This window comes from Musca autumnalis, unplaced genomic scaffold (assembly GCF_047663935.1).
Source record: "Musca autumnalis isolate F117 unplaced genomic scaffold, ASM4766393v1 scaffold_2, whole genome shotgun sequence".
NCBI classification, from domain to species: domain Eukaryota; kingdom Metazoa; phylum Arthropoda; class Insecta; order Diptera; family Muscidae; genus Musca; species Musca autumnalis.
The window spans coordinates 57,130,112-57,202,200 of record NW_027411755.1 but is presented as its reverse complement, the minus strand read 5'-3'; the positions used below and the strand labels follow the sequence as shown (position 1 = coordinate 57,202,200).

The following is a 72,089-nucleotide window of genomic DNA, read 5'->3' as shown; positions in this document are numbered from 1 at the left end:
AATTACTGCTAGTTCGGTTTTATATTGTAGGTAAAATCATCAAATTACTGAAAATCGGAAGGTACCGTTATATGGGGGCTTTCTTGGCAATTTTTGGTGGAGAGGTGTGGTGACCACTAAGAATTTCAAATGTCAAATGTTCAAATTACAGATAATTCAGTTAAAACTTGTAGGTAAAATTCTCAAAATACCTGAAATCGGGCGGTAACGTTATATGGGGGCTATTCCAAAACATGGACCTATGTCCACTAGTTATAAATGTTTATTGACATTTAAGAACCCTAAATGTCAATTGATAGCTAAATCGGTCTGAAAATGTAGATAAAAACGTCAAAATGCCGTAAATCGGGGGTACCGTTATATGGGGGCTATACCAAAACGTGGATCTAGGTCCACAACTTTTGTTATATAAGTTTAGTTGCACTTAAGAACCCTAAATGTCAAATTATAGCTATATCGGTCTGAAAATGTAGCTAAAAACGTCAAAATACCGTAAATCGGGGGGTACCGTTATATGGGGGCTATACCAAAACGTGGACCTATGTCCACAAGTTTTGTCACAGAAGTTTATTGACATTTAAGAACTTCAAATGTCAAATTATAGCTTCATCGGTCTGAAAATGTAGCCAAAAACGTCAAAATACCGTAAATCGGGGGTACCGTTATATGGGGGCTATACCAAAACGTGGACCTATGTCCACAACTTTTGTTGTATAAGTTTATTGATACTTAAGAACCCTAAATGTCAAATTATAGCTACATCGGTCTGAAAATGCAGCTAAAAACGTCAAAATACCGTAAATCGGGGGCTACCGTTATATGGGGGCTATACCAAAACGTGGACCTATGTCCACAAATTTAGTTATATACGTTTACTGACACTTAAGAACCCTAACTGTCAAATTATAGCTAAATCGGTCTGAAAATGTAGCTACAAACGTCAAAATACCGCAAATCGGGGGGTACCGTTATATGGGGGCTATACCAAAACGTGGACCTATGTCCACAAGTTTTGTTAAATAAGTTTAATGACACTTATGAACCCCAAATGTCAAAATATAGCTAAGTCGGTCTGAAAATGCAGCTAAAAACGTCAAAATACCGTAAATCGGGGGCTACCGTTATATGGGGGCTATACCAAAACGTGGACCTATGTCCACAAATTTAGTTATATACGTTTACTGACACTTAAGAACCCTAACTGTCAAATTATAGCTAAATCGGTCTGAAAATGTAGCTACAAACGTCAAAATACCGCAAATCGGGGGGTACCGTTATATGGGGGCTATACCAAAACGTGGACCTATGTCCACAAGTTTTGTTAAATAAGTTTAATGACACTTATGAACCCCAAATGTCAAAATATAGCTAAGTCGGTCTGAAAATGTAGCTAAAACCGTCAAAATACCGTAAATCGGGGGGTACCGTTATATGGGGGCTATACCAAAACGTGGACCTATGTCCACAACTTCTAATATATAAGTTTATTTACACTTAAGAACCCTAAATGTCAAATTATAGCTACATCGGTCTGATAATGTAGCTAAAAACGTCAAAATACCGTATATGGGGGGTACCGTTATATGGGGGCTATACCAAAACCTGGACCTATGTCCACACCTTTTGTTATATAAGTTTATTGATACTTAAGAACCCTAAATGTCACATTATAGCTAAATCGGTCCAAAAATGTAGCTAAAAACGTCAAAATACCGCAAATCGGGGGGTACCGTTATATGGGGGCTATACCATAACGTGGACCTATGTCCACAAGTTTTGTTAAATAAGTTTAATGACACTTAAGAACCCCAAATGTCAAATTATAGCTAAGTCGGTCTGAAAATGTAGCTAAAACCGTCAAAATACCGTAAATCGGGGGGTACCGTTATATGGGGGCTATACCAAAACGTGGACCTATGTCCACAACTTCTTATATATAAGTTTATTAACACTTAAGAACCCTAAATGTCAAATTATAGCTACATCGGTCTGATAATGTAGCTAAAAACGTCAAAATACCGTATATCGGGGGGTACCGTTATATGGGGGCTATACCAAAACGTGGACCTATGTCCACAACTTTTGTTATATAAGTTTATTGATACTTAAGAACCCTAAATGTCAAATTATAGCCAAATTGGTCTGAAAATGTAGCTAAAAACGTCAAAATACCGTAAATCGGGGGGTACCGTTATATGGGGGCTATACCAAAACGTGGACCGATATAGCCCATCATCGAACTTGACCTGCCTGCAAACAAAAGACGCATTTGCCCAAAATTTCAGCGTCCTATCTCCATTTTTGTGGATGCTAGAGTGATTACCACAGACGGACGGACGGACGTGCTCAGATCGACTTAGAATTTTACCCTGATCAAGAATATATATACTTAATAGGGTCGCAAATGAATATTTCAATGCGTTACAAACGGAAAAACAAACTTAATATACCCTCCATACTATGGTGGAGGGTATAAAAATAGTGAAAACTTAATTCAGAAATATTTTTAGGTCCAAAATAAGACCTAAACCGCATTTAAGATTTATTGAAATACGAAACAAATATCGATAAAGGAAATAACAAAATGATAAATCATCTGTGGTATCTTAGTCCTGAACTTGTTGGCCTTTCATTGTTTGATCTGATAGTTCAAACCACCGCATAGAGCCAAATGCGACAAAAATCTTAACAAAGCAAGCAGAAGAAGATGGAAAAAACCAAACTATCAAAAGGACAACTGCCGAAATTCCCAGAAAAAGTCTACCAGACGTAATTACAGGGGATACTTACTTGCTGTTCAAGAGATTAAGTATTAACTCCTAATTTCTTGAAAAAGATCCTGCAACTTGACCACAGAACATCAATTACCAGGAAGTGTAAAGGATGACAAACAACTTGAAAGTTGTGAACGACATAGCAGAGCAAGGAGTCGAGTTCATCACCAAATAGTCATCTTCACCAAGATGGCTCCAAAATCACATTATGTCAGTCCCTTAAATAAATTTAAATATGAACAAAATGTAAAAGACATTTGTTTTCATTCCCAAAAATTGATAATATGGGAAGAAAATAAATAATTAAAAAAATTAAGTTACAATGTTTTATTTATAAAAGCACTTAAAACTAGAACATAATTTTTAGTGATGGATTCTCTCAAATAAAACGCTTGCCGTTTAGTATTACCACAATTTTTAATTCAAATACAAGCGTTTTATTTAGAGATTTAATCATTAAAAATTATTTTCTAGTTTTAAGTGCATTAATAAATAAAACACTGTAACTTATTTTTTTAAATATTTTTTATTTTTAACTTTTCAGCATTTAATTTTTTTGACCACTGGGAAACTCATAACAAAATTATAGCCAATTTAGGCCGAAAATGTAGATAACAACTTTAAAATACCTGAAATCGTGTTGTACCGTTATATAGGGGCTATACCAAAACCTTGACCTGAGTCCAACATTTTTAGTGAGGACGTTTCTGTACCATTGGGAACCCCAAATGCCTAGTTATAGCCATTTGCTTTGGTGTCCGTTTAGTTCAAATCTGGTAACTCATTTTTAACACAGTTGCAGTTCACCAATCGAACTGAAACTTTGCACACTTTTCAGATTTAGATGATAATACATGAATATGGAATCAAAACCAATATTGGTACATTTTACAGTGTTTTATTTAAATTGCATTTCAAATCTGGTAACTAAATTTTGACACAGTTGCAGTTGACTAATCGGACTAAAACTTTGCACACTTTTCAGATTTGGATGACAATACATTAATATGAAATTAAAACAAAGATTGGTCCATTTTACAGTGTTTTAACGGTGTTTTATTTAACTTGCATTTCAAATCTGGTAACTAATTTTAACACAGATGCAGTTGACCAATCGTACTAAAACTTTGCACACTTTTCGGATTTGGATGACAATATATGGATATGAAATCAAAACCAATGTTGGAACATTTTTAACATTTTTACCATTTTTACAGTGTTTTAACGGTGTTTTATTTAACTTGCTTTTCAAATCTGGTAACTCATTTTCCACACAGTTGCAGTAGACGAATCGAACTGAAACTTTGCACACTTTTCAGATTTGGATGACCGATTTCAGGTATTTTGAGGACTTTATCTTCGTTTTTGCCCGAATTAGCTGTCATTCGGCATTTGGGCTTTCCACCAAAAATTGTGAACATAGGTCCTGGTTTTGGTATAGCCCCCTTATAGCGGTACCACCCGATTTCAAGTATTATGAGGATTTCATCTTCATTTTTAAGGCCGAATTGGCTGTAACTTGGCAATGGGACCCCCCATTGGTACAGAAACTTCCTCACTAAAAATGATGGACATAGGTACATGTTATGTTATACCACAGACACTCCCTCCAATTCTTCGGTAGCGGCGAAGAGGATAAGGTCTCGTGAGGGGCAGGACACAGCCAAACCCAGTAAGAAGAAAAAGGATATCCCACCTTCAAATGCACAGGACAAACCTCAACAGGACCAACGCAGAGGAGACTGCCAAAATATCCTTCGACTGAGACTGATGAGGCGAGTTCGGACATGAAGATGGTGTGCGCGACGTCGGAATCTTCTGAAATGGCCGGGGACTCAGCAAAGAAGTCTAAATCCATCCAGAAGAGGAAGATGGACATCGACTTACGCCAAGGTAGCCAAGAGGTATTACAGGGACGATCTGTGCTATGCAGTAATCGACACCAGCAAAGGATCTGGAAGACTACACAAACACCACCTGTCGGAGTTCGAGAAATTGATCATCGACAAACTACTGGAACAAATACTGCAGGGGCGTGCCTCAATCAAAACCGACTGCTGTGTGCCCATGGGGATCTCCTATTGTACCACTTGGACCCACACACAAACTCTGCAGCTCTCGGGGAGGTAGTCCGCAGCATAGCAACTCCAGAGGAAGGTGGCAGTCTGAAGCTAGTGAGGAAAGACGAAATTTCTCATCTGATCAAAGCGTCGGTGTACGTCAAGGTGTACGCTCGTACGGAAGGGGTGGGAGGTCTTCCACAGGGAGGAGAAAGAAGATGGCGCTCTCCTTGTGGTGGGGATGGACGATCTCTCACTTGCAGGGCTCGCCTACTGGAGGACCAATGATCAACCTTCTTACGCAAATACGGGATCCCGCCCGAGGACCTGCATTATATGCCACAAAAACTTATGTTTTCTTTTTTCTCCAGAGTTGTCATCGTTGGACGTCACAGTATTGAAGCAGGGGAATGGGAACATATACCTAGCGTCATTATACCTGCCGTTCGACTCCCCTATATTACCAACTTCGTCGGAATTGCAGCAACTGGTGAGAAGGGTGAAGGTCACGAAGTACCAGTAGATAGCGATGCTAACTCACACCACATCTCGTGGGGTAGTACTAACACTATCAAAAGGGGTCAACCCCTTATACCCCCATTATTATAAGTCTTCTTTTGTTATAGTTTGGATTTACTGAACAGATTTATAGCGTTCTGGTTAACTCAAAGTTAAAAGTGATGATTGAATTTCAAGGAGGAGCTTCTTAACATAAACTTTCAATGTAAAAATTATATTTTTAATGCCTACAAAATGGTTTATTTTGCGTTTTGAAATCCATCAGATAGTAAAAGAACACATATAATAATGGCCCATAGACTGCTAAAATACTAACGACCTGATTACACTTAACACAAATAATTGACACAACGATATGTTCAGAGAATCTAATAACGAGGTACATGAGTGTAGGGTCTTAGAGGATTTATGCAGTCATAGGTAAAAACTCATCAAAATATCATACAGGGATACGAGGTGGTAAAAAAGTCATAACCCTAGTATACACTCGCTGCATGCATCAATATCGAAGTCGCTTTTAACAACGTCAGCTCCAAAACGCTGATCCACTCTTTAGACGAGTTTGAGGTAGACAGGTCGTGGGTTACTACCATAAAAAGTTTCTTAAGGACCTTAGCCGAAGAAGGATTGACCCTGTCTGCTACGCAGTCGACGTTATAATACTTCTAAAGGGAAAGGATCCGAACATACTTTGTAGAAGAGCAGAAACGGATCTCAAAATTGTATACAACTAGGCTAGACCGAGAGGTGAGAACGTTAACCCGAAAATAAACGGAACTAGGTCTATTCACTAGGAAAACGAAAGTGGTAAACTTCGAGGAACCAGTTTTCTTAAATAAGCCAATAAATATTTCCCGTACAGTTAAATATTGATGAGTAATTCTGGATAGGAAACTTAAAGGGAAAGACCATATCCAAGAAAGGGACAACAAGGCCCAAATATATTGGTCGACTTGTAGAAGGGCAATAGGCTCAATATGGGGTTTTAATCCTAGGATGACACACTGGCTCAGAAGCGTAATAAGACTAATTCTAACATCGTGGCTGTGGTATGGTGGACAGTTATGGACAAAAAATGCAATGTGAAGATATTGCAAAAAGTCCAAAGAACATGTTTACTAAGCATTAGCGGGGCAATGCGGACCACACCGACTAGGGCTTTTGAAACAATTTTGTTTGTACACCTTATAGAAATTCAGGTAAGGTATGATGCAGCCATCGCAGCTACAAGGCTAAAGTCGATGAGCGAGTGGATCGATAGAGATCATGGAACCGGAAACGAAAATCTCCCTCCAACTGCCGGATCATAATACGATTCTTTAGGCGGAAATCCGAGCGATAATAGAGTGTCTGGAATGTATAAAGTCTATAAACAACTACTCCCAACATGGCATGGTAAACATTATATGGGTTCCAGGGCATATATGGATTAGGGGTAACGAAATAGCAAACTGCTTGGCAGAATAAGCTAGGGAGCAACCTACAGTGAGTCTAGATAACGCCAAGCCCTTAAAAGCTAAAGGCATGGGAAAAATGCACATATTTGTCTTGAGTAGTGAAGAGAAGAAAAAAACACAAAAATCCTATAGGAGAACCCAGACGATGGCAAAACAAAGAAACTACTTTACTAATTTAAAACAAAAAACATCATTAGACTGGGGGCATCCCTAAAGGACATCTGGGGCTACGAGCGCACCTGCACAAAATATGCTGTCCAGAAAACAGTGAATGCGGAGAGGACGACGAAACGTTGGAACACTACCTCTGTCACTGCCAGGCCTTCACAAACCTGAGAACCTAGCTACTAGGAAGCGACATAATACAAGGACTCGACCAAATTAGTACAATCGAGTTAAAAATTTAAGAGACTATGTCAATAGGACAGAATTCGGCCAAAAAGTAGTTAAAATTCTCAAAGTACCTATAATTGAGAGGTACCGTTACATGGAGGCTATACCAAACCGTAGACCTATGTTGACAATTTTTGGTGGATAAGTTTTGTGGCCACTGGGAACCTCAAATGGCAAATTACAGCTAGTTCGGTTAAACATTTTAGCTAAAACTTCTACGTGGAACCTCAAATGTCATATAACAGGTGTTCGGCTACACCAAAACATGGACCTATGTTGAAAATTTTTGGTGGTGATATTTTGTGACCCCTGTGAACCTCAAACGTCAAATTACAGGTAGTTTAGTAAAAAAAGCGTAGCTAATACTCTCAAAATACCGAAAATCGGGAGGTACCGTTATATGGGGGCTATACCAAAGCATGGACCTATGTTGAAAATTTTTGATAGAGTAGTTTTGGGTTAACTGGGAGTCTCAAACGTCAAATTGCAGGTACTTCTGTCAGAAATATAGCTAAAATCTTCATCCCTACCTTCGGGGGATATCTTGCTACCCAGGCAGCTAGACACACTGAATGACATAGCTAAACCTACTCCAAACTGTCTGAAACAAATACATCATTTGTCGGGCTTAAATTGAAACCATTATTTCGAATTCACGTCTATCCTGGGTTGACCCAACGGTTAGACAATGTATGGATGCAATATCTTCTAGCCGATTGATATTCTATGGACAACTATCTGAAATACTAAAATAGTAATTAATAAGTCCTGCGGCAGCGGCTTCTTTGTACCGGATTGACCCGAAACCAAAAGCGTTTGGGCGGCTTTTGGGTCATTGTGTCAGGAAGCATGGACTTGCCAAGAAAAAATGTAGCGTTGGAATCAATACCACAAGGAAATTTTAACTTTAGGGATGGAGGTACCCGAAAGTGTTGTACCTTCTTGGACTGTGAAAGTTTGGAAGATTCCGATCGGATACATTATTCGTAAGTTATTGCCTTAAACATTAATTTTAGTTGGTGCCTGCAGGGTTTTTAAATCTTTTGGCTAAATATTTCAGAATGATCCTCGAACAAAAATTTAATCCAAAATGTTGAATTTTTGTCTGATATAGACCATCTTCGAACTTGAAGTAAGTTATTATTGTGCTCATCAGTCATATTTGTTGGTGCTTGCAGGTTTTTTAGAGCTTGTGGGCCGCGAGGACAACTAGCTGCCAACATATCAAAACGATCCTAAACATATCCTTAAACTCCACTTTTGCGAAAAATTACGAAATTTGATGTGGGAGGTACTCGAAAGTGTAAACCGGTAAAGTCCATATTCGAACCTGTGTGAACGATATATTATGAGGAGTAAAATCGGTTAATCCGTTCAAGAGTTTACGTGCTCACCAGCCAGAGATGTAGGCGGACAGGGCTAAATCGATTCCAAATTGTCTGAAATGGGTTTCTTCCAAACATATTAGGGGGTCCAAAACCATTATTTCGATAAGGTAAATTTCCAATAGTATGAAAGCCGTGTAGGGCATGGAAAAATATTACGAAATCCGTTATCATTTTTTTCCTACGGTTAAAAAAATTCCTGCACCGATTGCATTCTAGTTTTCAATTGCAGGCATTTCTTTTCTGAAATAAGTTATTGAATAAGTTTTCCTGAAATTGTCAGAGAATGTACAGAATTGGCCCCCGGTTAAAATAGGCTACAAATTTAGTAGAATTTCGGAGGGGCGGGATACTTCCCCTATACCCTATTTTAAAAAAAATGCTATATTTTTAATAATTACGAATGTATCGGTTTGGAAATTAATTTGCCAGATAATTGTGGTTGTGTCTCCGACCTTACCTACTACTATTTATTTGTTAGGACCCAAAGACTTGACTTCTTAAAATATGATACATCTACAAAACTACTGAACCTATTTCTTGAAATTTTCAGGGAATGCACAGAAATGGCCCCAGTTGAAAATGGTATGCATATTTGCCTGAATTTCGAAGGGGCGGGATACTTTCCTTTCTTTATTAAAAAAACACGCCATAGCGTTATGAATAAAAATCAAATGCTGTCATAACCCAACTTAGGTTTTTATGAAAAGAAAATTTTACCACGCCCCCTTTTTTAGTTATCAATTTAAATTTTTTCTGCAGAAATTACTGAACTGATTTTCCTGATATTGTCATGGAATGTACAGGGAAAACAGGCTAAATATTTTATTGAATTCCAGAGGGGGCAGGGTACCTCCCCTATGCTATATTTAAAAAAACGCAATATTTGCAAAAATTACGCATGTATCGGTTTAAAAATTTAAGGATTAATCTACAATCAAGGTACTTCTTTGGGGCCTAAAGACCCGACCACGACTGTTTTTGCTTTAAATATGTTATATCTCCAATACTTGGGCGACGTATGGGGATGAAACGGTCCTGACCAGCTTTAACATTGCAAAGTCCAGGTTTTATCTTGGTCCCTCTCTCATCTCAAGTGGACACTGACGTCCCCGTGGTGTCACCTGGGGTAGCTGCCTTTAACACTCGTTAAAGGTAGTGAGCTAATATGTGCCGCGCGTTCACCCATAAGAATGCTGTCATAACCCAACTTAGGTTTTTATGGAATGAAAATTTTACCACGCCCCCTTTTTTAGTTATCAATTTAATTTTTTTTCTGCAAAAACTACTAAACTGATTTTCCTGATATTGTCATGGAATGTACAGGGAAAACAGGCTACATATTTTATTGAATTCCAGAGGGGGCAGGGTACCTCCCCTATGCTATATTTAAAAAAACGCAATATTTGCAAAAATTACTCATGTATCGGTTTAAAAATTTAAGGATTAATCTACAATCAAGGTACTTCTTTGTGGCCTAAAGACCCGACCACGACTGTTTTTGTTTTAAATATGTTATATCTCCAATACTTGGGTGACGTAAGGGGATGAAACGGTCCTGAGCAGCTTTAGCACTGCAAAGTCCAGGTTTTATCTTGGTCCCTCTCTCATCCCAAGTGGACACTGACGTCCCCGTGGTGTCACCTGGGGTAGCTGCCTTTAACACTCTTTAAAGGTAGTGAGCTAAAATGTGCCGCGCGTTCACCCATAAGAACGTTAAAAACTTGGGTTTGGGCGTCGGGTTAGTAACCATCCCCTAGAAAAAAGCAGCCTACTATGAAAAAACGAAAGAAAAGAAAAACAAATCCCTCTAAAGTTGACGCACCCCGCAAACGTTTTAAGGACCATGATCTGCGAATCTGCACCAGGAATGTTCACTCTATTTATAGAGAAGGTGCAGTTTACGCATTGGCAGATGTACTTGAAAAGTACAATGCCCTCATTACTGCCATATAGGAAATTCGATGGATTGGGAAAGGCGTTACAACAACACCTAAAGGTGACGCAGTGTATTATAGCTGCCATGACACAAAGCATGAGTTTGGTTGCGGATTTGTAGTTGGTCGGAGGTTAACACATCTGGTCTCCAGCTTCACCCCAGTGAATGAAAGACTCGCTGCAATTCGATTAAAAGCAAAATTCTTCAACATCAGCTTTATTTGCGCTCATGCTCCTTTTGAAGATAAGGACGAACAGACCAAATATATATTTTACGAGCGCTTAGAAGAAACTTATGACTAGACATCGGATTGTTGCATGTTTTTTATTTCTCATCCGATTGGACTCAAATTTTGGATCTAGGCGTTTTAAGGGTCAATTTTTCGATATTTGGGGTCATATCAAAAATATGCAAAAAATATGCATAATATGCAAAAAATATGCAAAATATGCAAAAAAAAAATATGCAAAATATGCAAACAGTTTTTGGGCGAAAATCGTCATAAAAGTCGTAAAATTTACAATTAAAGTTGGAAAAAATCATCAAAAAAACTTGTCAAACTATGCAAAAATATAAAATTTGATAAAATATCAATCATATTATGTAATTTCAATATTTTCTTTGTCTTAATTTGTAGCTTTATGCTGGTTTTAACTCAAAGGGAAGAAATCGATGTCGGATTTATTTAAGCGGGGGTGCCGCCTAAACTGTTTACTTAAATTAGATTTTTGATAGATTTAAGATTAAGATTCCCAGCAAAATCTTCGATACCAAGGATGCTATTGAATCATGGGTGCAAGTGATCTGGCGTGACCACCATAAGATGGCATTCATTTTCGGATCTTAAGTTGACATTCATTGTCGTCGAATCCTAATCATGTCATTTTGACCGATGCTTTGACATGTCATTTTCACCTACCCTTTGGCATGACATTTTCATGTCTTGTTTGGAAAATGGAAAATTCTGTATTGAAATATGATTTTCATGACAAACCAAACTCTTTATTAATTCAAACTAATTCATGAAATAACTAGAACTAATTTATCAGCATAAAGTTTACACCTAAAATTTCAATTTAATCACCGCCGCTGCACCGCAACAGAGTTTACTTCGTCCACTCTCGGACACTGATTTTGTTTCATCTTACAAAAGCTTTTCTATTATCTTCTCATCACCAGTTCAGATTTCGACATGGACTCCAACAGCACTCCTTTAAGAATTTCTAGTTCGTGAACCTACATTTAATTTGTAATTTTATAACAAAAATTTTGGAAATGTATACTCTTTTGTTTTAATTTCACTACATTTAGGGATGTACAAATCGACTTGTTTGTTTCTAGTGATCTGTACAAATGATTCAAATGCTGATGAAAGGATCGGATCTTTCACGACTTGCTTTGAACCAATGCAAAATATGCCATGAAATCACGTCATCGCATGGAACGCCTTCCTTCAAATTTTGCTGGGTTGACAATTGAGCACCATTGGAATAAGTTAACACGTGCTACTGGAGCCTCGAAGTTATGAAAATCTCGTCTCCCTCGGCGACCCATATCTGTGGAACGGTTAAAGCTATTTGCCCGTATTATGCATTAAATTAAAGGTCATTCTGTTTATTTTATATTCAAAAACAAAATGCGTAAGTATTACTGAAGTCGAGATAGAAAGCCAGTGTCCAGATTAACGTGACTACGTACGCCTTAGGGCGAAAATGGAGCCTATCTGGGTATAGCCGACTGCTTGGAGAACGCGTTGTTTTAGTTGTTCGTCCTTTGTAATTAATTGGTTGTAATCTGTGGTGAGCTCGACTCGGAGTTAATGTGAATTTCGAACAGTTGTTCTTTTGTAAGTTTGGGTCGAATATTTTCGGAGAAGTTTCCATCTTCGCTTTGTTAAGATTTTTGTCGCCATTTGACTCTTTACAGTGTTTTGCACTGTCGGATCAAACAATGCCAAGCCAACAAGTTCAGGACTAAGATACCACAGGTGATTTATCATTTTTTGGTTCCTTTTTCTATCTATGTTTTCGTATTTCAATAGATTTTCAATGAGGTCTAGGTCTTCTTTTGATACTAAACGCTTCGTAGAATCTGAAGAACCATCTGTCCCGAAAATAATCAAGCGCGGCTTCAACAAAAACTCCTAACCATGAAATTGTCATTGCTGCTGGATCCCTGTAAAGTGTCCCATAGGAACGTTAGTCGTATCATTTTATCTACAGTAGAAGTTCTGGGAGAGGACCCCAACAAATATAAGATCTTTAGGAGCTTTATCCGTTTATTCCGGAAAATACTAGCAACAACTTCAAGGAATATACCCCAAAACAAGGCTATTTGCGTGCACTGGCATGGAAAACTATTACCAGGTATTCCCAAAACAGTGCAGAAAGAACGGGTTGCTGTTCTGGTATCATCTGGTATGGGGGTAAAGAACAACTCCTGGGCGTTCCTGAAACTGACAGTAGCTCAGGGGAGAAACAAGAATTAGCAGTGTACGAATGCCTATAATAATGGGGTCTTACCAGCTTGAACAGATGTTAAGTCGAGAGCTTCTGTACCTGCGTACAGACTTATAAGAAGTATTGTTGAGAGGGATTTTTGACTGCAATTTTGGCAGCACATCCGGACATCAACCAAACATATTCACGCGATTTCTATAAGAATAGTCTGCGATTGACAAATCCAAGTTCGATGTAGGCGAGAATGTTTTAAAACTACTTCCCAGCAGACTTCCCAAGAACAAGAGGTCGTAGAAGCACATTGTGTTTTCATCTTTCGAGCCTGGTTTAACGCGCCCAAAACGTTTTTCATTTTGTTTATTTATTTTGTATCAAATGACAACAACTGAGTGTTATCAATGAGAGTGTGGGTTATTGATTTTACAAAACGTATAATGAACAAGAGAATGCTTATGTAGATATAATATTGGATGGATGATTATGTTTACCCAAATCAATAGGCTGAAAAGGATTAGAGACAATAGATTGAGTTTAATACAACAAATAGTGAAAACGAAATTCAGAAATATTTTTAGGTCCAAAAAAAAGACCTAAACCGCATTGAAGATTTATTGAAATACGAAACAAATATCAGATAAAGGAAATAACAAACTGATAAATCATCTGTGGTATCTTAGTCCTGAACTTGTTGGCCTTATCTGATAGTTCAAACCACCGTAAATAGCCAAATGCGACAAAAATCTTAACAAAGCAAGCAGAAGAAGAAGGATAAAACCAAGCTAACAAAAGAACAACTGCCGATGTTTCCAGAAAAAGTATACTTACTTGTTGTTCAAGAGATTAAGCATTAACTCCGAATTTCTTGAAAAAGATCATGCAACTTGACCGCAGAAGATCAATTACCAGGAAGGGTAAAGGATGTTAAACAACTTGAAAGTTGTGAACGACATAGCAGAGCAAGGAGTCGAGTTCATCACCAAGTAGTCATCTTTACCCAGATGTCTCCAAAATCACATTATGCCAGTCCCGTAAATAAATTTAAATTTGAACAAAATGTAAAAGACATTTGTTTTCATTCCCAAAAATTGATAATATGGGAAGAAATAAAAAATAATTAAAAAAACTAAGTTACAATGTTTTATTTATAAAAGCACTTAAAAATCGAACATAATTTTTAATGATGGATTCTCTCAAATAAAACGCTTGCCGTTTAATATTGCCACAATTTTTAATTCAAATGCAAGCGTTTTATTTGAGAGATTTAATCATTAAAAATTATTGTCTAGTTTTAAGTGCATTTATAAATAAAACACTGTAACTTATTTTTCTAACTATTTTTTATTTTTAACTTTTCAGCATTTAATTTTTTGACCACTGGGAACCTCATAACAAAATTATAGCCAATTTAGGCCGAAAATGTAGATAAAAACTTTAAAATACCTGAAATCGTGTTGTTCCGTTATATAGGGGCTATACCAAAACCTTCACCTGAGTCCAACATTTTTAGTGAGGAAGCTTCTGTACCATTGGCAACCCCAAATGCCAAGTTATAGCCAATTGGGCCTAAAAATTTAAAGAGAATCCTTAAAATACTTTAAATCGGATGGTACCGCTATATGGGGGCTCTAAGAAAAAATTGACACATATTGATTTTGGTTTCATATTCATGTATTGTCATCCAAGTCTGAAAAGTGTGCAAAGTTTTAGTTCGATTGGTCAACTACAACTGTGTGGAAAATAAGTTACTACATTTGAACTAAACAGACACAAAAGCACGTTAAATTAAACACTGTAAAAAGGGCTTTTTTCACAATAGACTCCATTTTCACCCTAACGCGTTTTCGAGACATTGGCTTTATTATCTTGAATTCAGTACTACTTACGTATTTTGTTGTTCAACAAGAAATATTATGAATAGTATGGCATTTAATTTAATGCATAACACGGGCAAATAGTTTTAACCGTTTCATAGGTATGGGTAGCTGAAGTCGTCAAATAGCCAAAAAATCGAGATTTTCATAACTACGAGGCTCCAGTGGCATGTGTTAACATATTCCAATTGTGCTCAAACTTTAACAGCCTTAAAATCTTACCACACTAAACACTTTTAGTCCGGTCAAAATAGACATTGAAATAGCAAAAATTCCCACAGAGCTGAATTTTGGTGGAGAGCTAGGGTTTGCCATTGGAAGCAACTGCCTAAAAGTCCCCATCGATCCCATGTGTGCAAAAAAAAAATTATTCGGGGTCAAAGGTAAAATTTTAAGGGTTCTTTAGGTTTTCGGATTTATTTTTTGAAAACGGTTGATCTAATCAAAAAGTGACTAAAGTAAATATTGTAGACAGAAAAATTATCTACAAGTTTGACTTTTATAATTTTTTTCCTAGGAGGAACCATTCTTGAGATATAGCTGTTCTAAAAAACACATGATTTTTATGCACTTATAAGGGAAATATGCACATATTCAGACGAACCAGCTAAAATAAGCGAAGTAATCGGGTTCTGTCCCCCAAAAAATATATATTTTCTTGAAGAGCGAAATTATAGCTATCTTCTAAAAAAAGATCCAACAAAATCGGAGCGTGTTTAGTAGAGTTATTCAATGTTAGAGTCATTTTATGCGAAAATAGCCCATTAACCCACATGTATAATCGAAAGCCCAACGGGAGCGACCCCAACGAAAACTCTTCGATTTTTTTTTCAAGTTTTGTCCGAAGGTAGGGTTTGTTGCGCTGATTACGGAAATGTATAATTTTGAACGGTTGCGGATCCGGTTCGCCGCTTATTAGACCCGAAAGGCCAAATTTAAAAACCGGGTTAGACCCGGTTCTACTGAACCGATTACTGCAAAGTGGATATCGTTTGAAAGCTTACGGAAGTATCTAACACATAGTGTCGTTACTTTAACCGGTTCGCCTCATAATGTACTTACGCGGCTAATTCTTTATTTGACATTTAGATCGCGATATCTCGAAAATGGTAAGTCTTTTTTAAGAATCATAAAGACCAATCTTGTAGACAATTATTGTATCTACAACTTTTACTTTAGCCGGCTTTTGCTAAGTCTTACCATTTTTGAGAAAAATTAAAAAAACTGAATAATGCCTCCAAAAATTACCTTTGACCCCGAATAACTTGTTTTGCACACATGGGATCGATGGGGACTTTTAGGACGTTGCTTCTAATGGCTAACCCTAGCTCTCCACCAAAATTCAGCTTTGTGGGAATTTTTGCTATTTCCCCCTTATACGCATGTCTATTTTGACCGGACTATTTAGGCGAGTGCCACATAAAAAAATCCGACATCGATGTTTTCCTTTTGAGTTAAAACCAGACTAATGCAACAAATTAAGACAAAGAAAATATTGAATTTTAAATAAAATATTTGACAATTTAACAAATTTTATATTTTTTAATAGGTTAATAATAAAAAATGGTATTACAATATACATATAACCATATTTTTATATCCACACTGTGGTAAGGGGTCTCAATAGCATAATAATCTATTAAAAAAGCGACGTTAAACGGCCAATAATTTTAATTTAGGACACTTTGATGATTTTTCCCAACTTTAATAGTCAATTTTACGACTTTTATGAAGATTTTCGGCCAAAAACTGTTTGCATATTCTGCATATTTTTGGCATATTTTACATTTTTTTGTGCATATTTTGCATATTTTGTGCATATGCAAAATATGCAAAATAAATACAAAATATGACCCTGCCATTGAATTTAGATTTCATTGAAACGAATTTTGGTCCAATCAGAATCTTCGTATCTTTATTATTAAAAAATATGCAAATATGCAAAATCCGATGTCTACTTATGACTGTTGCCCTGCCCATGACATTAAAATCATTCTAGGCGATTTTAATGCCAAAATTGGAAAGGAGAATATCTTTGGCCAAACAGTCGGGAAATTTAGTCTCCACAGCGAAACATCTGACAATGGTATGAGGCTGAAAGACTTTGCAGCTGCAAAAACATGGTGGTTAGCAGTACCAGATTTAAGCATCTCGATATTTATAAGGCACCTGGCTGTCAAAGAACAAGAAATCAAATTGATCACGTTGTGATAGATCGAAATCATGCGTGCTGGAATGCACGATCGTTTTGAATTGCAAACATAGACTCGGACCACTACCTTGTTGCAGCAAAGGTACGGAAGTTGGACATCGATCGGTAAGCTGCAATCACAAAAGATAGCCACAGGATATTCCACTCAACTGGCTCAATTGCTTAATCAAAGCACTCCTCGTCCCGATAACATATCAGGACAATGGCAAAACATTGCCCACTCCATGCAAACAGCCGCAAACTCAGTACTTGGATACCAGAGACCTCCACCAAGGAATCCTTGGTATGACCAGGAGTGTCGTGCTGCTACCGAAGAGAAAAATGCGGCATATAGGGCTACTTTACAATCAGTAGCAACGCGTAGAGCACGAGAGAGATGAAACGTCTTCTCCGCAGGAAAAAGAGAGAGATGGAAAAGCGGGAGTGTGAACAAATCGAGATGTACAGGAGACGGAATGAAGTCCGAAAATTCTACCAAAGAGTGAAACATCAAACTGATGGCTTTGGAACTGGCACAACCTCCTGTAGAGGTAATTTGGTAGGTGATAAGACTTTATGCTCCAACTATAGGGGCATAAGTCTTCTCCCTATCGCCTACAAGATAGTGTCAGGGATATTGTGCGAACGACTAAAGCCTATGGTCAACGAAATAATTGGACCTTATCAATGCGGCTTTAGACCTGGCAAGTCCACCACCGACCAGATATTTAAGATCAAGAGATGCAAATCGACACCTACCACCTTTTTGGATTATAAAGCCCCAGCTACGTTCAAAGGTATTCCAAGCCATGTCTGAATTTGGTATCCCTGCAAAGCTCATTCGGCTTTGTAAAATTACTCTAACTGACACAAGATCTTTAGTAAAAAAGAGGAAAGAAACTCTCTGAAAAGTTTTGTACCAAAAGAGGTTTCAGGCAAGGAGACAGTCTTTCTGGTGATCTTTTCAACATCCTGCTAGAAAAGGTTATACGAGAGGCAAACGTCAAAAGAAGTGGCACAATCTACACCAATAGCCACATGTTACTTGCTTATGCTGATGATATGGACATCATGGGACGATCAGTAAAAGAAGTAACCGATACCTTTATGAAGGTCGAAGGAGAATCTGCTAAAGTGGGTCTGGCGGTAAACGGCGAGAAGACCATGTTGATGGTGTCGACGCGTAATACGTCCATTGTGCTCGGATCAACTGTTGAAGTTGGTTCCTATAATTTTGAGGTAGTAAAAGACTTCGTATATCTCGGCACCGCCGTAAACACAACAAACGACATCAGTTGTGAAATAAAAAGAAAATTATATTGGCCAACAGATGCTACTTTGGCTTAAGTAAGGACTTTAAAAACAAAGCCGCACTCGTCAAACACTTTAATACCCGCTCCATACTGGGTGTACATTTATCATTAAATTACTTATTCACCAACTTGGTTAAGTCATTAAGGTGAAAATCCTATTTGTAGTTTAAGTTGTTAGGCATTTTTAAGTCAACAAAATGTGGTAATCTGGTCATTAATATGCCGACATAATGTAAAAAAAAAAATATTTTGCCGCTACCTTTAAATTTGAGCAAAATTTGCATACACAATTTTTTAATAAAAAGGCTGAAAAACAACCAACATCTATGGCAGCCCTAGGGATCCTTGAGTTAGCTTGATGGAAAATCAGTTTATATTGCTGGAAAAATTATCCGGTGCATATAAAGAAACAGTTGGTGTTATTTGAATAGTTTTAAAATGGTACACGCAAATTGTATTCCATGCCGAAAAGCTCCAGATATTGAAATAAGTGCAAAATGATTTTAACACATTATGTCAGCATGCTGATGACCAGATTACCATGTTTTGTTGAGTTAAAAATGTCTTATAACACATCCTTCAAATAGGATTTTCAACCTAATAACTCATCCAAACTGGTAAATAAGTAATTCAAGGACAATTTTACACTCAGTATGGGGCTGTTATTGTAGTGTATGGTTCGGAATAAAGTCTGGGGTTACTAAAACTAAAGTTTTTGTTACAGAATGCCCAAAAATATACATATTTTTGGGGCATTAACGGAAATAAGACCTAAAGCACATTATTAGGGATTATAGTAATACTTTGGCTCCCTAAAGGACTTTCGGCAGGGGTAAAGCATGAAATCAGTGGAATATACTATAAACTAACCAATACGAGCTATTCTTGTATAAAAATGTACATCAATAAACCTTAAAGTGAATTTTACTACTAATGTAGCAGGCCAGTCTAATATGGACCATTTTTAGAAAATGGGTTTTTACTTCCCCCACATCTGGTTAATCTCAGTACCTTTTGACAATACTCGATAGTGCTTCTAGCAATACCTTATATGCAAAATTTATTTCATCGAAATCTAAACATTTTTAAATGTAATCGAGTAATCTATTAAACTGAATTTATTGTCCCTAATTAGCTGGTCGCCAATGTAGATAAACGTATCGCAGCGCTTGCGTAGGGTAGGCCATATCATAAGAATGAGCGATGATGAACCCACTAAGAAGGCGTATAAATTCGGGCCGCATGGCGGTGCACGCAGAATTGGCAGGCCAAAGAATGTATGGCGCAAACAAGTGGATGAAGAGATGACAATGCGCGGTATTCCAGAAAGCGAAGCACTAAACAAAGAGAATTGGAGATTTTTTCTTAGTTCGGTCTATGGAACAAATGTTCTGTAATGGGCCAGCTAAGTAAGTAAGTATATCCCCAGTACTACTGAACCGATAAATTTGCAGCAAAAGCCTAATGTTTGTTGTGTATATTTTATGAATTTCGGAGGAGGTATGATTATATCGCTTTAAGCCTAAATTTTGGAAGCCTGTGGGGATGTGTGTATTATAGGTACAAATTTGGCGCCCACTTTTTTGAATATGTTATATCTTGAAACTGATGACCATTTCCACTTTTTTCAATACATTATTTTTCCAAAACTTCTGAACCTACATAATTTCATGCAATTTTCAGAAAATGTTCAGGAATGTGGTCCAAAATGCTATGTATTTGTAGACGAATTTCGGGGGCCCATTGTTTTATAATCGCTATATTTGCTAAATTTATGATTGCATCGGCCTGCAAGACAACGGTGCTTGCGCTCCCGATCAAGAAAAACGATATATTTACACATTTCCTTAAATTGCGAGGTTCAGCGGTCCATCAGCCATGATAAACTAAAACATATAAGCCTCAATATGCGGGAGAATTCGACTTACCAATTTTTAACTTTTATAATTAGATCGCTTTAGGGCAAAGACAGTGAACATGAACGATAAGAAATCCTAAACAGCATCAATGGGCGAAAAATCCGATAAACTCCGTAAGAGAAAAGGAAGGTTACAAACAAAATCTGTTGATAAATTAAAAATCCTCCTCGGTTCGACAATGGACCAAAGAGGTGAGGTAGAAAATACCTATTTATGAATTGACAATCATAAAGTCCATAAAATGTTGTCATTAAAACTCATTACGGCGGGCCAGCAACGCTAGTATGGAATAAAAAATAATATTACATGCAATTTTAAAGTATTGTTTAAGTTATTAAATTTTTTATTTCTTGTTTGGAATTTCATTATTTTCAATTTTTTTTTTTAATTTGTTTTTAACAATTGTTTTTTGGATAGTAGTTACAACTTAATGATACAAATGTGTGTTTTCAAAGTTCATGATGTATGCGAAAAAAGTTCAAATTAATACTTCGTTACAATATGAATAATAAATATAAAAGAATATTAATAAATTACAATAAAAAATAAATACAAAAATAGCAATAAATTAAATAAATAGATATTGGATAAAGACTTCGTGATACGAGATCAATGAAAAAGTAATCTATGTATCAATGTGTTGATATCTACACTTAAAAACGCTATGTAAAGGCAAAACCAAGCTGTTGCCTTCTTTAAAGAAATTTGTGTACAAATACGAGTATAAGTCATAATTTTGTGAATTTCAGAAAAAGTTCTTGTTATTTGTTGTTATTATTTTTTTTTGTTATAAGTTATGGAAAATAAAATTTATTAATTAAATTTCATAAGACAACAGTTGGCCAATGCTTTACATAATTAACGTTTTGTGTAGAAGAGATTTTGGTGAATTAAAAAATGGTTAATTTTTTTCTACACAGCTTCGTGTTGGAAGAGTCTTTTTCGAGGTTGTTTGTTATTTTTTTTTGTTTTAGATATTTCATTGAATTCAAAAAAGTTAAAAAAAGTTTTTAAAGAAATTTTCTATATAAGAAAGAAGGCATGCAAATATTCTAATGAAAAAAAAATAGAAAAAATTTAAATGAAAAACTATGCTTAAATTGTAAACTTATAAAGAGATACTTAAGTTTCCTTAGAATAGTAAAAATTTCAATACTGGTTACCAACAATTGGAGACTTTAAGTTTAACAATATAAATTTACAATTTAAGTGTTAGAAAAAATATGTAGATCTAATTGTTGTGTAAAGATCTACCACTGATTTGAGGGTCTACGTTCAGCACCCGGTGCAGCAGATCCTGAAAATCGTGGTGATGAAGCATTCGATGAAGTTTGCGGCATAGTTGAAGTGGTTGCTTCGTTGGCCTGCAATGTGTGTATGGCAACCAGCATTTTCTTGCGTGCCCCAAAGGCTGTTATACCCAATTCCATGAGATTCTCCTCCGTAAGGGTCATAAACATTTCCAAATCGATTTCGTTTAAAACGAAAATTTCTAAAAAGATATTGTAGTTGAGGATAGATTATTTTCAAAGGTCTTGTTCTCAAATATTTTTTTGTTTCATTTCCAACACTTACTGATGTAATGTTCCAAACCCTGAGCTGTCAACAAGGAATGTATATCCTTATATTGGGTCAATTGTAAGCGACGATTGGTTGGCGTTGAGTCAACAATACCCGTTGTTGCACCCAAACCGTATGGTGAGACAAGAGGTCCAGCTCCGCCACCTAAACAACCTGTGGGTCCACGATGCCAGGGTGATAGATCATCAACAGTTTCAATGGGGACCGGTGATGTGCGACTTAATCCCATACCCATCCAGCTGGGTGTGGGTGTACGTAATTCTCCAGCAACCGGTGGACGTTCCATGGCCTTGAAACCCATGGCGCGCTTAATGTCAAAATCAAAAGTACGATTGTGCTGCAAAAACAAAGACATCAAGTTCCATTAACGACCTCTGCCGCAAAAATCGTAGAATGTCTTACCTTCAAGTCATAGTGAGAGTTACGATAACTTTCAGCGCTTCCGGGTACCATAGGTCCAATGGGTCCTGAAGCGCCAAGGCCCAATAGAACACCATCACTTGAACGCCTACCCAAACGACTGCAACCAGCCTCACTGCTGTAATTCGAGTCGGGTGAAAATGGTGATGGTCGATTTCCATTAAGCAAGGAGGGGCCATTTGCCCCATTGTTGGTATTAACACCCAAGGCATTGCCGAATGGTGGATAGGCCTGTTCCAAAGATGTTGTACTGCTGCTGAAACTTTGATAGCCACTGGTGTTGTTGCTGCAGCTATTTCGTGGTGATATATTATGAGTCTGTGGCAAATGTTGTTGCTGCTGCTGGACCATGTGATTGGGAGGCTGCATTTGTGCCTGCTGTTGTTGTTGCTGCTGCTGCTGTTGATGATGATGGTGATGCTGTTGTTGTTGTTGCTGCTGCTGTTGTAGAACCTGCAAATAGTTATTATTATGGTGTTGATGTTGCAGATGTGGCGGCTGCTGCTGGGGTTGAATCTGCTGCTGCTGTTGTTGTTGTTGCTGCTGCTGCCTAGCATAATTGCTATTATGTATCTGCAAATATTTTTGCGTTGGCGAGCATATGCCCGTCGGTGTGGTGGGATAGAGACCACCAAATTGTTGTCGATTCAACTGATTCATGTTTGCATTGTTATTATTGTTGTTGTTCAAAAGATTATTGTTATTGTTAAGCAACAAATTATTATTGTTGCCATAGGGGGACAAAGTTATGTGTCCGGTTGTGGCCGGCATTACATTGGGTGTCTTGGGACTTTCGTTATAGCCAGCCAGCAATGCTGTCAATGTTGTACGATAGGCCAAATTGTAATCTTTGTCCTGGGGCATAAAATATCGTTCCGGTATTTCCGGCTTAATCAGGGGTGTTGTCAAACGTAAAATCTCTTGACGGGCTTCGTAGATTTTGTCTGTCAAACCATAAAGCAAAAAAAATATTAGTTAGAAATAATACATTTTCCAAAAAGGATTTCAATCTCACCTATAAACTTTTCGACTCCTTTAATAACAATGGCCAAAGTGCTTTGTCTTTGCTTCTGGCGCAATGTTATATAAACGCCATATTTAGTGCTAAGGCTCATTATTTCAGAGGCATCGTTTTGATTGTCGGGAAAGTCAAATATTAAGGCAATCGGTAAATTACCCTATTGGTTATGATGGATTGTTGTCAAGAGTTATAAAAACTTCCAGATTTTTGTGTGTGTTAGAAATGTGGCTTTACTTACAAGTAATTGTTGTCGTGCCTTATAGACACCTTCTATGGTCCCAGTTATAGTCACTTGAGATTTTTTCAATGGTTTAACATTCATATCAGATAGATCGGGAAAGATGATCTAAAAAACGTAGTAAAATATAATTGAGGTAATAAGAGTATGCAAATAATCTTAATGTTGCTTCTCAACTATTTTCAAGGGATATATAGAGGACATGCTATAGAAAGTACATTATTTATTTATTTATTGATTTCAATGTTTATATAATACAAAGCCTATAACGATCATAAACCAGTACGCGTAACCGGTATGGATTCTACTACTGATCTCTTTGGCAACGATAATAGACAGTTGGAATCATGGTAATGGTTATTATTACCATGATTACAACTATCCATTATCATAAATTACAAGGATTTTATATAGTACTGAAAATTCTTCTAGTAGTAATCGACGGTAGTCACCGTGATATCTATCTCAATTATACCATTCCAGAAGCCCCCATCAAGAAGCCAATGATACGATCAGAAGGGTAATGCTGCTATCAATATGCAGAATTCGGCATAGAATAAGCAGAAAGACGTACAGGGGCCTCGAACAATAAGATAGGAAAAACATAGGTTTTGCAATAAAACGAATGAAAAATAAAATCGAATGAGTGGACAATTACAAGAGCAGGAATTAAGTCGATAACTTTTTACTGTAAAAAAACATAAATACATGGCATTGATCCATTTTTGTAACGTGAATGGATTAGACTCGGACAGACTGTGGAAACGAAGAGTACTAAATTGAGTACCATTTGCTATTGTGTGAACCCAAATATATATTTTTGGATATATTTTTTATCCTCTATTCCTGTGTAGAACAAATAATTTGAAGTAAAAAGTAAAAGTTCGATTTTTCCCGGCTCATCGTCTTACTTTTCATGCTAGAGTGAGAATATATAACCACATGAGTAGAATCAAACCTACACGCAGAAAAATTTATGTTAGAAATATGTTTGGATCCAAACAAATATATGTTTGGGATCGGTTGCAAACAAATATATACAATATGTTTGGGTCCAAACAAATATATTTTTGCAACATTTTGTAACATATCTCAATTTGATATGTTTGGGTAAAACATATTTTTATGTTAGAACATCTTTTTCATTGGTGGAGAGAGGATGTTTGTCAACGAGAGTAACAACAGTGCTCTCGCGGCTGTGGAATGCTGTTTTATAATAAAGAGTTGTGGCTTTGGTGCTTTGATGGCGTATATGCGTCAAACTCGTGTGTTTCTTGTATTGTTGTTGTTAACCAATGTAGCAGGCGAAGAGGATAAGAAGAAATGGTATGAATTATTTTGTTTTTTTTCTTTCTTCAGTGTTTTAGTTGCCAGCGTAGCGTCAAGACGGTAAAGTGAGTGAATAAATCAGTGTTTTGTGTTTTCTTTAAGAAATTGTGTTTTTAGTAAATTAAATGCCCAATACATTTTATAATTGAATCGAAAAGTTGAATGGAATTATTTTATTGGACAAGGAAGAAATCGCATTTAATTTTGGTAATTACATACATGTGTATATTGGAAATATGGTATATCCATATTTATTTATTACATAATCATTTGATTCCAGATGCCGATTCGCCACTGATGACGTCAATTTTGAGTAAAATTTGTTCTATTTCACTACTAAGGAGAAGCGTTCAACTACGTTTCTATATATTTTTCTTTTTAAAAGTGTGACTATTTATAAATTATTACAATCAGTTTTTCTTTTATTAAAGTGTGTTATGTATTTCTTTGGAATTTTGTATGTACCTATGTGTCTGTTGTTGTTGTGCTTTTCAATAAACAAAAACAGCACCATTTGTGTGTATATTATAGAGATATCAAGTGTGCTCTTACTAAGAGCAAGAGAGCATACATTTCAAAGTGGTTTACATTGAAATGTACGCTCCCTTGCTCTCAGTAATCGCCCACTGTGTTTGTTTTTTTTGTGGCTTTTGGGTTTGTATTTGTTTGCACCCAAACTTTTAAATTGTTTGCACCCAAACATATAAATTGTTTGCACCTAAACATAAATTTGTTTGCACCCAAACATATAATTTGTTTGCACCCAAACATATATTTGTTTATAGGACCCAAACATATGTTATGTTTGGGACTGTTGCAAACATATATTTGTTTGCTGCAAAATATGTTTGGGACATATGTTAGAGAGACCGTTTTTTCTGCGTGTATGTTCTTTAGCTACAACAACAACCAATGCACAGTGTGTCCAATATTATGACCACTGAGAACCCCAAATACCTAATTTTAGCTAATTCGGTCAGCTAAAAAAATTAAAGCACCAAAATCAGCTGGCACCGTTATATGTTATTCATGGGTCTACATCACAACTACATCACTATATTGTTCACGACTCGGAGTCGTTAATGCCAAATTACAGCTAACTTAGGCCTATAATTTCCGAACATCAATTTACAATAATATCCAAATATTTGAAATCGTCGAAATTAACAAAATCGGGTGTAACCTTTATATAGGAGCCATTACAAAACATGGACTGATATCCAAAATTTTTGTGGAGAAGTTTTTTGAAGACTTCGAATTTTTAATGGCAAATTACAGCTAATTCGGTGTGAAAGTGTAGCTAAAACTTCCACAGTTTTTAGAAGATAAGTTTTTTGATCACTAGGAACCCCAAATGCCAGATTATAGGAAATTCTATATAGAAATGTAGCTATAAACGTTTTTGGTGGAGAAGTTTTGTAACAACTAGGAACCCTAAATTCATAATTATAGCTAATACGGTCCAAAAATGTGACCAAAAACGTCAAAACCCTTCAAATTGGGGCTATAATATTTGGTAGGTAAATATTTTGGCCTATATGAACACTAAAAGCCAAATAATAGCAAATTCGATGTAAAAATGTGGCTTAGTACATCAACATACCCTAAGGGGTTATGACCACTTATTGAGCACTAAGAAAGCCATATTTTATGCATTTTTTACAAGACATCTACCAAGCTTTTCAGCTGTTTTTTTCATCTGAAAGGTCACACCTTTAGCTACTTTCGTTTTTTGTTGAAAAATATTACACAGTATTCTGACAAATGTCCGCCTACGAAACACTGTTTTTACTAACTTTCGATTTTGTAAAATTTGCAGGTAACCATAACCCCTTAAATCGGGCGGTACGTTTTTATGATGGCTATACTAAAACACAGACCTATGTCCATAATTTTTGGTAGGTAGTTTTGCCCTCTTTGAACCCTAAAAGCAAAAGTGGTCTGAACAAGTGCCTAAATACCTCAAATCGGCGGATACTGTTATCTATGTCCACCAATTTCGGTTTGAAAGTGTGGCTTAATGCGCCAAAATACATCAAATCGGGCGGTACCCTAGACCTGTGTCCAAAATTCACATATATCAACATTTCAAATTGCGTTACAAACGGAAATAAAAATAATAAAAAATTAATTTGCAACGTTTTATTTATAAATGCACTAAAAACTAGAAAATTATTTTTCGCTAAGGCTCAATAAGTATATTCTTCATAATGAAATCTCTCAAATAAAACGCTTGCATTTAAATTAAAAATGGTGGCAAAATTAAACGGTAAGCGTTTTATTTGGGAGATTCCATCATGATGAAGAATATACCAAGTTTTGATGTTGGATATGGAGAACAAACGTGCCCACAACTTTTTACGGAGATGCACACTACGAATCCTAAATGACAAATTACAGCCAATTTAGATAAAAATTTCCAAAAACGGCTGTATCGATGTAGAATTGCACTCAAGAACATGTACCCACAAAAATATATTGAAAGTAGTGCAATGTAGACCAGTTCTTTCGCAGCGTGTTTTGATGCCGTTCACTTGATGTCGTGAAAAAGGCACTCAATTCCCTACATTCTAACCGCATTTGGAAGCGATGCAACGAATGTCATCCATTTCTCATATTTTAACAGAATCCTGATGCAGTTCAATTGGAGTCATGGAAACGGCACTCCAATTCCTTACAGATGCGATTCAACGATTAGCATTCATTTGTCACATTTTCATATCATCCAGATGCACTTCAACGGAGTCGTGAAAAAGGCACTCCATTCGTTACATTTTTTTGCAGATGTTAGATGTCCCTTCAAGTAAGTCAGTTTGTACATCCCTACAAACAGCAACATAAAATCTTCCAAAAAACAGAAAAGAGTGTATACATTAGGGTTACGACTTTTTTACAACCTTGTATTCCTGTATGATATTTTGATGAGTTTTTACCTAAATTACATAACATCTTAATTATAAAGTGATTTGATAAAAAAATCTTTCGCACAAAAAGCTTTTAATGTTTTTTTTTTCAGAACTTTTGACAATTTTTTGAAGTCACTGAAAGCAGATATTTAACTGGAAATAAGGTATAGGAGCACACCAAAATAGACATAACCGTTTGTCTCTCACTAATTTTTCGTCATATTATTACATATACTTATATCATACAAATGTATCATACAAAATAAAACTGGTTTGTACGGGACCGTTTTCAATATTAAAATGGAATAAAAGTTATTTTGGTCATAATAAGCAATAGGAAATAATTTTTTGAGAATATTTTTTTCACTTCATTTAAAACAAAAAAAAATCGAAGTGGTTTGTGCGGAACCTTTTTATACCCTCAGCATTTATGCTAACTTTCATACGGGCAAAATGTGCCTCATCGAAATAATGGTTTTAGACCCGAAGTATGTTTGGACGAAACATGTTTCAGACATTTTGTAGTCGATCTAGCTATGTCCATCCGTCTGTCTGTCTGGCTGGCTGGAGCGCACGATAACTCTCGAACGGATCAACCGATTCGGTCCAAAATTAGGCTTTCTTAATATTTTGTCCAAACTTAGTTTAAGTTCGAAGATGGGTTACATCGGTCCACTCCTTCCGGTACCTCCCCCACAAACGTTCGAAAATGTTCGGAAAATTTGTACGTACGATTACTTTTGAAGGGAGTAACCAATTTGGTCCATACTTTGCACATCGTGAAATGTCTACCAGATTTAGATGACGTTTCAATATGGACTCAATCGGTCCACTCCGTCCGGTACCTCCCATACAAAATTTCGTGTAAGTTCACTTTAGGACCAGTTCTCGAATCGATTTGATTTTTGTTGTAGCAACTTGTATTCACTGTTCCCCATACGACGGTACAACTTTCATCAGTGGCAAGTCCACACTTCCTGAGGAAATAGCCTGAATGTTGCAAAAAATACCTATAACACCGTGTGTAGTGGTTGGAGCGCAAGATAACTCTCGAACGGATCTGCCGATTCGGTCCAAAATTGGGACTTAGTAATATTTTGTCCCAACAAAGTTTAAGTTTGAAAATAAGCCATATCGGTCCACTCCTTCAGGTACCTCCCCCACAAAAATTCAAAAATATTCGGAAAAATTGTTCGTAGGTAACTCTTGAAGGGAGTGGCCGATTTAGTCCATACTTTACACATCCTAATATATCTACTGGATATAGATAAGGTTCAAATATGGACAATATTTGTCCACTCCAGCCGGTACTTCCCACACAAAATTGCGGGAAAAGTTCACTTTAAGACCTGCTCTCGAATCACTTTGATTTTTGTTGAAGCAACTTGCATTCGCTGCCTCAATTGCGATGGTAAAAGTTTTTTCAGGCGCAATTCAATACTTCTTGAGAAAACAGCCCGAAGGGTGTAAAAACCCCTATGGCACTATATGTAGTGGCTGGAGATCCACTTCCATAATGGTCTATGTCGATCCATCCCTAAATATATACGTTTTTTTTTTTTTTTTTTTGGAAAAATTTGTTTCAATATACACAGGCTGAGGGTATATCTCTGTCGGCAAAGCCGACTGATACTTTTTTACTTGTTTATAAAAAAACTAGCAAAATGCCAGTTACTTCGTTAGCGGAAAGGAACAAAATATAAATAAACAATATTTAATATGGAAATGGTGAGCACTGGAGATTCTGCTGTACTAAACCCTATTTTAATTATCAATATTTAATTGATTTAATTCATTTTAGTACTGACAATGTATTTAGAATTTCAAAAAGGCCACACAGTCAATCAGGCGATATTTGAGAAAAGCTGTCATTCAAAATTGGCAGTGTATTTACCTTGCTGCATTGTTGCAAACTCGATAGCTATAGGGGGAACTCTCATCTGGTGAAAGCTTTATTATGGCGGTATTTAAGTGAGATTAAGTTAGCTTTACTGCTGTGGGTTATATTTTATGTAGTCAGTCTCATTGTCATAACTATAAGCGACAAAATCACATTAAGCGGCAACCAAACCTATTTTTGGACTATGTTGACGATTTTTCAAATTTTTTGACGATTTCCGATCAAAAACTGTCGGCAACGCTGTTTCAGTTCATTATTAAGAAAACGCTTTCACGTTAGCACAAAATCAATGGCACAATATTCTATACAATTTTTCAAATCAGAACTTTATCTTAAATTTTATACTGATTTTCATACCAAATTTTTGTCATTTGGTATTTTTTGTATAAATACCGTATTTCCAAGTTATATAATCCCAGATTTGTTCCTCTACCCAATACCAAATTTAGTACTATTTAGTACTTTTCGTTCTCCTATAGTGATATTTTCAATACCAACTCCATAACTCGGCCCATAGCGATCTCCATACATAATTTTAAATTTCATACGCATTTCCAAAAACTTCTTACTTAATACAAAGATTCGGAATTCCAGTCCTAACCGTTTACAAACTACCAAAATGTCACCAAACTTTTCGTACACATAGGTAAAGGTTTCAAAAACCTACCTATGTCCCAACCACTTTTCCAGCTTTAGCTGTTCACCTGAAACCAATTATAGTACTATTTGTGTAAATAAGCACGAATTTTTAAAACCTCCTCCCTAACTTGCTATTCTTATACCGAATTTATAAATTCGCGTTCTACCCCTTATCATAAATTGTACCCAATTCTGTACTATTTAGCAAATACCAAAACGTAAACATTTTTTACCATTTAGTACAATCCAAATTATAGCGAATCTAGTTTCATTTAGCACTTTTCCATAAATATGAATTTTCAATACTACCTCAGTCCTAAACTCCAACAGTAATCTTAATACCAAATTAGGGATCACAGCTCTATCCGTTCACTCAAATACATATCGTACCGTATTTAGTACCATTTAGTACTGCTTCGTGCACATAAGAACGAATTTCCAAAGCTACCTCCATATCTCAATTCTACATTCCAACAGTAATCTTGATTCCAAATTTTAGGATTCCAGCTCTATCCGTTCACCCAAATTTACTACCATTTCATACTTTTCGAACATTTATAGTTTGAATTTCCGAAAATCCTTTATTGCATCTAGCTTACTCTTCATCAGTGACCCTCATTCCAAATTTCAGGATTCCAGCTCTATCCGTTCACCCAAAACCTATTTGTACTAAATTTAGTACGTTTATACCCTTATAATTCGAATTTTCAAAAACCTTTCATTGTTACTCTTCACCAGTGACCCGCATTCCAAATTTCAGGATTCCAGCTCTATCCGTTCACCCAAATCCAAATTGTACTAAATTTAGTACTTTACGTACGCTTATAGTTCGAATTTCCAAAAACTTTTCATAGTTTCTCTCCATCAGTGACCCTCATTCCAAATTTCAGGATTCCAGCTCTATCCGTTCACCCAAGACCAAATTGTACTAAATTTAGTACCATTTAGTACTTTTCGTGCACATATAGTTCGAACTTCCAAAAACCTTCCATTGTTACTCTTCATCAATGACCCTCATTCTAAATTTCTGGATTCCAGCTCTATCCGCTCACTCAAATGCAAATTGTACTAAATTTAGAACCATTTAGTACTTTTCGTACACTTATAGTTCGAATTTCCAAAAACCCTTTGGTACATCTTTCTAGCTCTCCATCAGTTACCCTCATTCCAAATTTCATTTCAATTCTAGGTCTTACCGTTTGCCTAATACAAAGGGTACCATATTTAGTACTTTTCGTACACTTCTAGGTCAAATTTCCAAAAACCCAGCCTTAGCTCACCCCTACACACCAACAGCAACCTACACCCAAAACTTTCTAGCTTCAGCGATTTCGACTGGGCGCTGATGAATCAGCCAGTCAGTGAATACCTCACCTCACTGCTTTTTATGTATATAGATGTCATGCAAGGTGCGCCTTAACTAACTTTAAATGAAAACCGCGTACACCTGGGAAGTTTTTGCGGATTCTGATACTACAATGATCATAGATGAGAAAAATTAAAAAAAAAAAACAAGTAAAAAAGTATCTGTCGACATTTCCGACAGAGATATACCTTCAACCTTTGCGGATTGAAAAACTTTTTAAAAAAAAAAATACTTACGTATTTAGGGGGGTTTTCAAAACAATATGGATAAGATTAAAGCGCAAAAATTTGGGGGGATATCAGTAGATAGGGCTTTTTTTAACTGAGTTTCGACAATATTTAGAGTACCATTTTAGCGAATATTTTCGAACTTTTGTGGGGGAGGTATCGGAAGGTCCACTCCTTCCACCTTCGAATTTCATCTAATATTCGAAGAAATATTACAATATCCAAAGTGTGGAAGAACGCAGTATTCGGTTCGAGCTCTCCGGTCACTACATATGGTGCCATTAACAACTTTGGGGTAGTTTTCCCAATAAGTATGGATTTGCCCCTGAAAAAAACTTTTACTGTCGTAATTGAGGCACCGAATGCAATTTGCTTCAACAAAAATCAAAGTGATTCGGGAGCAGGTCTTAAAGTGAATTTATCCAAAATGTTGTGTGGTAGGTTCCCGAAGGAGTGGACAAATATAGTTCATATTTGAACCTAATCTACATATATCTGGTAAATATATTAGGATGTGTAAAGTATGGGCCAAATTTTTCCGAACATTTTTGAACTTTTGTGGGGGAGGTACCTGAAGGAGTGGACCGATATAACACATCTTCGAACTTTAACTAAGTTTGGACAAAATATTACGAAAGCCAAATTTTGGACCGAATTGGTTGATCCGTTTCAGAGTTATCGTGCGCTCCAGCTAGACAGACAGACGGACGGACGTTGCTAAATCTACTCCATATTGTCTGAAACACATTACTTGGGGTCTAAAACCATAATTTCGATGAGGCACATTTTGTCCGTATGAAAGTGTATATACCCTCGTTAGCATAAATGCTGAGGGTATAAAAAATAGCTGACACCTTATGTAAACTTTACATTAATATACATATGTATGCATGTTCACGGTGGCCTGAACCAACTTTAAATAAGAGGTGCTTACACCTGGGAAGCTTTTGCGGATTCCGAAACTACAATGTCCATTGATGAGAAAAATAAAAAAACATAAATAAATCGCGGTCAAAGTTCACATTTTTAGGGTGTTTTATGTTTCCACAATTTTGCTTGGAAACCCCAAGTCCTATCGAAATGGGTCTAGAAAAAATGTTGTAGTTGTGAAAATTCTCTACAAGATTGACTTTTATGACTTTTTCTTAGGTTTTACGATTTTTGACATATAGAATTCTGAATCGTTTGGTTTAATTATATGTTGCATCAGCTATATACCGATAGGCGTTAGCTTGATAGCTTGATACATAGATCGACTTTTTAATAGTTACGCCCGATTTTAAGTATTTTAAAAGCTTTTGTACATTTTCCTATTAGTATGACAGGAATATTTCAAAACAGAGTGACAAAGAATCTTCTCTGCAAATATAACATTCATATAATGGCGTATTTTTATGATAATGCCTTTTTTACCAAATAGGTACGTTGTTTTGAATTTTCTTAAGCTAATGCACTGATAAAAATTAAGAAACTTTTTATACCCTCCACCATAGTATGGAGGGTATATTAAGTTTGTTTTTCCGTTTGTAACGCATTGAAATACTCATTTGCGACCCTATAAAGTATATATATTCTTGATCAGGGTAAAATTCTAAGTCGATCTGAGCACGTCCGTCCGTCCGTCCGTCCGTCTGTGGTAATCACTCTAGCATCCACAAAAATGGAGATAGGACGCTGAAATTTTGGGAAAATGCGTCTTTTGTTTGCAGGCAGGTCAAGTTCGATGATGGGCTATATCGGTCCACGCTTTGGTATAGCCCCCATATAACGGTACCCCCCGATTTACGGTATTTTGACGTTTTTAGCTACATTTTCAGACCGATTTGGCTATAATTTGACATTTAGGGTTCTTAAGTGTCAATAAACATATATAACAAAACTTGTGGACTTAGGTCTACGTTTTGGTATAGCCCCCATATAACGGTACCCCCCGATTTGCGGTATTTTGAAGTTTTTAGCTACATTTTCAGACCGATTTAGCTATAATTTGAAATTTAGGGTTCTTAAGTATCAATAAACTTATATAACAAAAGTTGTGGACATAGGTCCACGTTTTGGTATAGCCCCCATATAACGGTACCCCCCGATTTGCGGTATTTTGACGTTTTTAGCTACATTTTCAGACCGATGTAGCTATAATTTGACATTTAGGGTTCTTGAATGTCAATAAACTTATATAACAAAAGTTGTGGACATAGGTCCACGTTTTGGTATAGCCCCCATATAACGGTACCCCCGATTAACGGTATTTTGACGGTTTTAGCTACATTTTCAGACCGATTTGGCTATAATTTGACATTTAGGGTTCTTAAGTGTCAATAAACATATATAACAAAACTTGTGGACATAGGTCCACGTTTTGGTATAGCCCCCATATAACGGTACCCCCGATTTGCGGTATTTTGACGTTTTTAGCTACATTTTTAGACCGATTTAGCTATAATTTGACATTTGAAGTTCTTAAATATCAATAAACTTATGTGACAAAACTTGTGGACATAGGTCCACGTTCTTAGTGGTCACAACACCTCTCCATCAAAAATTGTCAACATAGGTCCATGTTCGGATATAGCTCCCATGTAACGGTACCTCCCAATTTTCAGTAATTTGGCAATTTTAGCTACAATTTTTAACAGAACTAACTGTAATTTGGCATTTGAAGGTTGTAGTGGTCACCACACATCTGCATTAACAATTTTCAACATAGTCCCAATATAACGATACTTCCCGATTTTCGGTACTTTGAGGATTTTACTTAAAATGTTCAACCGAACGTAGGTCCATGTTTTTGTATAGCCCCAAAACAAACATCCCGATTTTCTAAGGATTTTTTTGGACAAACTTTCTGTAATTTGAAATTTAAAAGTCAAAATATTCTGCAACAAAAATTTTTCGTTTAAGTTCATATTTCCGTATAGCCCAGATACTTTCGAACTAGCTGTTAATGACATTTGAAGTTCCCACGTTATGTACCGATTTTCGATATTTTGAGGATTCTAGCTAAATTTTTTAACCGAATTAGGAGTTATTTGACATTAAAAGCTCCCATCAAAAACTGTCAACATAGGCCCATGTTTTATTATAACCCCTATATAACAGTACCTCCCAATTTCTAGCCCACCAAAAATTGTCAACAGTTAGATATAGGCACCATAAAAACGGGCCTCCCGAATGAAGCATTTTATGTACATTATCTGACATTTTAACGTACTCACTTAAAGTTGGGGACAGGAAGGAATATTTTATGGTGGAGGGTATGAAAAGTTCGGCCCGGCCGAACTTAATGCTTTTTTACTTGTTTATAAATATTACCTTAGTGTTTGTGCGCTCCATAATACTCAATAGATTGGTATTATTTTTTCCTTTAACGATTTCGTGATGCTGTGGTGATATTTCCAATTGCATATTAACTAAAATTTGGCTCTAAGAAAACCAAAAAGTAAACAAATAAAATTAACAAAACTGAAACCATTCTATTCTGGTAAAATAAAACAAACAAAAATCAAATAATTAAAAATAAAAAAATAAATTAAAAAATCAAAAAATACAAAAAAATCAATAAATTAATTAAATTGAATATGAAATGTAGAACTTAGATTGAAATTCCAAATACAAACCGCAATATTTTCACATGAAAAATTTATCAATGTTTGTGTAGCTTCTTGAACATGTCCAGCTTCCTTTTCTGAGCCCTTGACCAAAACCAGGGATGAGTGTAATTTCGGACGAGAAGAGAAAATGACCTGTAAATTAAATAGAGTTTTGTTTAAACGGATTATGGTGCAATGTATAGGGCCATATGTCTAACCTGCACATTATATTTCTGCTCGACCATCGTTACGTATGGTGTATCCCTATCCGGCTGTGGACGTCCTGCTGCCATAACTGGCAATTCAAATGATATTAGTAATGGTGTAGATAAACGTACCAAAGATCTGGCCTTTTCTACACCTTCCAATGAACCGCATAAAGAAACTTGGTTAGATTTTTCCGTTGGATTCGAACGATTCGAATCAGGAAAATGTATATGCGTGGAGGTTTCTTCCATTATGCGTTTAATGTTGTTGCCACCACGTCCTATGATATAGGAATGATCGGTGTAAGAGACATCCATTTTCATAATGACACGGGTGCCCTAGAAAGGCATGGTAGAAAATATTTACAAACTATTTATTTTGTTGGTTGGTTATTGCTTACTCTTGAGTCTAAACTGGCTAAAATACGTTCTTTAGCTTTAGCCACTTCCTCGGCTTTACCCACAATGCGTACATGAGGATCTTAAATGAGAAAGAAACATAAAGATAAAATGAAGGCTGCGGAGTAGAACTGATTTCTGGGTGTCGGATATGCTGCAATTTTTTCGACTTCCATAGGCTTGAAATTTTCGTCTTACCCTTTTTACTCTTAGCTCCAATTTTAAGTCTACAAGGCCAGCTTATATAAGTTTCAGTTGTCTTCATAACCTAAAAACGAATTAGTGACAAACGAGTTTAAAATATTTAATTTAGAGATAATAAAATACATACGCTTTCAAAGAAATACTCGGCTCCATTCATACCCTCTATGGAGCTATCAGCTGAAATGCATTTCAATTTCAATTTAAATTATTATAAAGTAGACGTTAGTAAACGGTTACGTACCTTTTATCATTTGTTCCAATTTTTGTCGATCAACTTTGAAACGTTCCGTATGCAAATCGTCTGGATTCGAAACACCCAATTTCAATGCTATCGCTCTAATGTCACTCCAATCACTATCTACCGAAGAAATTTCACTTTGTGTCTCACTGGGAGCGCCGCTCGATGAGGCCAGTGTAGCGGCTGCCGATGCAGCAGCCACTGTAGCTGCGGTCGGATATAATAGTTTGTTGATACAGGAAATCATGATGTTCGTATTTACTTTTACGTTGAAGAAATAAGTTGTTGTGTTTTAGAAGCGCCAAGAAGATAGGTCGTTGTGAAAATGTTTATAATAATAGTTTGTGTGTAGCGGTTACTGCTGCAAAAATAATTTGAATTGTATTTTTATTAGTTCTGTATTGAGATAGTTTGGAAAAGTTTGCAAAAAATATGGGACGAAACATTTCCTATCTTAGAATTGCATTTCGAAATATAACAAAGTTAAAATATTTAAAACCAGTTAAAGCTCGACAGGGAAACTTTTAGTCGCTGCATTTACCTAGCCACATCGAAATCCAGTGTTTGTTTTATGTTTCATGCGATGCTTTTATGTGCGGAGGGTATTATAAGTTGGTTTTGGGCAAAAAGTTTGTTACACATCAAAATAATGGTGATAGACCCATACCTATACATACCAAAATAAATGTCTCGATGAGCTGTGTCGATCTGGCTATATGTATCCATCTAAACCTTGTAATCACACTACAGGTCGCAATTTTGATCGGTGCTAATGGGGGTCCCGCAGGGGAAGAAGCCTATTGATTTTGGTGATGGTCGTATAATATTTAGGGGTCGGACTGGGCAAACAACTTATTTGGAGAAAAAGCCAATTTTTTTCCAAAGAGAATATCTCAGTTTTTATAAGGGGTATACCAAAAGCAAACCCTTACAATGAAAGTAGAAAATATCACCAATCCACAGTGACCCCACAGTGGATCCACTTGTATGGAGAAAGTGGCCAAAAATATTTCCCGAGTATATATAAAACTAATGCGCTGGGTACAGCTTTGTGCTGCTGCTAAGACTGTTATAGGAAACCATGAGCATAGCAATCTCCCCTCTCTCCCCTTTGGTAGGGGGTATGATTTGAATTGTTGTATGCTGTTAATACAAAATGTCTTAAACGGAAGTACCGATTATCTTATGATGCAAAAATAGGCATGGGGAAACAAAACAATCTACAAAACTGCATAAAAACCAACCACTTCAGCATGTGTAACAGGAAAACATATTTGCCTGGAAATTGGTAAAATTTTTAATAAATATTTTATAGCGTTCATCCTGGAAGTCATATATGGAAGAAGAATTCTTGGCCTTTCCATTGGTGCCAAATATGTTAATGTTTTCTTGTCAGATAACAGAGTTATACCCTAATACATATATCCGTAGAAACCATATTCTGGGACAGCTTTATTCTGCGGCTCACCACATAAAGTCTGGCACTAGATGGAAGCTGATATTAATACTGAATAATCTTAAACCCATGACCTACATTAGAATATTATTCCCGAGGTTGGCACTGGTGGGCATCATGACTAAAATCTTAAGTCAAATTAATGTATATGATCGAATTTGCATTACAAATTACACTAAGAAAACATACAGCTGACTGGAATACCACAGCAAGTTAAAACACCATCGGTTAAAAAAAAAAAAAACAAGTAAGCAAAGGCTATAGCCGGACGTGGCCGACCATGTGATACTCTACACCTTTACCACTGGGAATTAGCTTTTCACAAATCAAAATTTCTTTATGGAATAAATAAACTTATTTTAAGAAATAACTTTCTGGTACCGTATCACACCAAGCTTAGATAATAATATAATAATTGTTTTATAAATATCTCAGAAGGGACAAGGGAGACTTCTCTTATATCAATGAGTGAGTGTACCCCGATTCATATTCGCTCAATGATATGGAACCCACAGCTTATCTCCGAGTCCGAACGGCGTACCCTAAGACACCACTTGTCGAGAATTTTTATATGGCTGAAATACTCAAAAAATATCGCAAACCTTACTGAAGGATATTTTGGCACCGTTGAAAATTTGATTTTGCCTGTCTGTGGAATCGTTTTGGAAAAATGTGGCAAAGCGACCCATGCTCCAATGTATGTAAAAAATCCAATTGGACAATTAAAACGTTAGGGCACCATGTAATTTGCAATAATGCAAAAACTGGGAATAGGAAAATGTGATTCTCTACACAAAGCAAGCATTATATATTAAGCAGTAGGCCTGTTATCTAGCAGACACGTGATTGCAATTTGCATCAGGGCACTATAGGTAATTTGCCCTGTTTTTGAGTCAAAAATTAATAACAGCGGAATTAAAGGATTCATTAACTTTTTAAATTATTTGTGTGTAATAGTGAGATAAAACAAAGATTTCAACAAATAAATTCGGATATAACGAACAACGGTTTTTCGGATTTCTTCTAATGTCATTTTCATTAGTTTTCTCATACAGAACAAACTACTGAAAATGATCACGGTAGTAAGTAACAAGAATTTTGTCCCCGCGAGTAGATTTTTAAACGATTTGTTATCACAATTTTGTATATTTTTTTAATATACGTAAATAAAGACGTGTTTAATACTCCTTTAAACCGTATCAATGATTAATATGTAAAAAACAGATAAAATACAGCTTACTACTGCCGCACTGTTTATAGAAACATGTATGTAACGAACAATTTATCGCCATTACTTATTTTACTCGCAATGAAATTGTAAACAACAAAATCTATATATATAAAAATGGTGTAAAAAATGTATAGTAATTCATAAAATGAGAACGGCTAGGCCGATTTCTGTAAAAAATTTTGTCAGTTATTCGTATTTTCGAGGAGATGGTCTTTACGGAAGAAAATTTTGGAAAATCTCTCTGGAAAAGTCGGAAAATTGGAAAAATCGAAAATTGAGTTTTTGTATGAAATTTTATCCCTAATAGCGAGACGAAGTTCGCCGGGTCCGCTAGTTTTTTATATTTATTATTTATTTCCTCAAACTAAACTTCCACAATTTTAAGACTTGAGAAGTAACCGAATCAAATCTCATAAATGTCAAAAAACGGGCAAAATCGGGTTTTGAAACTTAGCTACACCAATGCAATAGACTTTCAGTAATGTGTTCTACGTGCCAAATCACGGCCAAACGCGGCCAATTTAGTATTAGTCTATATGAAATGAGTTTAAGAAAAATAAAATATTTATTTCTGACATTTTGTGTTTTTTGGTCGCTACCCAAAAGGTTTAAGCTATATTATATATTAAATAAATTCTTCTCGCAATTCCCAATCTAACCCATTTTACATATATTTATATAAAAATAAAATAATATAAAATTCTCACTTTGACTGCAATTTAGACCGCGATAATGGCGCTATTTTGAAAAATGTCATTCATATTAATACATTTTGACATGATCTTTTTTCAATGCCTACTGAAAAATTAAAATTTTTAAAAGATGCAAAATCGACTTTTTGCTCAAAAACAGGGCAAATTAGCTATAGTGCAGGGGGAAGATCAGTAGTTCTGTTTCCGTATGTAGTCTACATTGCCGGCGTATGCCCTCCAGAAAATAAAATATAGACCAAAAATATTTTTGTGTATTTTTCATACAAAAGGAATGATCTATATCACCTACTAAATAATATCAGATTATCGTCCAGAATTGTAAGCATCTTCTTCTACCTAAGGTCTTACCTCGTGCAAAATGTCGTGATTATTGAACTATAACTGCAACCTCTAGCATGTTTATGATTACACAACAAAGAAATAACAGGGTATATTAGGCTGTAACTCTGTTATCTTATCAAGTACACCAACAAAATTGACATCAATAGAAAGGTCAAGCGTTCCTATTCCAAGTATAGCTTACTTGCCCGGAATGTCTCTTTTAGGAAAAAATATATAAGCTGTATATTAAAAATTTTCACAATTTTCACACAAAAGTTGTGGCCCATTTAACCCTCTAAATATTATCGGATCTCCATCTCAAATTGCAAGCTTCTTCTTTGTCATATACTTTTACCGTATTTAACATTTCGAGGCGATCGGACTATTATTGCGACCTAAAGAGCAGCTACAAAATCGGATAAAAATTATGTTTTTGGTCCATTTCATCCGCTAAATATTTCACGATCATCACCAATTAAAATAGCGATATATTCTGATGTGAAACCGACCTCCATACCAAATTTCGTGACGATCGGTCCATAATTGCGGCCTGGACTTTGATTACAATTTATAATGGACAGACGGACACACGGACGGACGGACGGACACACATCTCAAAATCGCTTTATCTCGCCGAGCTATGAAGATTGGTATACCACATTGGGGGTCTCCGACGAATATTTCGCGGTGTTACATGAATTTTTACCAACATAGTGGCGTAGGGTGTAATTAAGCTATTACATCCTCCTTCAAAATCCATTATAATATTTTGCACGTATTAGTTTCGCTATATTTTGAATATATTTACTTGTACGTAAATTGTAAGTTGTACTCACAACAAAAAACATTAGTCAAATGCAGGTTTTTGGCTCAACTCCGACTCCAGACGAGTTTTTTTCACGACTTCGACACCGGGTCGACTTCGAGTGTGAATTCCTATACCACTAAAAATTAATAAAATGTTCAAACATTTTTAACCTTATCCTATATTTTGGCCTATCCTTATCCTATATTTTGGTTTTCCTTTTTTTGCACGAGTATATTAGCTTTCAAGTATTTAAGCTTTCAAAATATGTGAAAATGAAGGGGCAATACAAATCATAAGGACTACATACAATAAAAATTATAAACAATTCATGGCCAAGTTTCAGACTGGATGTAAGCCAATATTTTAGTGTGCTTAGCCCTAGAATGAGACCCCCAGTTGTAAAGCTCAATAAAATGCATTTTTCATGATTTTTTTTTCGAGAAAACTACGTAACGAAGTTTTGAGGCCGTCTACGAACCCCTGTTTTTATTAAAGCCTTTTGCGGTGCCAGTTCTAGCTCGAAAACTAATAAACCAATTGTTATATATTTTTGTGACCGATAAATAAATTGTTGTCATCCAACGCTCATACTAAGGCAATATTGTTCCGATCGGCTTAAAAATTTGACCACATATTCTATGCTATTTATACTTTCAACTTTTTTCTGAAATTTAAAAGCGCTTACATTTTAAACGTTGGTGTGGAAATATTTGAGATATGTATTTTGTGTACACCACCCAGCACATAGGCAGATGGATGTTTTCTTGAGCTGAAAAATTGGCGCACGATGAGATTTCGTGCATAAAAATATTCTACAAAAATGTAGCTAGGAAAATTTTATGTAGGGCGGTCCACTAGGACGAGAAATCGATATTGTCATGTTTTCATTGTACTTTATCATTTTTACCCGATCCTTTCTTATGAAAACTCTATGATTATGTATTTAATTGAATTTTGTGCATGCTGGCGGACAGATCCGGTTATTTTCAGTGCTTCAGAGTCGAGCCATTTTTGGTCAGACTCCGACTCCGACTCCAGTCCATTTTTTTCTCGACTCCGACTCCGACTGCAACTCCGGAGTCGACTCCGAAAATAGATAAAATAAAATTTACAACTTAAATGACAGTCATAGAGTATTGCCCATTAAAATACACTTTCGTGGTTAAGGTTACTTGAAACATTTATGTCAAAATTGATCATTTTCTTCAAACCGTTAAGAATTTTGATTTACACTTGTAGGCCTTTGCCTACACAACTCTTCATCTTCAAGGACAATATCTCGGATTTTTGTCCGTCCATAGTTATTTTGTACGTATTGCACCACGTAATGTGACAAAAGAAACCCTTCGAAAAACATAAACTCGGGCCGTTCCGTTATACTAAATCGTAAACCTATACAGGCAATTTCACATCTTTATGCTTTATAAAGTTCCCGACGAATTTTTCGATGTGTTTCAAACGTACACGCAAAAAAAAAACGGCCTCTCTAACATATGTCCCAAACATATTTTGCAGCAAACATATATATATATTTGCAACAGTCCCAAACATAATAAATGTTTGGGTCTGCAAACAAATATATGTTTGGGTGCAAACATATATATGTTTGGGTGCAAAGATATATATGTTTGGGTGCAAAGATATTTATGTTTGGGTGCAAAGATATATATGTTTGGGTGCAAACAAAGATATGTTTGGGTGCAAACAAAGATATGTTTGGGTGGAAACAATTTTATGTTTGGGTGCAAACATTTTATATGTTTGGATGCAAAAAAATAAAAACCCAAAAGGCACAAAAAAAAACAAACACATGCACCAGTGGGTGCTTACTGAGAGCAAGGGAGCGTAAAATTCAATGTAAAACACTTTGAAATGTGTGCCCACTTGCTCTCAGTAAGAACTCACTGGCTATCTCTATAGTATACACCGGTGATGCTCAAAATATTTTGTGCATTAGTCTCTCAGAACGAGTCTTTCCTTTGCTAAACCACGACAGATGAGAATGAAGAGAACCTATGTTGTTGTTGCAGTCACGTTAACGTATATGGGTGATCTTGGCTGGTATACACACAAATGTTGAGGTTGTTTATTTAAGGCAAAAGAACAGTAAACACATAGGTACATACAAAATTCCAAAGAAATACATAACACACTTTAATAAAAGAAAAACTGATTGAAATAATTTGTAGTCACACTTTTAAAAAGGAAAAATATATAGAAACGTAATTGAACCCTTCTCCTTAGTTGTGAAATAAAACAAATTGTCCTCATAGCTGAAATCATCAGCGGGGAATCGGCATCTAGAATCAAATGATTATGTAATGTAATAAATAAATATGGATATGCCATATTTCAAATATACTCGTACATAAGTATGTATGTAATTACCAATATTAAATGCGATTTCTTCCTTGTCCAATAAAATAATTCCATTCAACTTTCCGATTCAATTATAAAATGTATTGGGCATTTAATTTACTAAAAAGCACAATTTCTTTAAGAAAACACAAAACACTGATTTATTCACTCACTTTACCGTCTTGACTCTACAAAGGCATCTAAAACACTGAAGAAAGAAAAAAAATATAATTCATATCATTCCTTCTTTTCTTGTTCGCCTGCTAAGTTGTTTAACAATAACAAAACAAGAAACACACGAGTTTGACGCATACATGCCACCAAAGCCCCCTTCTTCGCTTCTACGTCTTCTATTATACAATACACACAACTCTTCAAACAGCATTCCACAGCCGCGAGAGCACTGTTATTACTCTCGTTGAAAAACATCCTCTCTCCACCCATGAAAAAAATGTTCTAACATAAAAAATATGTTTTACCCAAACATATCAAATTGAGATATGTTACAAAATGTTGCAAACATATATTTGTTTGCAACCGGTCCAAAACATATATTTGTTTGGATCCAAACATATTTCTAACATAAATTTTTCTGCGTGTAATGACAAGTTAGTATCTTATGGTGGAAAGTGTCTTTTGTCTACCACCTCAAAAAGAATACAAGTAAAACCAACGTTTAGTACGGCTAAGCCGAACTGACAATCGGGAATGATTAAATAGTTCTAGAAATTTATATATCCACCATCCTATAGAGGTAATGCTCATAATTTAACGTCAATTTGCTAAATATTTTTCATTCCTCAGCATAAATATGTTGACATATTTATCCCAGATGCATGACTTAATCGAAAAATCATTTGATCTCTTCTCATCGAAGAACAACAGGATAGCATAGGAATATCTCCTTAAATAGAGAGAGAAATGGTTAAGAAGGTTTACTTATAGAAAACCACACACTATTCTATTATAAAAAGCAGACTTCTTTATAAAAGATGCATGGTTCTTCAAAAGAGCGAATATGTCGTTTAAAAAATAGCAGGAACATCGTCTTTAAGAAGATTCTAACTTTTCTCATACAAATTCAGCAAGAAGTCGAGTAGGTCTTTCGTATGATTTCCCTTAAAGTACTACAATGTCTTTCATAGAAGTCCAACAGGTTCTTTCACAGCAGACATAAATGACTTCTAATAAAAACAACAAGAGAAGACCAGTTAGTCTTCTATAAAATGGCCTGTAAATCTACTAAAAGATCTTCCCTAAGTATACTTGGAACATGCAAACATTATTCCAATCAATGGACCCAAAAATGTTTCCGATTTGCACTTTGTAGTCAAAATAGAGATTATGGGCCATTATTATATGTGTTCTTTTACTATCTGATGGATTTGAAAACGCAAAATCAACCATTTGTTGGCTTTAAAAATATAATTTTTACATTGAAAGTTAATGCCAAGAAGCTCCTTTTTGAAATTCAATCATCACTTTTAACTTTAAGTTAACCGGAACGCTATAAATCTGTTCGGTAAATCCAAACTATAACAAAATAAGACTTATAATAATGGGGGTAAGAGTTTTTTTTTAAATTATGATCATTTAAATAATTTATATTGATTTGACAAATTTTGATAAATGTTGAACAGGTTGTTGCCCGGAGTCGGAGTCGAGCTTTTTTTCACGACTCCGACTCCAGCAAAATTTGCTAGACTCCGACTCCAACTCCGACTCCGAAGACCTGGTTATTTTAATGTGTACATATAAAGCAGTGTTAATCACCACTGGGCTCGCGAGCCGTGTCTGTGTGAACACACACAATCTCAACTGTGGTGAGTTTGAACGTTGCTCGCACCACCGATCATCTTCTTTGTTTTAGCAATGAATTAACGCACACGATGTTTATCTAGAGAGGGATAGATAATCTCGTGTGTGTGTCCAACACAAACGCAGCGGTTGAATTTGTTGTTGCTGGTGAACACTGATATAAAGCCCTCATTGAGTATATGAGGCGCTCAGCGCCAAAACGGCCTAACCCACATTTTCAAAAAAATCAAACTGACTATGCTGGACGAACCGGAACCTTTTGTAATGTATACTAAAAAATCCCCAATTGCGTAGGTTAACCCTATGTTATTCTACATGCCGTAAACTGTTTTTCCTTTACTGAAAGTTTGAAGAATTGTGGACGCCAAAATGGCCTAAGCCACATAGGCAACATCGAATACTGGAAATAGAAAAATGAGTGTGGGTTAGGCCAAAAACGCATGTTACGTTTTAGTCTGGAGTATATTTGAAAAATAATATAAAAATAAATTTTCGAGAAGAATTTGTAAGTAAAAACCAAATGTTATTATATAATAAAGTTGACTTACGCCCTGGCGTCAATGTAGAATGTAAAAAGTTAATAATGTATCCCGATCAATGTGGTGGCCAAAACCGTAACATAAGAATAAACGCTATTTGCACATACATGGTCAATAATTCGGCCTTCTCAGTGGAACGGATAGACCACAAATTTTTAGTGTCTGGCCATTCATGCCTACCATGCGATCAAGATTTTGGTCCCATTGAAAAGGAAAAAAGTATTATAAGGGCATTTTTACGCCTGATGATTGGGATCATGTAATCCTCACCGCAAAAAGGGAACCATGTCACTTGGTAAAGATGACGACAGATGAAATAAAAAGCATATCCTCAATTGAGGAACTGGTATCAAACAGAAAAATCCCAGAAGACAAGACTTCAAAAGTGGAATGGCTTAAGATTCAGTGTCTTCGATTCCAAAATGCGAAGCCATTTATAATTCAATACAAATAGTCAAGTAAAAGTAACATACATGTTTTATTGCAAGAAGTTAATATTTCAAAAAGGAACTCCAGCAAGTACGTAAATTTTGAATTGGAACCGCTTTATCCGGAAGGAAGATTCATTAAAGCTGCAAAGTTTAAGGATTTACAGAAACTCCAAGGGTAAATCATGCATTTTACAATAATTTAAAAACAAATTCGAGAGCCGAAGATGAAGATAAAAAAGACCAATAATTTTTATTAATATGTCTCAATTAAAACGCTCACAGTTATTTTTATTATTCATCTGCATAACTTTTATTTTAATAAATGGAGACAAAATGGACTAACCCTCAGTTCCTATCAATATTTTTTTTTTTAAATGGATGCCAAAACGGCCTAAGCCAATTTAATTTTTTTATTAACTGATTAAAACAGTCTTTATCTATGTAAACTAATACCTAATGATTAACATAAAACAAATATTACAACTAATATGTGTTTATGATTAATAAAAAAAATATAAATATATTTTAAAAACTTGTCTTCTTTCAACTTCGTTTTTCTCAGAAACATTTCTATGTGGGTTAGGCCGTTTTGGCGCTGAGCGCCTCATATAACAATACCTTAACCGAACGAAAGTACACAATGTTGCCTACAGTGTACGTGTGTTCGTCTTCCTATGCTTCCTATGCTCATGAGAATAGGCGCTGCACTTTGCTGAGGTAAACTCTTCAAAAAACATTAAAACGGGAGGTACCGTTATTTGGGAGCCAGAGACGTACGCAGGATTTCATTTTGAGGACCCACCATGACCAAAAATCATGAAAGTAAAAAATGTAGTCTAGCGTTTAAAATAAGGCCTTGAATGCCTTTAAATTAAGGTTGTTGTTAGATGATTTTATATGAAATATTGCCACAAAGTATATAAATTCAATAGAGAGTTCACAATATTTAAAAAGTTCCGTTCGGTATTCTGCAGTTTGACATTTTTAACTATAGGTCCACCTTTTCGCAAGACTTTCAGAAATTTTAAGAATATCGGCTGAAATATGGATTTTGGAATTTTTTCTTGCTTAGAGAACCTCAATACAAAAATTGGTCAACATAGAATACAGAGATTATATTCGTAATTACACTAAAAATATATTTACAATGTTTTAATATAAGTATACACATTTCGAGCCGAACATCACGCATTTTCCCCTTTTTTAAAGTGTTTTATTAATTTCTTAAGTGTACGAGTAGATGATTTTGGACTCAATAACATTAAAACGTTTTCTGGACAGCTTGCTTGCTAAATACACTGTAAAACACAAAAAATAATTACAAGATAATTCGGCCAGATTATGAAAGAGGACCGAAAAAAAGAAGACATGAAAGTTTACGTCGAGAAGTAACCTAAATAGGCGTGGCGGGTTCCGCCCATTTCTACAGGTTTTGAAATATTCGACATCAGATTCCTTGGAATTCTTGCATTTTAGGTATAAAGTGCCTTTGGCAATACTACTAACAACAATACGGGGTATCTTTTTATGTTAAAAATTAACCCTGATGCGAGTCACTAAAGGGGTCTTTTTGGTAATTTTTTCAAAAAAGTTTAAAAACTCCTTTAAAATGAGATCGTATCAAATCAATATATTCCACAAAATTATTTGTCATAAAATTTTACTGTAGGTCCCCGAATATACCAAAACTCTAGATCGTACCTAAACGCCAGGAATCTTCCAAAAGTAAAATCACGTTTTAGGGTTAATGTTGTACTTTATCTGAGCTTATTACGTTTTGTCCCACAAAACTTCATTCTAGGTGGAATACGTCAAAGACAAAAATATTCTATATCAAATTTCAATATAAGTCGCCAAATAAATGAAATATGTATTTACAATATATGTCAAGAAAATATATACATCAAATTTGCCAACAAAACACCCAAATATTTTTTGAATAAATTTGTTCTTTTTTCGGGTTGATGCATGAAAGTAACATGAAATTTAGTTTTAGACGAAAGTTGTTAAAAAAAGAAATATTCTACACATAATTTCACCATAAGTCCCAGAACAAACTATATATCTAAGTAAAATACTTTGTTAAGAAAATTACGTTACAAAATAAGATATTATAGGTAGAAATTATTTGCTAACCTTTAAGAATCTTAATTGAAATTTATTCCATTCTTAGTCAAAATCTCCTAAAGTACTTCACTTTTTGGGGATTGTATCAAAAGAAGAAATATTCCAAATCAAATTTCATTATGAGTCTCTGAACAAAATAAATTAGTAGCTAGAATATTTAACATCTCCAGAAGCTTTCGCTTTTCATATATGATTTAGGACCATATTCTACCGTTTTTATTCACATTTTCGTTACCTGCTGTCGCAAAATATATTTTATTGATGTTTTTCATAATAAATTCTTTCAGAAGATTATGCGTGCTCGATCCAAACTGTTTTTGAAATATCTATGGTGAATATATATAGGGAAAATATTGATAACCCAGATCGGACTTTGAAAAATTACGTATTTTAGTACTATAAAATAAAATAACGTCATCAGAATAAGTCATAGGTTCCTGATATTGTATGTGAAAATGCGGGGATAGTCTACGGATATTGCCTAGTGAATGTATATCTTACATACGGGTCCTAACATCCATGATTTTGGCATGGTCCTAAATACTATAATGATGGCAGCTACTCCTGGTCTGACAAAATTGAATGAATTAGACATAAAAACTTACAAACATGTGTGTATCATGAATGATCATAACAAATTTAGTTAGAATATGGCTAGTTACTTCGATTTCAAGGGTTAATTCATTCAATTTTGTCAGAGCAGGAGTAGCTGCCATCATTATAGTATTTCGGGGACAGTAAAATTTTATGACAAATAATTTTGTGGAATATTTTGATTTGATACGATCTCATTTTAAAGGAGTTTTTAAACTTTTTTAAAAAAATTGACCAAAAAGACTCCATTAGTGACTCGCATGAGGGTTTATTTTTTTACATAAAAAGATACCCCGTATTGTTGTCGGTAATATTGCCAAAGACACTTTATACCTAAATGCAAGAATTCGAAGGAATCTGATGTCGAATATTTCAAAACCTGTAGAAATGGGCGGAACTTGCCACGCCTATTTGGGTTACTTCTCGACGTAAACTTTCAAAACGCCGATACACGTGTCTTCTTTTTTTCGGTCCTCTTTCATAATCTGTGCGGGGTTTCTTGTAATTTTAAAAAAAGTTCAATTTTGTTGTACAGTGTTATTGGAAGTAGAAGTCAAATATTTCCAAAATTAAATCTATTGCGTCAAAAGTTATTTAGTTTTGATAAATAACAATTTCGAATAATCACTTGTGTTCAAAAGCATTTTATATTTGTCATAACTTGTAAAGCAAACTCATAACAATGGCTGACTTTTATTTTTTGGAAAACAAGTTAAAAAATATCAGTGGGCTTTGCCGAATAGCGCTCTAAACAAGACCAGAAGGAATACCTTTGGCCAAAATGTCCAAAGGATAATCGAACAGCCCTTAAAGTGCATTTATGTTTAACTTTGGGAGGGAGGTACCCGAATATGTTGTCCCATACATACCCTTGATGATTTTGATGTATGTTGAGCAGTAATTTTACAATAACATAAACAAAGTTTGGAGAAAATATTACAACATCCAAAATTGGATCCGTTCGAGAGTTATCATGCAGTCCAGCCAGCCAGGCAGAGAGACAGTCGGACTGCCCTAAATCAAGTTGAAATTGTCTGAAGCGGTTTTTGTCAAAACAAATGTGGAGTCTGAAACCAATATTTCGATGAGGCCCATTTTTATCGTTAGCTGGCAGGCTGAAGGTACAAGTATACCATATAGATAGCACCAACATTATTAATTATAAGAAGAAAAAATCAGCAGTCTACTATATCTGGCATAGTAGATTTTAGCATTAATTTTTCTTCACTATCTTTTTCTTCTTACCATTTACCAACAAATTTTCACAATGTGATTGGTTTGATATATTTTGTGCAAGATACATTTCATTTGCTGCACTTGCATTCCCACAATACTGAAATTTTTTTGATACAGGATGAGTCTAAAGCGTCTAGATGGAAAGATGGCGTCGCACTATGTCGCGTCTCATATAAACTGTGGCCAAAGATAGAAGGAGTTCTCGTAAGTGCATCAGTTTTGGTACACGTACTTATTATTGACATACAATTTCCAGGACAGAAATCTGGGATGGTCGGTCCACGTTTTGATATAGCCCCCATAGAACCGTACCTCCCGATTCTCAGTATTTTGAAAGTTTTATTCACAATGACCAACCGAAATTACTGAAATTGGTGGTTAGTCTTCGGCGGAGGTACGAAACATTCCAACAGAGAATCGTGGGTGTAGGTCCACGTTTTGATGTAGCCCCCATAGAACGGTACCTCCCGATTATCGGTATTTTGAAGCTTTTATCCTCATCATTACACCGAAATTGCTGAAATTTGGTATTTAGTCTTCGTTGTGGGTATAAAACTTTACACCTAAAATCTGTCTGTATAGGTCCTAGTCTCCATATAGCCCACATAGAACCGTACCTCTTCATATTTTTTGTGAGCTTATTAAATACATCAAACTCTTGTCTTTAAATATAAGAATTTTTAAAAACTTTTTTGACCGATTATTGGTCAAAAACGGCCCATTTTTTGTAAAAAAATTGAATTTTGACTTTCGCTGTTCACCATTTTTTTTAAATTTTATATTTTTAAATGTCTCTCGTTTTAAAGCAAGATTATTACGTACTAAATAAGCTTACAAAAATATATGATGATCGGTTCATTCGTTTTCGCGCTATAACCAACACCAACAGTTAAAAAAGAGGGTAATCCCTGAGTGGGGAGGTCACTGAAAAAGAGAAATAACATGTTTGTCTGCAAACCTTTGCAGCTGGAATCTTTATACGTTTGAAGTATCACTTTTCACAACTTAAACAGAAAATAATATCAATATACACTTTTATACAGTTTTTTTTCCCACTCCACTAATTTAAAAACTTGGTTCACAAAATCGATGTACTAAGTACCACAGATTTGGGTAGCTGTAACCACCATATGATTACTACTTACTTCCAAACAAAATTAAATCCATGTTTATTGCATCCAAACAAACTTTAAAAATTTATTTTAGAACGATAAATTACTTTAATTATTAAAATTTTGGAGCATAATACAAGTTATTAATTTTAGTAAAATAAGGACAAAAATACATATTTCCAACAATTATCGGAATTGAACCTTCACATGGACAAAACTGCTCGAAAATTAATACCATAATTTAAATTGATTCAAATCGTAATGTTTACTATAAATTCCAATCAACAAATTTGTTTTCCGAAGCACTTGATTTTGACCATTTTTGGCCGCGGTCGTGACACTGTGGGTCGATAATGGAATGATATGACATAAAGAATTAATTCAATTTTTTTGGAAGTTTCTCTCAAACAGAGTATTAAAACAACAAATTGGAAAATATTTCTTACACAACTTGTTAATGAAGTAATGTCTCAGTATTGTATATGAGAAACAAATTATAATTTGTTAAAGTAGCTCAACAAGTTTTAAAAGCCAAACCATTTTGGTGGGCGGCTCACTAGTCGAAACCACCGAAAGTCAAAAATCAAAGTATAAAACTGAGAAATATTTCCCATTGTATCCATTACAGACACCCTGGTGACTAATATTTGGTTTTTACTTTGTTGTTGTTGTAAATATTGTCTCAGCTATTCACTACCAAATGCAAAAAATTTAGCTCCACCAGATTTTAAGAAAATTGTAGCAAAATATCTAATTTCATATTAGTTTAATTGTTAAATATGTTATTAATAAAACTAAACATAGCTTATTTTTAATTAATAGAGGAGGATGTAAATTCCTGAACATTTTCCGAAAATTTCATGAAATTAGGTTCTGTAGTTTCGAACTATAATGTATTGAAAGGATTTTCAAGATATAACATATTTTAAAAAGTGTGCGTGGGCATTTTTTCTTCAAAAAAATTCCCTAGGGTCGGAGATACAAACCCATTGTCTTCAAAAATCAATGCTCAAACTGATATGGTCATATGTTTCGAATATATATCGTTTCCAAAAAAAGAACATAGGGAATGTACCCCACCTCCTCCGAAATCCACGGTAAACCTTGAAAGTTAGTAGTTTTAAAGAAGTATCTATGTTCTGAAAAGCAATCACAATTTTTTCGCAAATTAATTTTTGATTCGATGCATCCAATGTTTCTTAAATATAGATTTTAAGAACAATTGGGCGGGACCGACTATATGATGCCAACCACCACTACTTCAATATAATTTGGCGAAGTAGTTTCTAACTGATGTAATTATCAACGAACGACATTTGATTTTTATTTATAAAGATGTGGATCAAAAATATTGGCCGTAGAATATGCCACTAGGGCGGACCAAAAAACGACTTCTTTGAAGTGGGGTAGGCTCGCATTTTCACGAAAAATCTCTAAAAGCCGCATTTATGGTTCAATCGATGAACATTTTTATCAGTTCATTGTTGTGGCAAAAAAATGGATCCTACAAAAAATTGTGAAAATCGGATCGGATTTTGATATAGCTCCGATAGGCCGATTTTAAGTATTTTGGTTCCAATATACCTATATCAAAATCTGATTTTATTTTCAAAATTTTTTGTAGGATTAGTTTTTAGCCACAACAATGAGCTGCTAATTTTAGAGAATTTTCGTGAAAATGCACCATTGGCCCCATACAAATTGCTGTGGAACCAAAGATCTCTTTGGTGGCACGGGTTAACGTTAACCGATCGCCATAAAATAGCATATACAATGTTTTTGGATCAAATGGAAAAAAATTGGTGTTTCAAAAAATGTCCTTTTTGGCCCGCCTAATGCCCACTAAGAGGATTACCTTTGGAGTACCAGGTTATATTAGAAGTAAACAATATCTTAATATATCTTAACCGGGAAAATATGTACGAGGGCAGTTCGGAAACTTCTTAGCCTAGCACAAAAAGCGCGGTATAAACGGAAAAAAGTTAAGTGTTTTGGAAACTTCCATCTTTGTTATGAACACATGTTAAATTTTGTTTCGATCTGGCAACTCCTTCATATAGAAACAGGTGTTCAAAAAAGACGCTTCCGCAATTTGTTTACAATGTAAAAATTAGAAATGCGTTTTGTCATGAAATATTTACATAAAAAAGGTTTATCGGGACAAGAAATTCATAATGATATGGTGAATGTGTTAGGTGAAAGTGCTCCTTCATATGCAACAGTAAAAAATTGGGTTGCTGAATTTAAACGTGGTCGTACAAGCATTGAAGATGAACCACGTAGTGGACGTCCAAAAACAGCAACAACAACAGAAATTGTAGCCAAAGTGCATGATATGGTATTAAATGATCGACGAATAAAAGTGCGTGAAATTGCTAATATCATGGGCATCTCAAATGATCGAGTCCATTTAATTATGCATGAAGAACAACAGATGAAGAACAACATTCGATCAAAAACGCATAAGAATGAACATTTCTCAAGTTTGTTTGGATCGTTTTAAGTGAAATAAAATGGATTTTAAGTGTCGTTTCATAACTGTTGATGAGACATGGATCCACCACTATACTCCAGAGACAAAAGAACAATCCAAACAATGGACTGAAGCTGGAGGAAGTGCCCCAAAGAAGGCAAAAACAATTCAATCGGCTGGTAAGGTTATGGCAACGGGTTTTCGGGACTTCAAAGGTATTTTATTGATTGACTATCTGCAAAAGGGTAAAACAATAAATTCAGAGTACTATTGCAACCTCTTGGATCAATTAAATGTACAAATTCGAGAAAAAAGTCCTGGCTTACAACACAAAAAAATAATGTTTCATCAAGACAACGCACCAGCGCACAAAAGTGTTTTAACAATGGCTAAAATCAACGAAGTAAGGTACGAGTTGCTTGACCACCCACCTTATTCTCCTGATTTAGCTCCCAGTGACTTTTACTTGTTCCCAAATCTAAAAAATTCCTTGCTGGCAAACGTTTTACCTCAAATGAAGATGCAATTAAGTTGTAAACCACTATTTTGAAGACCTTGAGGAAAACTATTTTAATCAAGGGATATAATTGCAAGAAAAGCGTTGGACTAAGTGTATGGAAGTTTCAGGAGATTATATTGAAAAATAAAAATATTTTTGAAAAAAAAACTATTCTCTTTCATTGATAGGCTAAGAAGTTTCCGAGCCGCCCTCGTATTCCCGATATTTTTGTGTTTTCTTTTGGTTTATTTAATAAAATGTCCTCATCCCCTGACTGAGTTATGTAAACCCTGGTTATGGATCTAGGTGACCTTGTTTACTGTTAGGATGGCCTAGGATTTTAATATTCGATCTGGCAACCGCCCTGATCGAGTTATTCTGTAAAAAATATTTGGTGTAAATTATTATGTTGAACCAAAGGAATTCTCGATTAAAGTGTTTCTTTGGTCACGTATCTATTTAAGCGAGCAATTGACACTTGTGTATAAAAAGATTCTTGTTGAAAAACAAACAAAAAAAAAAACAAGGGAACTGATAAGGATCTGTGGCGATATCCGAAACTATAGTCTTCCCTGCCTTACCCCTTGGTAAACATCGCCAATTTTTTCCCACTAATAAATTAAAGTAGATTTAATAAAATATTAAAACAAAGACTATGGGATTAAGCCTGGCAATTTTGAAAAGCAAAATAGAAGTCGTCATCCCAAATAAAAAAAAAAAAAAATGCCAGCCCTCCTAATTATTATTAAATTTTTAATTTGTCTTCAAGAAGTCGAGGAACTAACTTTTTTCAAAAAAACACGACATTTCTAGCACAAGTATCTAACATTTTTCAAAAATTGATAAAAAAATCGTTTTCATGTTTCGAAAACATTAACTTGACAAACTGTATGTATAATGAACCGACATTTTAACGAACAATACGCTCGTTTCCATAAGTTTGTTATAATCGTCTCAGATTATTTCTTAAAAAATACGTTTTTTCATACACTTCAAAATATTTATCCATCAAAAACACTATTTGTATTCACTCTGAAGATTTTTCCGTAAAAAATAGGTAGACGTTGTACTAGAAAAAATAAGTTGTATTAATTAGTTTCAATATGACCTTTGGACTTCATAACTTTTACACAAAAAAGGAATACATATGTACATTTGTAAATGCATATGTATGTATTTGGTTTTTTCTTTAAATAACCAAGTTAGATTTTAAACATTCCATTATATTATGATTTGATTTTTTAAAATTTTGAATGACAATGCGTTTATAAAAAGAGTCTGTAATTTCGAAAAATTCAACTGCATTGAATTTTAGAAAATATATTAAAATATTGTCAATATGGCGATAAAAAATCTTTAAAATACATATAACACTTAAAACGTATTTCCAATCCCCACTTCTTCGTTTACGCAAAAACTCACCTCGTTAGGTTATAATTTGGGAATATTTTCCAAAATTATTTTTTCACTTAATATCAAAGAAAATTTGAAAATCCAAATAAACAGCGTGAAATAAATTTTGTAAAATTTCATTAATTTCGATAACGCAAAAGTCCATGACAAAACGGCTTAATAGCTTAAAGTCTGTATAAAACGGCATTTATGCGTTTTGTAAAAAATCCACTAAATTCACAATTAATTGTCACGGGGGAAATATTTCAATTTTGAAATATGGTTTTTTGTGTTAATTTTTTTTTTTTTTTCAAAAGTTCTTCATTGGTCAATTCAATATTTTTTCACACTTCAGTTCAAATCTAGTTTCTTTTTTATCCAATGGAAATTATTTTTAAGTCTTATACAGCAATCTAAAAATTGGAAAGAGGAGTAAGGAAAGAAATCTCAACGTTGTACTATGTGGTAAAGTCACAAAATTTAAACTGAATTTTTTATTAGCGAATTTCCAAAAATGTCTTCAATTTGTCTGTCTGCTTGCAAACAGTAGGTAAAGAGGCCAAGACATGCGGCTACCTTACCTCACATTACTTTTATCATTATCTCTCCTTATTAGTTTCTTACACTCTATCACTCTCTCTGAATGTTGTTTTAAATTTTTATATTTTTTTGTTATTGTTTTGTTTCACAGAGGATGTTAAGAAAGGAAAGAGCATTAACGGTTCCGCAGAGTTCACTGACCGGTGAACGTGATCAATAGTCGTTAGACAAGTAATGAGAGAATATTATTTGTTTTGTTTTGAAGCATAGATTAGAAGAGATGAAATGTGAAGCACAGTTTGAAAAACACTGTATGGGGGAGTGCTAACAACATTTCATTCTCTACAGATCTTTAACATCTGTACTAAATCATGGAGGAGGAAAGGAGATTGCAAAAACTCCAATCTAAGGAAATACAGTCGACTCTGGATTATTGTAAATCGTCTAATTGAAAAATACAGGAAATTGAAACATCGCACAGTGGATCCACCCATTGGCCAAAAATAACAAAAAAAATCTCTACATTTTGGTACAACATCTGGAAAATCTGACAGCTATGACATGGACCGTTTTAAAAATATATTAGTTTTTGTTTCATTCGAACGCGATCTTCTTAAGAATAGCTTCAAAATTCGGAACATTTGACTAATATTTTTTGTTGTGAGTACAACTTACATTTTAAGTGAAAGTAAATATATTCAAAATATCGCGAAACTAATACGTTTATCAAAGTATTATAGTGGATTTTGAAAGAGGAGGTAATAGCTTAATTTTCATTAATAAATAGTGTTTTAGCGTGTTTTGGAATTCTAGTTAGTTGCATATATTCCTAGTGTATTTTATAATGCCAATTCGATCATATACTTAAATTTGACCTAAGGTTTTAGTCATGATGCCCACCAGTGCCCACCTCGGGAATAATTTTCCAAAGTAGGTCATGGGTTGAGGATTATTCAGTATTAAAATCAGCTGCCATCTAGTGCCAGACTATAAATGGTGGGTCGCTGACTAAAGCTGCCCTAAAATAGGGTTGCTATGGATATATTAGCGTATAACTCTGTTATGTGACCACGTAAATTAACATAATTGGCATCAGTGGCAAGATGAAGAAATCTTCTTCCAAATTTGTCTCACGCTGGCGGTACGTGCCGTGCCGTCCAGGAAGAATGCTGTAAGATCTATAATAAAAATTTTTACAAATTTTCAGACAAAAATGTTGATTTTTTTAGTCCGCTGAATTGGTTGAATTTTATGTTGTTTTGGAGATTGTTTTGTTTCCTCAAGCCTAGTTTGGCATCATAAGATAATCGGACCTTTGTTCATGTCATTTTGTATTAACAGCATAAAACAATTCTTACCGTATACTACCTCCAGAGGGGAAAAGGGGAGAATGTTACGCTCGTGGTTTCAGCAGCACAAAGCTGTAACCGGCGCATTGGCTTGATTTTTATACTCTAAATATTTTTGGCCACTTTCTCCATACAAGTGGATCCACTGTGCATCGCTCTCCTGAATAATTTTACAATTTTAAATATCATCGCCTGAAGTATACTCCATTTTAATAAAAATAATTGTGTCAGGAGCAAATATTTATATTTTCCTGCAAATTTCAATTGCCTGCGATGATTAAATTTAGACGTTAAAAATGATTTTTATCACTAGGGTTATGTTTTGAGGTTTATAAGACTATCCCCCATTTTTACAAGTCTTCTTTTGTTATATTTTGGATTTACCGAACAGATTTAGAGCGTTCCGCTCAACTTAAATTTAAAAGTGATGATTGAATTTCAAGGAGGAGCTTCTTGGCATTAACTTTCAATGTAAAAATTATATTTTTAATGTCTCCAAATTGGTTTATTTTGCGTTTTCAAATCCATCAGATAGTAAAAGAACACATATAATAAGGGCCCTATGTAGACAAGGAAAAAAACTTATCTCCGTTTTTGTTTTTAGGTCTGTACGGCAACCCAAAAATTTGCACAAATTCGTAAAAATTTTTACTGAAATTATCCAGTAAAAGAGAGCGAGTTTGGAGAGACTTGTAAAGAGTTCTGTGACTGAGAACTTGCAAATTTTTGCTGGGAAAATTTGTCCCGTAAAAATTTTGTAAGTTCGGCCAGCTGACTTTTAGTCAGCTGTTAAATGTAAACAACTGGAAATGTTAACACTTTTGACCAAGAAAATTTCACAATTTCACATTTTTTTAGATGTTAAAGAGTTGTGGATAGGATTTCTGCTTTAAATAAGTCAAATGCAATTTTAAAATTTATGTTTTTGTTGCATTTGGTTTAAAATGTCATAAGAAACAAAAAACAATTTTCATACTTGCAAGTTTTGCAAAAAGTTGTTCGATAACTTTCTGCAATTTTTCTTGCTTGAGAGAGTAAAATTCACTGAGAGAAGTTGCTGGAACTTGCTGAGTAATTGTTGCTGGAAAAGTTATCGCACAGACCTTTTATCCAACATTTTCATATTATTAAGTTTTTCATTACATCCACATATTTTCGGATACCCTATAAAGTATATACATAAAGAACGGTTATATTTATTTAAATAAATTGAGAATATGCTTTTAATTATACCTCCACTATGGGTGTTAGAATTGCTGCTCATAATAAACTGTGAAGAAGAAGTTTTTGCGGATTTTGAAACAACATTGTTCATAGATGCGAAAAATAGAAAACCAAAAAAAAAAAAAAAATCGCGGTCAAAGTTCACATTTTTAGTTTTTTTAGGTTTTCACGATTTTGCTGGGAAACGGCAAGCCCTATCAAAATGGAACTAAGGAAAATGTTGTAGCTGTGAAAATTCTCGACAAGATTGACCTTTTAATATTTTCTTTGAGATAAAGAAGTTCATAGATGAGAAAAATCCAAAAACAAGAAAAAGTTAACACTTTTAGGTTTATTTTATTATTTATTATAATAATAACACTGTAGTAAATACAATGTTAATAAGAAAAGAAATAGCATTGGTTACTATGGCCATCAGCTAAGGTTTATTTTAGGTTTTCGCGATTTTTCTTGGAAATCGCAAGTTCTATCGAAATGGGGCTAGAAAAAATCTTATTGCTGTAAACATTCTCTACAAGATTGGCTTTTGTAATTTGCAGTGATGACATGTTTTTTTTTAAGGAGACTATACAGCCAGTGAATTGCCACAATTTGAACTTCTATATCTCAAAAATGGTAAAACTTACGAAAATATCATAAAGAACAATCTTATAGACTCCACATCCTTTTCCATAAAAAAGTAGCATAAACCGTATTAGCTGTAATTTCAAACCAGAAGTAGGCCCGAACGATGTATATTTTTCATTATGCGGATGAATGTACATGGGTGAAACAAGGTATCTTCAGTAGCGTACTGGCCACCTTGGAAATAAACGAAAGTGATAAGTTTTTTAATCGAAAGTAATTTTGGGCTATGTAAGAGTACAAATTAACATACTTTTGTGTTCAAAATCAACTTTTAACCAATAAAGACTACATCAGAAGATTACAGGAAAGTACTCCAACGAGGATACCTTGTTTCACCCATGTATATTCATCCGTACAATTGAAAATATGCATACGTTAGGCGTTTTTCCACTTTCGTATTATTGGTTATTAATAAATCTTTCATTAAAAGTGGTTCCTGTTCGGTTTATGCTACTTTTCTAGGGAAAATGATGTGGAGTCTTTAGAGGACACAACATTCTCATCATTGCGCATTTGGATTCCTATTTTTTATGGTTTTTAACGTCATTTTGCTCCAGAATGCAACATTGTGGTAAATATTTATGGGTAAAAACAATGAAAGTTTGCTACGAAATATCACTTACGAGGGCGGTTCGGAAACTTCTTAGCCTATCAATGAAAGAGAATAGTTAGTTTTTCAAAAATATTTTTATTTTTCAATATAATCTCCTGAAACTTCAATACACTTAGTCCAACGCTTTTCTAGCAATTCTATCCCTTGATTAAAATAGTTTTGCTCAAGGTCTTCAAAATAGTGGTTTACAACTGTAATTGCATCTTCATTTGAGGTAAAAAGCTTGCCAGCAAGTAATTTTTTTAGATTTGGGAACAAGTAAAAGTCACTGGGAGCTAAATCAGGAGAATAAGGTGGGTGGTTAAGCAACTCGTACTTTAATTCATTGATTTTAGCCATTGTTAAAACACTCTTGTGCGCTGGTGCGTTGTCTTGATGACAAATTATTTTTTTGTGTTGTAAGCCAGAACGTTTTTCTCGAATTTGTACATTTAATTGATCCAAAAGGTTGAAATAGTACTCTGAATTTATTGTTTTGCCCTTTTGCAGATAGTCAATCAATAAAATACCTTTGAAGTTCCAAAAAACCGTTGCCATAACCTTACCAGCCGATTGAATTGTTTTTGCCTTCTTTGGGGCACTTCCTCCAGCTTCAGTCCATTGTTTGGATTGTTCTTTTGTCTCTGGAGTATAGTGGTGGATCCATGTCTCAACAACACGATTAAAATCCATTTTATTTCGCTTAAAACGATCCAAACAAGCTTGAGAAATGTTCATTCTTATGCGTTTTTGATCGACTGTTAACAAATGCGGCACCCATCTTGTAGAAAGCTTTTTCATCTGTAGTTCTTCATGCAAAATTAAATGGACTCGATCATTTGAGATGCTATTATTTGAGATGATATTAGCAATTTCACGCACTTTTATTCGTCGATCATTTAATACCATATCATGCACTTTGGCTACAATTTCTGTTGTTGTTGCTGTTTTTGGACATCCACTACGTGGTTCATCTTCAATGCTTGTACGACCACGTTAAAATTCAGCAACCCAATTTTTTACTGTTGCATATGAAGGAGCACTTTCCCCTAACACATTCACCATATCATTATGAATTTCTTGTCCCGATAAACCTTTTTTATGTAAATATTTAATGACAGCACGCATTTCTATTTTTTCCATTGTAAAAAAATTGCGGATGCGTCTTTTTTGAACACCTGTTTCTATATAAAGGAGTTGCCAGATCGAAACAAAATTTAACATGTGTTCATAAGTGAGATGGAAGTTTCCAAAACACTTAACTTTTTTCTGTTTATACCGCGCTTTTTGTGCTAGGCTAAGAAGTTTCCGAACTGCCCTCGTAGAATGAGTCAAGAAATAAGGTCCTGTAATCCAAATTGTGTTAGGAAAGTGGTAGGGGTAAGATTCGAAAATACCATCTACTTTACCATTGTGATTTTTTCAATAAAATTTCACATGCAAAATTAATAAAAGTTTATAATTTCCGATTATAACTGATGTGTTGTTCATTTTAAATGAAACTAGGTTGTTCGTTAATTGCTATACATTTATGACATTGAGGTATAATAAAAAGCATATTCTCAATTTATTTAAATGAATATAACCGTTATTTTGAACATTCAAGAAACATGTACATGGTGTGTCTATTATTTTGAGCAGGTGTGTAGGTAATTTGGTCCGTATAATACAGTCAAAATAAAAATCTGACCAGACTTTCAAAAATTTTGGCAGGATTCGTTTTTCAGCCACATCAACGAACTAGTAATATATTTAATCGATTTTCATCCAAATTACTATGAAAACACAGATATGCCAGCGGCACGCGTTAACGTTAAGCGATCATCATACATTTTTGTAGAAATCGTTTTTTGACCACAAAATGAACTGGTTAAGTTCGTTCATCAATTAGTGAAAATTCACCCTTGATTCTATACAAATTGGTATGGATTCTAAAAAAATTGTTTTTATACCCTCCACCATAGTATGGAGGGTACGAGCCCTAACCACTATTAATTCGTACATCAGGTATTTTTTCACTATTTAACATGAAACTTAATTAACATCAAATATATGTCTAAAGAGAATTGATTTTCATACATTTTGTAGGATTCGTTTTTAGCCACAATAATAAACTGGTAATTTTTTTCATCGATTGGAAAATAATTTAGCCTGTAGATCGATTTTCTGAAAACTCGCCTTTGGTCCCCATACAAAATACTATGAAAAATATAGAGCGACCAGGGGACACGGGTTATCGTTAACCGATCATTATAATTTTTTTTAGAAATCATTCTTTAGCCACAACTATGACCTGGTAGGGTTTTTTCGTCGATTGGACCATAATTGCGGTCTTTACAGAATTTTGGTGAAAATGCATCTTTGGCTCCATACAAATTACTATGTAAAAAAGTAAAAAATATCAGTCGGCTTTGCCGACAGAGATATACCCTCAGCCTATGTGAATTGAAACTTTCATCTACGGACAGTTCGAATGTATTTAGCGTCTATTCAAAACCCTGGATTGGTATTAAATGTCAGAAGTGTTGCGGAGGAGGTACTTAAAGGAATGGGCCGACATCGTCCATTATCAAACAGGATGTTGGTCGGGGTTTTTACACCTTTCGGGCTGTTTTCTCAAGAAGTATTGACTTGCCCCTGAAAAAAACCTTTACCGTCGTAGTTGAGGCAGCGAATGCAAGTTGCTTCAACACAAATCAACATGATTCGAAAGCAGGTCTTAAAGTGAACTTATCCGAAATTTTGTGTGGGAGGTACCCGAAGGAGTGGACAAATATACTTCATATTTGAACCTGATCTTTATCTGGTAGATATATAAGGATGTGTAAGGTATGGACCAAACGGTCACTGCCTTCAGTAGTTATCGTGCGCACAATTTGTCGAACATTTTTGAACTTTTGTGGGGGAGATACCTGAAGGAGTGGACTGATATGGCTTATCTTCAAACTTAAAATAAGTTTGGACAAAATATTACGAAATTTTGGACCGAATCGGCAGATCCGTTCTTCAGTTATCTTGCACTCCAACCACTACACACGGTGTCATAGGAATTTTTACACCATTTAGGCTATTTTCTCAGGAAGTATGGACTTGCCCCTGATGAAACTTGTACCGTCGTATAGGGCGCAGTGAATAGAAGCTGCTACAACAAAGATCAAAGGGATTCGAGAGCTGGTCCTAAACTGAACTTATCCAAAATTTTGTGTGAGAGGTACCCAAAGGAGTGGACCGATAAAGTCTCTGTTGGAACCTCATTTAAGTCTGGTAGAAATTTTACTATGTGCAAAGTATGGACAAAATCGGATACTCCCTTCAAGAGTTATCGTTCGCACAAATCTTGAAAATATTTTCGAACTTTTGTGGGGGAGGTACCTGAAGAAGTGGATTGATGTGGCCCATCTTCGAACTTAAACCAAGTTTCGCAAAATATTATCCGTTCGAAAGTTATCTTGCTCTCCAACCACTACATACGGTGTCTTGCACCTTTCAGGCTATTTTCTCAGGAATATGGACTTGCCCCTGATGAAACTTTTACCGGCGTATAGGGAGCGGTGAATACAAGCTGCTACGATAAAAATCAAATCGATTCGTGAGCAGGTCCTAAACTGAACTTTTCCGAAACTTTGTGTGGGTGGTACCCGAAGGAGTGGACCGATTGAGTCCATACTAGAACCTCATCTAAGTCTGGTAAAAATTTCACGATGTACAAAGTATGGACCAAATCTGTTAGTCCTTTCAAGAGTTATGGTGCGCACAAACTTTTGTGGAGGAGGTACCAGAAGGAGGGGACCGATATAACCAATCTTGGAACTTAAACTTAGTTTGGACAAAATATTACATAAGCCAAATTTTGGACCTCATCGGTTGATCCGTTCGAGACTTATCTTGTACTCCAACTACTATACACGGTGTCATAGGGTTTTTTTCACCTTTCAGGCTATTTCTAAGGAATTACCGCCGTATGGGAGCAATGAATTCGAGAGATGACCCTAAACTGAACTTTTCCGAAATTTTGTGTGGGAGGTACCGGAAGGAGTGGACCGATTGAGTCCATATTGAAACCTTATCTAAGTCTGGTACACATTTGACCAAATCGGTTACTTCCTACGTTATCGTGCGCACAAATTTTCCGAACATTTTCGAACATTTGTGGGGGAGGTACCGGAAGGAGTGGACCGATATAGCCCATCTTCGAACTTAAACTAAGTTTGGGCAAAATATTACGAAATCCAAAATTTGAACCATCCGTTCGAGAGTTATCGTGCGCTCCAGCCAGAAAGACGGACGGACATTGCTCAATCGACTCCAAATTGTCTGAAACACATTTCGTCCAAACATACTTCGGGTCTAAAACCATTATTTCGATGAGGCACATTTTGCCCGTATGAAAGTGTATATACCCTCGTTAGCATAAACATAATATTTCTTAGTATTGGCGAACCCATTTTGGGATAAACGAAACCAACATTGAAGTCGGTTCTTCTATCAAATTTTCAAAAATATAGATATATGAATATTCCAATGACTTTCTGAAAATGTCGCATAGCTCTCAAACCTGCGCGAACCTGCACCTATTTTTTGGTGTGTCCAAAGAAAAATATCCTACCTCTCGGAAAATGCGCAATTTTTTTGCAACTCATGACAACGCATTTAAAAACCTCCAATGATTATAAAAACAAAAAAATTAGTAGACTTTTAAAAAAGCACATTTTTGGGGACAGAATAGCAACCAAACTAAATTAGATATTACAACTCTATAAACACCAAATAATTAAAAAATTGTCAAGAATTATAACAGCGGCAAAAACTATAGTTAACTAACTTAACAATTTTTAAGGAAAATAAATATTGTAAAACAAAAGTGCAACTTTTAAATGCATTTCTAGTTGTTTCGCGGGTTGAATCGCAAAACTGAACATGAGGTATTTGTCTTGGGATACTTAGCAATGAAATTCAACATGAATCTCATTAGTTTTATATTCTTTAATTTTTGAGTAAAGTTCCACTAAAGTTCCCATATTTCGCACTGTACGGTCAGCCACGACTGTATTCATTAAACCAGACAGGGCTTAATTTGTTTGTACTTAAGCGAAATGTTAACTTTTGTGAGGGAGATATCCGAAGATGTTGTCCAATATAAAACCTCTGGGGGGTTGTATGATGTACAACATTTTGCTTCTTCACTTCGTATGCTATCATCCTCATCAGTAATTATAATTGGATTTGCTCCCGTAAAACCTATACCATCCTACTAGGAAATGTTGTGTGGCATGTATCTAAAGAGTGAACCGACCAAATCTGTTACTCCCTTCGAGAGTTGTAGTGAGTACCATTGTAGCGAACATTTTTAACTTTGGTGGGGGAGGTCGCCTGAGGAGAGGACCGATATAACCCACCTTCGAATTTAAAGTAATAATAATACACTCCGTTTCATTTCAATAGCACTTTTCAAATTGTTATTTGTTACATAATTTTAGTTGACATTAGTTCAACATCTGGGGATATGTTTTTATACCCTCCACCATAGTATGGAGGGTATATTAAGTTTGTTTTTCCGTTTGTAACGCATTGAAATACTCATTTGCGACCCTATAAAGTATATATATTCTTGATCAGGGTAAAATTCTAAGTCGATCTGAGCACGTCCGTCCGTCCGTCTGTGGTAATCACTCTAGCATCCACAAAAATGGAGATAGGAAGCTGAAATTTTGGGAAAATGCGTCTTTTGTTTGCAGGCAGGTTAAGTTCGATGATGGGCTATATCGGTCCACGTTTTGGTATAGCCCCCATATAACGGTACCCCCCGATTTACGGTATTTTGACGTTTTTAGCTACATTTTCAGACCGACTTGGCTATAATTTGACATTTAGGGTTCTTAAGTGTCAATAAACATATATAACAAAACTTGTGGACATAGGTCCACGTTTTGGTATAGCCCCCATATAAAGGTACCCCCCGATTTGCGGTATTTTGACGTTTTTAGCTACATTTTCAGACCGATGTAGCTATAATTTGACATTTAGGGTTCTTAAATATCAATAAACTTATATAACAAAAGTTGTGGACATAGGTCCACGTTTTGGTATAGCCCCGCATATAACGGTACCCCCCGATTTACGGTATTTGGACAGTTTTAGCTACATTTTCAAACCGATTTGGCTATAATTTGACATTTAGGGTTCTTAAGTGTCAATAAACATATATAACAAAACTTGTGGACATAGGTCCACGTTTTGGTATAGCCCCCATATAACGGTACCCCCCCATTTGCGGTATTTTGACGTTTTTAGCTACATTTTCAGACCGATGTAGCTATAATTTGACATTTAGGGTTCTTAACTGTCAGTAAACTTATATAACAAAAGTTGTGGACATAGGTCCACGTTTTGGTATAGCCCCCATATAACGGTACCCCCCGATTTACGGTATTTTGACGGTTTTAGCTACATTTTCAGACCGACTTAGCTATATTTTGACATTTAGGGTTCTTAAGTGTCATTAAACTTATTCAACAAAACTTGTGGACATAGGTACACGTTTTGGTATAGCCCCCCTATAACGGTACCCCCCGATTTGCGGTATTTTGACGTTTGTAGCTACATCTTCAGACCGATTTAGCTATAATTTGACATTTAGGGTTCTTAAGTGCCAATAAACTTATATAACAAAATTTGTGGACATAGGTCCACGTTTTGGTATAGCCCCCATATAAAGGTACCCCCCCGATTTACGGTATTTTGACGGTTTTAGCTACATTTTCAGACCGATTTAGCTATAATTTGACATTTAGGGTTCTTAAGTATCACTAAACTTATATAACAAAAGTTGTGGACATAGGTCCACGTTTTGGTATAGCCGCCATATAACGGTACCTCCAGATTTACGGTATTTTGACGTTTTTAGCTACATTTTCTGACCGATGAAGCTATAATTTGACATTTGAAGTTCTTAAATGTCAATAAACTTATGCGACTAAACTTGTGGACATAGGTCCACGGTTTGGTACAGCCCCCATATAACGGTACCCCCCGATTTACGGTATTTTGACGTTTTTAGCTACATTTTCAGACCGATATAGCTATAATTTGACATTTAGGGTTCTTAAGTGTAACTAAACTTATATAACAAAAGTTGTGGACCTAGGTCCACGTTTTGGTATAGCCTCCATATAACGGTACCCCCGATATAGCTATAATTTGACATTTAGGGTTCTTAAGTGTAACTAAACTTATATAACAAAAGTTGTGGACCTAGGTCCACGTTTTGGTATAGCCCACATATAATGGTACCCCCGATTTACGGCATTTTGACGTTTTTATCTACATTTTCAGACCGATTTAGCTATCAATTGACATTTAGGGTTCTTAAATGTCAATAGACTTATATAACTAGTGGACATAGGTCCATGTTTTGGAATAGCCCCTATATAACGTTACCGCCCGATTTCAGGTATTTTGAGAATTTTACCAACAAGTTTTAACCGAACTATCTGTAATTTGAACATTTCACATTTGAAATTCTAAGTGGTCACCACACCTCTCCACCAAAAATTGTCAAGAAAGCCCCCATATAACGGTACCTCCCAATTTTCAGTAATTTTATGATTTTAGCTACAATACTAAACCGAACTAGCAGTAATTTGACATTTGAAGTTCTTAGTGGTCACAACACCTCCCCATCAAAAATTGTCAACATAGGTCCATATTCGGATATAGCTCCCATGTACGGGTACTTCCCAATTTTCAGTAATTTGGCAATTTTAGCTACAATTTTTAACAGAACTAATTGTAATTTGACATTTGAAGGTTGTAGTGGTCACCACACATCTGCATCAACAATTTTCAACATAGCCCCAATATAACGATACTTCCCGATTTTCGGTACTTTGAGGATTTTACTTAAAATGTTTAACCGAACGTAGGTCCATGTTTTTGTATAGCCCCAAAACAAACCTCCCGATTTTCCGTACCTTAGCTTTATTTTTTGGACGAACTTTCTGTAATTTGAAATTTAAAAGTCAACAAAAATTCTGCAACAAAAATTGTTCATTTAAGTTCATATTTTCGTATAGCCCAGATACCTCCGAACTAGCTGTTAATGACATTTGAAGTTCCCACGTTATGTACCGATTTTCGATATTTTGAGGATTCTAGCTAAATTTTTTAACCGAATTAGGAGTTATTTGACATTAAAGGCTCCCATCAAAAACTGTCAACATAGGCCCATGTTTTATTATAACCCCTATATAACAGTACCTCCCAATTTCTAGCCCACCAAAAATTGTCAACAGTTAGATATAGGCACCAAAGGGCCTCCCGAATGCTTCATTTTATCAACATTATCTGACATTTTAACGTACTCACTTAAAGTTGGGGACAGGAATGAATATTTTATGGTGGAGGGTATGAAAAGTTCGGCCCGGCCGAACTTAATGGTTTTTTACTTGTTATATCTTGTTTCGTACACTTATGAAGTATCTTTCCACAAAAAGTGTTGCTTCTATAAAGTCCCGTTATATATTCTTTATAATTTTCTTTGATGTGTTTCATCGAAATAGCACATTCTTTAATAATTAGAGTACGACTGCAAATTTTGAATGCTACTGTTACGATTCTTTAAAATTGGGACGAATAAAAGCCATTTCATGTTTAAAACGCTAAAATTAGTTAAGCAATGTCTTTAATACTGGTGAAATAAGACGACTTGAAGCCTGTGGCCTTTAATTGTCTATAAAACGTTAAACATTTGGCATAAGTTGTCAGTTTCTTGTTAGTTTTATAAAGATTTAATGAAAGGCGAATGATAGAAGACAAATGGTGCAAAATAAACTTGAGATTCTACTGAAATTTGGGTATATTTCTTCCTGAAACTTCAAATTCCTATTAATCCTATTCCATAATAGGGTCCAATAGTGGCCTTAACATAAGTTAACCGTTAAAATATTCGGCGAGTTTTATTGCTCTGGGTCTGGGGCAATATACTATAAAGAAAAAACCAAATCCTTCCTATACACAGAAAGAAAATAGGTTGGATTTTCTGAGGCAACTATAATGGATATTATATGGAAAAGCAAGTAGTCGTTTCCCGAAGCAAATAATCATTATTTGCAAGTTTCCGATGGCAGAACCTATTACTTCTTGAATCTCCGGAAAGAGAAGAACTAAATATACCATCAATACTGCGAAGTTGATTGCCTCATGCAATTGAAAGTTACAAAATATTGATGTGCTAAATTCACGAATATTTCCTGTTTATGTCTGCTCCATAAATTCAAACTATTTTCTTCCTGTGTATAGGAAGTATGTGGTTTTTTGTTTATATTATGTTGGCTCAGACCCAAAGCAATAAAAATCACCTGATATTTTAACGATCAACTTATCTTAATGCCAACATTAGACCACATTATGGAGTAGAAGTCATAGGAATTTGAATTTTCACGAAGAACTGTACCCAAATTTCAGTAGAAGTTCAAGTTTATTTTGCACCATCTCTCTTTTATCATTAGGTTTCCATTAATTCTTTATAAATCTAACAATAAACTGCCAATTTATGCCACATTTTTAATGTATAATAGACAATTAAAAGCCAAACCCTTCGAAACGTCTTATCTCCCCAGTATTAAAGACATCGTATCACCAATTTTAGCGTTTTAAACTTGAAATGGCTTTTATTCGTTCCAACTTTAAAGAATCGTAACAGTAGCATTCAAGATTTGCAGTCGTACTCAAATTATTAAAGAATGTGCTATTTCGGTGAAACACTTCAAACCGTACAAATTTTGGGTTTTTTGAAAGAAAATTATAAAAAAATATAAGGTGACTTTATAGAAGCAACACTTTTTGTGGAAAGATACTCCATAAGTGTACGAAACAAGATATACAAATATATCCCCAGATGTTGGACTAATGTCAACTAAAATGAAGAAACAAATAAAAATTTGAAATGTGCTATTGAAATGAAACGGAGTGTACATATAATTGTTCCACAAACATCCCATGCGGGACAAGGAAGACTTCTCTCATATCAATGAGTGCACCCCGATTCATATTAGCTTGATGATACGGGACCAACTGTTTATTGCCGAGTCCGAACGGCGTGTCTTAAGACACCACTTCTAGAGAAGTTTTACATGAATGAAATACTCAGGAAATGTCGCCAACATTACTGAGGGGTATTTTCCACCGTTGAACTTTTTGATGTTGCCTGGCCAGGGAATCGAACCGACGACCTTCAATGTGCAAGGCGGGTGGCACCCGAATTTAAAGTAAGTTTTGTGAAAATATTAGGATTAACAAAATTTGGACCCAATTGGTTACTTTTTCGAGAGTTATCATACAGGACTAAATCGTTAAAACATTATTTCGATGAGGCACATTTTATCGTAGGGGTTTTTTACAACGTTCTTGCGACTTACTCAGAAAGTACGGATGCGCCACTGAAAGTATTTGTACCGTCGTAATGGGGGTAGCAAATATAAGCAGTTGCAAAAAGAATCAATGCGAATCGTGAGCAGGCCTTAAACTGAACTTTTTTGAAATTTTGTGTGGAAGGTACAATAAGAAGTAGACCGATACAGTCCATATTCAAACCTAAAAAAATAAGCTACAGTGTTTTATTTATAAATGCACTTAAAGCTACAAAATAATTGTTCGCTTAGCATCTATTGTTGTGTTCTTTTTCATGGTGGAATCCTTCAAATAAATAGCTTGCCGTTTAATTTTGTCACCATTTGTAATTTAAGTGCAAGCGTTTTATTTGAGATATTCCATCATGAAAAAGAATACACTAATTAATGCTAAGCCAACAATTATCATCTAACTTTAAGTGTACTTTTAAAAAACATTGTAGCTTAATTTTTTTAAGCCACCATCAACTTGTCAAAACTTTAGTAGACAATAATTGATGATCAAATCAAAAATAAAATCTTCTGATATAGAAGAGCAATAACTAATGATGTAGGAATAATTATGAATAAAAAATATTTTAGGACAAAATGAAACATTGAAACCGGCAAGAATTTCTTCATATTTTTGTCAGTTTCCTCAGTCTAATCCTTTTTGGTCGGGTTTCAATTATATTTTCGTATGAATAAAAAGTGACACTCTGGCAACACATTTCATATGAGAGAATATAAAACCTCTCTCTTTAAAAAATTACCACAATTTTTTTCACAAATCTCTGAGTATTTTTTGTCATTAACATTTCACTGATGGTATCAATTTCATTTTACTTACCACTTGCAGAAATTCTTGTTGTAAAATAAATACAAAATCGTATTTTGGTGACAAATGAAACAGAGAATTTTATTAGAAGAAAAAAAAAGACGCGAAACGAATTCAGTCCAAAATAAATTACGTAGAAATATTAAAAATGGCACACAAGTATTGATTTGAAAATGTCCGAACGAAAACGTAAAATATTACACGCGAATTATTGGGGAATGAGGAACACTTAAGGTGCAGTCAATAGGAAAACAATTTACATAAAATATTTAGATTACGTCAAATTTAGTCAATTTAATTAAAATATAATGGGAAATCCTAAAGAGGGAAGCAAGCTTAATAACTAAACTTCTTCCAAGAAAAATACAGGGGAGGAGGGTGTATCAATAAATTAAATTTGGATTTTGCAAAAGGGTCAAGTAAAAGTCAACGCGAATAAAAAAACAGGAATTTGTTAAATATTTTTTGTTTTGTTTTAAAGTCAGTTAGGTTTGCTGATTTTTTTGGTTTTATATTTCTTAATTTGGTGTTTATTAGTTATGTTTTTGTTAAACTTAAATAATTTGTTGTTGGTCAAAAAAGGCGGCAAAATTTCTTTTCGTCAGGCGCTATCAATGAGTGACCGGTGTTGCGAGCGATAGCGGGTTTAGTTAATCACTGAAGATTAGTTGAAACATTACAGAATTTGTTATTCGTTTTCATTGAATTCATTGATGCGATCTTCTTGTTATTGTTTTTAGATGATGGTTGTTTGCTAATTTTTTTCTAACTAACGGTTTGTGAGAATGAAACATCACAAACAATAGGTATAAAGTGTGGTGAATTTCTGTTCTTCATGGGGAAGTGTATCTATTTATAGAACTCCGAAACCCCTGAATCTAA

The 72,089-nt window shown here is 35.1% G+C and overlaps 1 protein-coding gene across 3 annotated transcripts; it reads right to left on the bottom strand.

The window, feature by feature from the left end:
• Positions 1–21,449: 21,449 nt before the first annotated feature.
• On the bottom strand, positions 21,450–71,861 carry BicC (protein bicaudal C). Of its 3 annotated transcripts, none has more exons than XM_073967682.1 (13): positions 71,220–71,861; positions 36,548–36,905; positions 36,434–36,483; positions 36,301–36,370; positions 36,105–36,184; positions 35,716–36,042; positions 35,525–35,650; positions 35,220–35,330; positions 23,541–23,648; positions 23,297–23,459; positions 22,264–23,225; positions 21,856–22,198; positions 21,450–21,772 (listed from the first exon to the last, which is right to left on the bottom strand). In XM_073967682.1, exons 2-13 carry the CDS (start codon positions 36,789–36,791, stop codon positions 21,531–21,533), a joined length of 2,826 nt encoding a protein of 941 aa, XP_073823783.1. In that variant the 5' UTR covers positions 36,792–36,905; positions 71,220–71,861; the 3' UTR covers positions 21,450–21,530. The 3 variants fall into 3 exon arrangements, with proteins under 3 accessions (XP_073823783.1, XP_073823782.1, XP_073823785.1); XM_073967681.1 differs by lacking the exon at positions 71,220–71,861 and adding an exon at positions 55,683–55,841; XM_073967684.1 differs by lacking the exon at positions 71,220–71,861 and adding an exon at positions 55,683–55,812 and having other exon boundaries at positions 36,548–36,902.
• Between the last annotated feature and the right edge of the window lie 228 nt (positions 71,862–72,089).

Coding starts and splice junctions, on each gene's coding strand:
- BicC (XM_073967682.1), bottom strand. CDS start 36,791: ATGATTTCCTGTATCAACAAACTATTATATCCGACCGCAGCTACAGTG. Junction 36,043..36,104: donor TAGCCAGTTTAGACTCAAGA/GTAAGCAATAAC, acceptor ATGCCTTTCTAG/GGCACCCGTGTCATTATGAA. Junction 35,331..35,524: donor TTTCATGTGAAAATATTGCG/GTTTGTATTTGG, acceptor TGGTTTTCTTAG/AGCCAAATTTTAGTTAATAT.